This window comes from Echeneis naucrates, chromosome 8, assembly GCF_900963305.1.
Source record: "Echeneis naucrates chromosome 8, fEcheNa1.1, whole genome shotgun sequence".
NCBI lineage: Eukaryota > Metazoa > Chordata > Actinopteri > Carangiformes > Echeneidae > Echeneis > Echeneis naucrates.
Genome location: NC_042518.1, coordinates 10,911,410 through 10,983,498, shown reverse-complemented (window position 1 = coordinate 10,983,498; position 72,089 = coordinate 10,911,410). Strand labels below are relative to the sequence as shown.

Sequence of the window (72,089 nt, the reverse complement as noted above, 5' to 3'; positions counted from 1 at the left end):
TAAAACTGATTTGAGGAAAACCTGTTTTTGGTAAACTATTAATATAAGTGGAAATACACAACATCATTTGTGGAATATAATTACTGACGACATGGCATCGTTCACCCTTTACCTCCACATTTTCCTCCAGTTTAATTTCACTGGCTGTCCTATGATTTTGTTTTGCCAGCATTTAAACAGTCTGGCTCTCTTCATCATCCCTGTCATGTCTTCCGATGCTGTGATTTGAAATCGTTCCCCACCGCCCTAAAACCTCCTCATTTCCATGGTTGTCTTAGCCAAACTCCACAGCTATAGAATGCTGCCATATTTCTAAATATCCATAACGCCGAACCATCCATGTTGAGCTCTTTATCGCCTGAGGATTATGAAGTTGGATTAACTTTCGACTATCCATTCTGCATTTTAATCCTGCCATCTTTGTGTGCCCTTTCACACCTATATCACTCATTGTGTTACTTTGCTGTGACTGTGGGGTTTTTTGTGTTTAGGTAAAAAACAAAACAACAAAAAAAAAAAAAAAACGCAACAAACAAAGGAGACAAAGAAAATGTGGAATATAGATAAAAGAAAACAGATAACCATTGAGGGAATTCCACAGCTTTTATTGAGCAATCTGAGATTTACTGTAATCTCCCTTTGACCCAACAGATCTTTGTTTTTCTGTTTCAGAGTCACACACACATACACACTCATGCTTATGTGCGAAATGACACTAGCACTGTAATCTTGATGTAGGAATAGAATGCAAGATTGAGAAGCAAGTGCATTACGTTACCCATTATAGGGTAATATCCTTTTTTCAGAGCAGTTGGACAGCTTTCATTAATTCTTCACCATTTTTATTTTTTAAAAACAGCACAAACGTTTACTTTGGTTAAAATACATGAAACTGGATCAGCCCCTCTTTTTATTTTACCGATTGCAAGGCTATATATATATTGAAGGTCAAACAACAGATTTTCCACGTTTTAACTTCAGACATTGTCATCTCATTTGGCTTGTGACCTTCCCCACAACCTTCTCACAGCAAGAAACCATGCTCAACTTACCGTTAACATCCAAATGTCATACCTTGTCAGGAAATTAGGGCATGACTTCTGAAATCAGGAATGAATCCTGACCCTAAAATATTTAGAGTCATTATTACATCACTGACTTTTGCTCATACTACTAACCTCCACCGTTTGAGATATTCAGAGCTGTGGAAAGCCAAATTTCACAGTTTGATTCTAAAGAGTTATCTGGAGTGGCTTTAGTGGGGTCACGTTCATCCCAACCCGGGCCCACAGGGAAACCGACGTGTTCGCCTTTAGAGTCTCTGTGCTTTTATTGTGGCAATATGTGGTCCTAAAGACACATATTACATTTAATGAGAAATGCACAAAACCTTACTGGTAAGTAGCTGACATCCAAATAAAGGTCCATTTTCAACATTGGTGGAGTCCAGCCCATGACTTTTAAATACTGACGAAGTAAGTAACAGGATAATAATTACAGAGTAGTCATGAAATAGTGTAATTGATATTACTATAGAATATAGTGTTGATTGCAAGATATTCTAATGAATTCTTGTATAAAAGCAAGTCAAAGGAAGATGAGAGCTCAAGCTGCAGCTGCACAAAGAGCCGAAGAACCTGTTCTCTGAAAATGCTGTCAGGCCTTTGCAAGTTTTATGCGTTGCACATGTCGACAAGAGATGAGGTGTACGGTATGCACAAAAAAAATCAGCGAAAAGCCAGGAAAAAAAAAATCTTTCAAAAACAGATTTATTAATAATTCATTGTCTCCATTGCTGGAAACCTTTCTGTATTTTGAGTCCTAAATGGTTGCCTATTCAGTTTGGGGAGATGGAGGTTGGAAAAACAAGTGTAAGAAAAAATTACTACTTGCAAAATTCTTAACTGATGACCTTTTAAATACAGTCTTGGCATCCAATTCTTTTTGTTTTGTTTTATTTTGCCAAGAGAAGTTAAATTGGTTGTGTAATTTCTTGCAAAGACTGTGCTCAAAGGAAAGGGGAAAGCTTTTTTGTCTTTTCCGGCGCGTTTCTGTTTGTAAATTGCTGGCATTGATGCAATTCCTCGCACTTAATAGGAACCATACAGTGATTCTTCAGTGCATGATGATGCAACAGTGATTGCTCAGAGCTTATAGTTACAGCTCAAACTACATTAGTGGTTTGCTTACAACGTACTTGATCATCATCCTATTTCTGATCAATTTTTGAGCGTTGATGTGTTGCAATAAAAAAATTATAATCTTATAACTGTGTGGAAAATGTTTGCTTCCCTGAATTTCTAATTTGAAAAGCAACTCAGACTTTGAGATTAGATCTGAGAGAACATACAAAGGGTCCTTGCTGGGGGAAAAAAAAAAAAATATATATATATATATAGATATATATGGCTGAAAAAGGTGCCTGGAATACCCCGACTTTCCCTGATGGATGGCTGACACTTACCATATAGATACCAATAAAGAGGGGGGTGAGCTTCAATCATGCTACATCAGATGACACTACTGAGATAAGGGAGATCAAGGGTAACTCCTAGGAAAGCTATACATTTAATTGTAAATTTCATTCAGGAATATTATAAAATAAACCACCCACAACCAGCAAAATCTGCTGAGCAGGATGACCTTCAATCAGCGAGGAGGAGCGTGTAAATAAACTTCCCATGATGAATAAGACGCTTTCTTTGGTGTTGAATGCCTTTCATTTTTTATGAGTGAAAAACTGACAATCATGTTTTCAAAGAATTCAGAGATAAAGAAGAGTTGTGTGATGATCTAGGATTAGTAACTGTATTAATTATCAACTCTTTTGGGGTCTCCATCATGCCTATCATTCACAGTGAGGCACTGTTGACACGTAACAGCTTAAAAAATAGGCTTTTGCTTTTTTCATATAGGAAAATAGGAAACACACCAGCTTAATGTAAAAAACTCATCGATCATAGGACAAAATAAAACATATAGATATGATGTGCACATTCACTACTGGCTGCTTTTGTGAGGGTTCTGGGTTTGGACCCAAAAGCTGGAGGCCACTGACCTGGTGCACAGGCTGCCTCTGGACAAGAAGCAGGCTGGCAGGGAGCAGGGTCGGAGCGGACAAAAGACATGGTCAGGTTCAGAAGGCCGGTCAGTTGTCCAGGGCAGACACACGCATGCTCAGTAAGTGGGGATCATGACTGTCAGGGAGTGGGTGAGCAGGAGAGGCTTATATTACAGGACCAGCTGTGTACCACGGGCGAGGGGAACAGTCCTGAAGAGGTGGGCGTGGCTGTGAGTTCAGGTGAGCAGAAGGCAGTTTGTGACTGTGTGACAGCGACGCTTGATGTGGGCTCTACATAAAGAGTGGAGGATGGTACGGCGGGCTACTGGTTAGCACAGCTGTGTCGCAGCAAGCACATTCTGGGTTCAGACCTCCGGCCTTTTGTCCAGAAGTTAGTCTTCCTCAGTCAGGTACTCAAGCCCCCTCCCACACCAGGTGAGTAGGTGATTGTGTGTGCTGTATGTGAGTGTGAATGGCCGTATGTCTCTCTATGTTGTCCCTGTAATAGACCTATCCAGGATGTAAGCTGACAATATACAGCTGCAACCGCACCAATGCGGCATATCTTTGTATTTCCCAGTGGATTTGGTCATTGTATTTTGTATTGTTTTGTGGAGACTGACCTCCCATAAAAATGAAAGGTCACCATAGATTATCTGTGCAGGAGTATATCATGACCCAAACTTGTTTTGTTTTATTGTTTGGTCTCCTCTATTGGCCATTATAGTTATGGGACCAAAGTATAAATTCAGATGATTCAACATCTAATAATCCTGCATTGAGAGGACGGTGGAGGGACAGGATTGCTGTTTCTTGTGTCTGTTATTCCATTCAACAAACTAACCTGCATGATGTTGGTTATTTTTGTGAACATAACTGCTGCTGGGGTGGACAGTGATTCAGGTACAGTAGATTGATTTTATTTTGGTCTCAAAAATGGGGTGTGGAATACAGGACAAAGAGAAATCGGAACCTGTGCTGAAAAATGGATTTCACAATAGATAAAAGTGCTCAATTTGTTCTGACCTTCACCAGTTTTGGAATAATAAAACAACCCCCACGTACTCCTTTGAAATCCAGATGCTCATGCTTTGCTGTACAGTGAGATAAGCAGTGTCTGGCTGTGATGGTCTTTCTGTTTCATACACGAGTACAGCACTGCGGGTTGGTATTTAAAAGTCTTACATGGCACCACGTAATTACTCTTGATATTATGTGCCATCCAAGCTCTCACATTAAAAGCATGTCAGGAATCACCCCGTGCAGTTATAAAACTATTAAGGCCCATTTATATGTCTCTTCATCCCTCCTTTCACCCCCTTTCACTTTTTTTTAAACCAACGCAACTGTTAATCCTTTATTATGTCTCTTCAGGTCATCAGTCCTCCTCTTCAGCTGAAGAGGACAGTCTCCTGTCTGTTTTCATCATTTGACAGTATACAACCTTTGCAACAAACCCCACTGCTCTTGAGCTCTGTCCACTGGAAACATGTTGGAATGCTTCCTGTAGTCATATTCTTGACAGCAGTGCTACCTTGGGTTTCCTTCTCTATTGCGGATAGAAGTGTGGCATCGCCTTAGGGATAATATTGTCAGGCTGCCAGTCAGCTGCTTCACCATTTTCATCCGGATTGAAACATCTCAGCAAATATTAGTGGCAGGCTCACAGTCAGATTGGACTCACAAAGCAAACTGGATGAAAGTGAAACATTCAAATAAAGAATCAGGCAAAGGTTTGAGAGTTGCAGGGCTAAATTTACTACTCACATTCTCAGAAACAGGGAGACGCCCACAGGGCCATTGCCGGTCTCTTCGGCCGGTGGGGTGCCTCCGGCTCATCCGGTGGGTAGGGGGTGGGGTTCGGGGTGTTGGGGGACATCGTGCCCTCCTGCCCTGCTCCGATGTGGACGTGCTTGGGCGGTTCACTGGTGTTCACCGTTACCGGCCTGGAACACTGGGTTTGGTGCCTCATGTGCTGCTGCCCGGGGAGCCGGGGCCCCTGACCTGACTCTGGGCCCTGGTGATGGTCTCACTCATATTTAGGGAATGCCCACTTGTATGTGTGTTGCCACTTGCATCCTTCACTCCAGCAGATCCTACCAGCAGCACCTGCTTCCCTTCCTCTGTCCATCCTTCTGCATCTTGTCTGTCCTTTATTCCCCTCTGTATTCACTCAGGTGTAGCACTGCCCTTCCTGCCACAGAAAGATCATTCCACCCAATAAAGATCAACAAACTATCCTCCAGGGAGGGCTGTGATGGTCACACACATGCACTGAAATAATAAAATATTTAGCTGCAAGACTATGCTGATGCTGAGGGCTAAGTTGATGCCCTGTGGTGTTAAACTATGAGGACAAACGCAGACAACAGGAAGACGAAAGCGAGGAGGAACTGAAATGGCAACGGTGGGAAGCTTGACAGGATATCAAAATAAGATATTGGATAAATTGCCATGAAACAGTGTGCAAGTATTCATGGTGCCCAGGAAGAGTCCACTTGGCTTGTGCGATGATTCCCTTTCAATTTCATGTTTCGTGCAAAAGCACCAAGAAGCTCACATTTGAGTTTTTTACCTCACATCATGAGGCCAAAATGCCTCCGACCTCCTCTGTAGTTTGTGTTCAGTGCTAATTAGAACATTACAGTAGCATGTCACTGTTATTCATGGTAGCAAAGCATTGCTACTGTACTGTACTGTAGGGCCTCACAGTGCAGCTGCAGTACGCACGTGGACTTACTGGTGTCTGCACCTACTGACTGGGATTTGTTTTTATGAGTACCTGACCTTGTGAAGCCTCTCTCCCTCTTTTGACCTTGAATTACAAAATCTCTGTTTTTCTACTGATATGGAAACTGCCGCAGTGCATTGGCAAACCTGGTGAACTCACGCATCTGAAAATAAGTGGCGTATTTCACAGCCAGCAACTGCTTGTGTTCACGTATCTAGATAAATACCAATAACAATTATTTTAGAAGTGCTTCAGTGTGAATTTCTACTACAGGATACATAAGAGTAACAACAGATTAGCAGCTTTGTTGACACAGTTCCTCATATGTATGGTCATTGTGCACATTTTTAGAAAGGTTACATCAAGCACAGGTGAGTCCTACCACTATTGACGTAGGAGCAACAAATATAGTAACTGTGCAATGGAGTCAATGTCAGAATACAAATATGTCCTGAAATAGAGCTGAGGTTCACTGACAGCATGGCACAAATGAACAACGCTAACTCACATGGCTCCTCCAACCAACCAGGCTCATTAAAAACCTGTTGGAAGCGTCTCCTGCATTTTTTATCTAGAGTGAGCATTCAGGAATCCGCCAGATGTTTTATTCAATGTGCTTAAATATAAATGGCATGCAATGAATGTTGAATATGTTTTAGACATATTTGCTCATATCCCCGTTGGTTATTCAAGATCGATGTGTGTATGTGCATGGGTGTGCGTGTGCATTTGTCGTGTAGTATTACGTTGTTAATTACTCCACGTTCTTAGTGTTAGCTTTGGATTTCCCAAATTATTTGTGAAAAACTACCAAAAGATTCAACGCCTTCCAAACTGCTACTTGAACTGTGACTGAAATTTGGATTCATATCAAGGGCAGACCAACTGGTGGAGCTATTCCAATCACACTCCATAGAATCCAAAGGCACTGTTCAAGGCCAGTGTAGTGATTGGGAAAGTATGTGTGTGTGGGCCGCGATGGGGAGGGACCTCAATCCTGATTGAATCGAATGTTTTAGTTGGATTTAGCTATAAGGTGTCAGGTTTTGAGTTTTAGTGTTCTGTCCTTGTAACTTCCTGTTTTATTTTGTAGTCCTGGTTCCTTCGTGTTCCCCGTTACTTTACTTCCTGGTTGTGTCCCATGTTAATTGCCTTCCTTGCCCTAATGTGGATCACCTGTGTCTTATCTAGCACTGTATATTTAAGTCCTGTTTTCATTCTAGTCCTTGTCGGATCCTTGTTGCTTGTCCATGCCCTGTCAGATTTGTCTGTGCTCTGTCCATGTTTTCTTGTTCAGTTTATGTTGTAAATTTAGTTCAGATTAAAGTCCTTTTTTTGTCACCTACCTGGTTTCTGGCTACTGCAATTGGGTCCTCACCCTGCAACGCACTTCATCGCATTTTCGACGTGACAGAAGGTTACACCCACCACTGTTCCTGCCATAGCCACAATCTATCTTGGTCTTAATGGTTCATTGTTGCACAGCAGTGGTATGAAAACAAAAATAGGAAACAATAGAACAGTTGCGTTTGCCCTGTTTTTGAAAGTCATGGAGCAGACTGTGTCTCCAGGCATCCTTTCAGCATATGTATGTGCATTTGAATTCCTTACAGCTGCCCCCAGCGGTGAGAGAGAAATGACCTAATAAGGTACTGTTGTAAATATGATGGGCACTTGCAGGAATACGGACATAGTTTTGGGAAATAATATCTGCTGAACCCCCTTGGGAACGTTCCTATGTATGTGTGTGGGAGAGGAGGAGGACCAGGAGTATGATTCAGCAAGCTCTGTGTGGGAGTGTGTGTGCTTGTAATTGGAGACCTGGTCACCTCAAGCTTCAGTGACATTATTGTCCTGCAGTGATCCATCAGATTCGGAGGCCAAATAACTGCAGTCGCACTCTATCAATGCCAATACACTTGGCCACAGAACATCAACAAGCACATAAAAAAAAGAAAAACCAGACACACACAGACATATATCAGGCACTCAGAGCTGTGAATTCATCCGTAGCGATGTCAGATCTAAGCTCAGCCTCTAAACAACTGGGGCTGATGAAGGCCGGGATCAACGTAATCACCCAATAGGCATTCATATACCCACAAGCTTTACCAGAAACCTTGTGTATGTTTAGCCAGTGGCAAATGTTCTTGTCACAGCTATGTACACAAATGCTATTAGCAAAGGCAAGCACATAATTGCACCTGTGAGACCTTTAAATATACAACAGAAACTAAATACTGGAATTTCTCAGACCTAAGAAAATACTGACAACTTGCACCACTCCTGTTCATCTGTTCACTCTAGAGCTCGTCACATCAGACCAGTGTGGGAAATTGTCAAAGTGATTTCAGTAAGGATTTGAGCATGACTCTTTTCTCATCAGAGAGCTAGAAGCAGTCAGTTTGTTTGTGGAGCAGAAATTTAGCTAACAATAAGAGGCACTTAAGAGGCACTTAAGCTAAACTTAAAGTCGATACATTATGTTGTAATTTCAATGTTTTCTCTACATCCTTTCTGCTAACAGTAAGTATTTCATCTAAACATACAATAACTGTAACTGCGTCAACAAAAATGGATAGCCTTTCCGCTGATCTTCAGCCATGAGATGACTTATATGGGTCACACTGAAATTAAAAGCAAGTCTTATTTTATGCTGCATTATTGGGAGCCCAGATGAACAGTTGAAGGTAAAGCATCAAATTTGTGGTGGACACGTGTCATGTGATGCTGCCAACACATCTACCTTCCTCTGATAGCAGAACCAAAACATAAATATGCAATTGAAAAAGGATTTTGACATATATCAGTTATAATTCATCTGCTTGCATGGATGGACAACTGTTTAGTTTTTGTTAAAGCGATGTGTTTGATGCATGATGGCACCCAGTGGAGTGTCAAAACTGCAGAGATTCCATCGCATGGTTTTAGTTTTTTGGTTGTTTTATGTTTTGTGTGTGCGTGTGTGGGTTTGTGGTCCCAATAGTTCGTCTCTGAATCTCTTTTTCTTCTTAAAACAAACAGTAAAAGATTAAAAAACAAAATTAGCAATCATACTGACACTAAAGCCAGCCAAAATGAGGCAGAAATCACCCAAACACTGAAACACTTTATCACACCGTTCTGATTGGAACATAAAATACAGTTCCTACTGTTATTTAAATGCAGGTAGAGTGGATATATATGTAATCACTTATCTGATTCTTAGCCACAGTTCTCATCCAAGGAACAAGATACACACTACCAGTCAAAAGTTTGGACACACTTTGTCATTCAAATGATTAGGAAAGTGTTTCAAACTTTTGACTGGTAGTGTGTATGTATCAAGTAAATGGTTCAGACCCAGAAGTCACTCGCATCAGTGACTTGAACTTGATTTGTGTGACCAGAGTGTGGGCTGATGAGCAGCAGAGTGAGAGTTGCCATTTTGGGCTGATTGACTACTGGATGGGCAGCTGCACTCTGAATCATCTTCATGTTTTACTGTGCACAAAGGTAGGCCTGCCAGCAGAGCACTGTGGTCATTATGCAGTGAAGGGGAAAGGTATCAAAGGTCTGGACCAAGGTCTGGGTGGTGTGCCCACCGCTTTTCATACCGTTGCCCAGAGCATAGTGACATGACTCAGATGGATAATTGGTTGTTGAAAGTGACACGTGGTTGAAGAGGTAATTTTGTCATTGATATCGCACTTAAGAGACCGAGTGGCTGGGCTAACGAAGAGCTCAGTGTGACTGAGGTTTAGCTGAAGGTGATAATCGCTGCCTCACAGAGACGGGCTGCGATCCGTAAAGAGACTTTTGGGTCGTCAGGGGTAAATAACAGATAACTGCACCCACGGAAGTTGTGTGCATTGTAAAGAACAGTTACATTCAAGAATATATATATGTAATATTAAACAGATTGTATTATCTTGTATGATCTGTTTATCTATTGGTCATTTTAAATACAAGTGTGGTTGTGTCAAAGTAACTGTTTAGGACAGAGACAGCGTGACAAGGGTGGCACAGTAGTGCAGTGATTAGCGCTGTTGCCTCACAGCAGGAAGGTGAAGGGGTGCTTTTCTCTATATGTATGCCTGTGTTGTACCCCGCCCTTCCACAATGTCATCTGGGATTTGCTCCAGCCCACCTGCGACCCTGACAGATAAGCAATATAGATAATATATGGCTGGATGCACAAAAAAGCAGTTGGGCTTTTTTAGCCAGAGAGGAGAGAAGGATGTCTGCACAGGTGAACGCTTTATCATTTAATGCGTGATGAAACTGGCTTTATCCAGACTTCACCCTTTGTCATCTTATTAGTCATATGTGACTAATATGGTTACGAAACTGTGCAGCTAATGTTACTGCCAAGTTTTCCTTTTCTGTTAGAGCTATTTTTTTTTTTTTTTTTCCATCTACCAACGGTAAATTTAATTTCAAGAGTACACGTATTTTAATATGTGTGAGAATACAGTGGGCTTTGTCTCAGTTTATCGGAGGAGATAGCGCCCAGTGGATGGGCTTGCACTGGATAGCTGAGCCACTTTCGCCACATGCAGGAAGGCGTTCGTGCTCAGGAAAGATTCCACAGTGCTTCAATTACGCTCTCGGCATTACAAACCTTTTCATCGATCCCACACCGCGGATTAGTTATGTTTAGTGTTTATATATATATTACTATTATCCATGGGATGGTGAGAAAAAAAAAAAAAAAAAATCCACTGCTGAGTTGCTGGTCACGCTTGGTGTGTGCTTCTCTATGGCGGTGTGGCTTTGTGCCCATGTCACACACTCACAGCAACAGCAGAGCCCTCTCTGACATGAAAAAACCGAAAGTGCATGAGATATGTATACGCACAGATATGAAATATTGTAACTCTCTCTGTCTAAAGTCAATCATGCTCAACATAGCGCAGAACTACAGGCATAACTTACAATTAACGGTATTTTGTTGTTGTTTCTTTTTATTTTTCTCATGACATGAGCTGTTAAAACCTCTCTGTCCTAATGCTGCAGCTCCCATGTTGCGTCGTGACTAACCTTTACCTTTCTCCTGCTGCCTGGAGAACTGACCTTCCCAGAAGGCTGTGCACCATCAGCCCACCGCCAGAGCTGTCATGCTCCACTTGGAGCTCATCACGCTATGGACCCCAGCTGACAAGCTGTTGCAGCCGTAGACCTTGTTGTCCTCTTAGTGGGTCATGAAAGTGTTTACTTAGTAGGCGTGTTTACTTTTGTGCTCTGTTTGTGGCAGTTTTTTTTTTTTGTTTGTTTGTTTGTTTATTAGATTGTTCTATATGTTTTTTCTATTTGTTCTTATAGAGTATATAGAGTTTCACATTTTATCAAATTGAAGTCATTAAGTGCTTATGGGATTTTTATTGATTTCTCATTTGTTCCTAATTTTCCCGTAATTGTATCCAACTGTTTCATAACATAATCAGTGAGAATAATCAAACACAGAGGGGAATATATGTTTCACCAGTTAGTTGCTGGGGTGGAATTGTGCATTTCCTGGTGGAGTTAATTTGTGTTTGTTGAAAACTGGTTAATAATATCACTTCCATGAACCAATTAAATTGGATTTTGGACTGCTTACTTGGAAAAACTTATCTGTGGGATTCTCAGTAGAATTGTTATACATGATTGTTGCAATACTCACCACTGTTAATGGCCAGTATTAGTTGCAGTTATAGCAGTTATAATGTTAACTCCGATACAGTGATGATGACATTTAGGCTGCCTATTGGCAGATTAGATGACAAAATGTTCCACATGTTTAAAGCACCTTTCACCCAGTTCTGTCCTCAGGCTTTATGTATATATGTTCTCAAGGTTCTGCCAGGGCAGAGATTAAAATTTCAAGGAGGAATAACCTCTCGAAGTACCCACATAAATATTTAACATGCTCTATTTCTCCATGCAGGGCTCCAGTATGTGTGTGTGTGTGTGTGTGTGGATTGTAATTACCTCTTTGCTGCGAAAACACTAGTAGAGCAATAGAAGGGAAGGGAGTGAGCAAGAGGATGAAAGAAAGGGCAGAATGGAGGGGAGGAAAAAGTCAGACTTCATGGAAAAACATGATTATGATAATTTACACTGTTGAAGGGGCAACGTAAATGTTTCAACTCCCTTATGCTGTTATTAGACAGAAACACTTGCACACTGATTGGTGCGCATTCACACAGAAATCCACATATTAACATTTGGAAATATTTGGCAGTTTCATTCTCTTGCTATCGAAGTGATGCACAATAACAGCAATGTATAATGTTGAGCGGATTGTCGGATGCCTGGACTCCTCTTCAATCAGGCAAGGTGTGTGTGTGATTCATCAATATAACATTTAAAAACAACCTGCACACAAATGAACACTTTGCCATTACTACTTTCCCTCTGTTATCATCTGTATTGAAGAATCATATATACTACAAAGCATTTAAATTAAAATTTATAATGCATACTAATATCCCAGAGGGTGCAAGCGTAATCAGCATTAGGACACACACTCACACACTCACGCACAGTTTGAAGTAACATCACTCTTAATAAATGAATCATTTGATTCCTTCTTGCAACCTGAATTTCTGTCATGATAACCAAATTAGTTTCCTAACATCATAACTTTAGCTTTGCAGAGCTGTTATTTCTGCCTGCTTTTATCTGACGACAACAAACAATGAACCGAATCATAAGTGAGACAAGCTAAAGCCCATAAAAATCTATATCTTCATGCACCTCATTAAATGCCCACTTATTAAAAGGGGAGGGCACAAATTAGGTCAGCAAGTCAAAAATGAGGAATGCGCCATTCACACGTTAAGATTAACACGAGGACATTTTAATCATGCATTCACAAGGAGGCGAAGGACGTTATGACCAATCCTCGCTGCCACAGGAACATGCAGTCACGCACAATTTGCTTTAAAAACATGGTGATGGGAATAACTTCCAGTGTGGTAAGTTTACTTCCAAAGATTTTGCAGGGATGAGAATGATAGTGGTAATGATAATGGTAATGGTGGTAGCGGATAATGGACAGAGTACAGTGCAGTTTAATGTAAAAAGAATTCACATTGTTTGTCCTTCGCTGTTTCTGTTTAGTGTTGTGAGTTGAGTTGGATCAATAAGCTGGCTCAGGGTGCGGGCCTTGAGCATCGAGATAAAAGAGCAGGAAACCTAAGCTAGGATTCAAGGAGATGGATGAGACATTAAGGGGACACCGGGGTGGCTTGAGTCTTGAAAGGGAACTGTGTAATTCCTCCCTCTCTCTTATCTTCCCCACCTCTACGCTCCCTTCACCTATCTTCAGAGACAATTTAAGTGGTCTCTCCTCAGGTATATGAAGAGACCAGAGGTTGGGGAGCAGGGAAGGATTATATGGTCATCAATTATGGTTTGGGAAGTGGAACTCCCTTTTATCTAAAGAAAAGGAGGGAAGTTACAGCCTGCACTGCTAGATTACAACATCAGAAAAGATTAGCACGAAGAAAACCTTTTACAGAAGGTCTAATCATCGCCATGTACATCTTCTGCCAGCGTATAAGACAACACACTGAAATTACAAATATCGGCAGTCACACAGAGAATGCTTTAATTCAGTCAGAGTGTATCTCATGGACCAGCTAAGACAATAATTTAGTTGCCGTACTGTCAACTGACTGATGCAAACTTCTCATTGGGTTTTAACGTGAGTTTTACATGTAGTCGACTGAAAGCTAATAGCCAGGCAGAGACATTGGGAATAGACCAGAGTTTCACTGCAGAAAATTAGCTTTGACTCTCACATAATTATGTTGCATTATTCCTGACAGTTCGTTCACACTAAATGCTCGTTGCTACACACGATAAGAGGAGCTGACTCCCGAAGCCCAAACTGCCACCAAGATGACGGACGCCACTTAGACAAGAATGGATATGGCAACGTAGAAGTTGAACATGGGACCCATCCATCCATCCATCTTCTACCGCTTTTCCTTTTTGGGTTGCGGGACATGGGACCCGTTTTTTCCAAAAAGTCACTGTACTGCATGCAAGGGGCCAGTAAGAGAGTTCACTCTGCTGCGCATCATAACACTCGTTCAGTTTTATAAAGCTTCACAAGTGCATCATCAACAGGCCATTAATGATTTTCTGTCATGTAAAACAAATGAAGTCCTGTCTGGGAGCGGTGCGTTCACTCAGAGGCCCACTAACGGGATTTTTCAAATGGTTCCTGGATGCTACCAGTGCAAATACGTACATAACATTTACTAGCACTGCTTTAACAGGCTACAGCACATGGGCAGTTCCTGCGGTGCAAGCCCTGCTTATTAAATGTCTCCAGCACCATATGAAGAAAGATGAGGAGTCACAGCTGCTCTCAGGTGTTGTGGAGGGCTGAAAGATGTATGAGAGCTGTATGAAAGCTCGTGTGAGGAGCACGTAGTACATAGGACCATTGTGTGTTCAAACATTGTCATACATCACACACACATATGGATATTGTGAGAACTACACAATTCTTTGTTTTGGTAAATTGGGCCACTCTAATACACTCACTGCTAAACTTCTTTTAACCCAGTTATTAAGGTGTTACAAAAAAAATGTTGGTAGCACAATATTTCCTCTGACTAGACCTTTCCGTGTACTTTAAACCCACAACAATTCATTTAATTGTTTACAAGTAATTTGAATTTATTATTGGAGAGGTTATTTGTGAACAATCTTGCAACAACAACATGGACACTATTACTGCACACGCAACAAATAGCGCTTGATTGTCATAGTTACTAACGTTTACAGACCGATAATGAGGCATTTAACATATTTCAGCTTTTAACTGTATTATAGCTTTAAAAACTTAATGTTGTTTATCCAAAGACGCACATGTTGTTGTCCTGTTGGGTCAAGATATTTGACATCAACAGTCTGCTTTGTTTTATGTGGAATGAGTACACTCTCACCCAGCCCAAGAAAGACACACACACACACACACACACACACAAACACACAAACTATGGGCAAAGGGATCAGTCATAGACTCCCCAGAGCATGTCTGTGTTGTAGTGAATGCATTGCGACAGGGAACCTGACTCACCACAGCACCCAAGGGAGTTCAGAATCAGCAGCGAGCGGATCCAGCCAAGCGCTCGCAGCACCAAACCTCCTTTCAGAAGGGAGACAGCACCCAACGCACTTTCATCCTCCAACTGCCAGTGTCAATTACAGTGACTTTTTCAAATCATCTTCATGCTTCAATTCATTTTGCTGAAGTGCAGCCGAATTGTCATCATCAGCTATGGTCCCGGGGGTTTGACTGAAAATTGATTCATTGATTCATTTTTTTATTTGACGACACTGAATCAAAATTGGAATACTGAGTTGATAATGCTTTACAGTAACACTGTACATCTTGATTCATAACGCCCATGGCCAAATACCAGAAAAGGTCATTAGATTCATCTGCAAATAGCTGACGTGTATTTGGGGCAGTTGTCCCTGCAGCCAGTCATCCTGTTGTGGCGGACTCTGTAGTCGTCTGTCTTTATCTCAGGCTTTATGGCGAGAAAGACATTGTGTCTTCAGTGGCAGAAATTTGGAAGGTGTCTATCCCCTGGACAGTGTTTCTGTCATGGTGCACTCCACTGTCAGCTTACATGTGCACAGAGAATGAGGAATGCCAACAGTTTAATAGGAAAGACTCCAACTCAGAAACATCCCACTTCCCTCAAACTGAAAAATGAGAGACTTTGATCACAACGCACTTTTTTCTACACTTGGGACACTCCACAATATTTCCCAAGCAGTTTATTTCTAAAAGTGTATGTTTGTGTGTCTTTTTTCCTCAAACCTAACTATCTAATGAATTGCTTAATTCGATAGTTACTTAATTTTCAAAAATGAGGCCCATTTAGTCAAATGAATGAAGTGTTATAAAGCCTATAATTACATAATTCATCTTTCCCCCCATTAATCTGCTTTACATCCTGTTGAGAAAAACTACATCAAAATCCTCCTTTTAATCCCTGTGGAAAGATAAAAGCAACTTGTTCTCGAACTCCAAAAGTACAAAGCCTCTGTTTTATCACCATTGCATGAAAGACTTACTAATCAAAAAATTCTAGAGTCAAATATTTATCAGAACCAATCTGAACCACTGAGCATATTAGCTGCGGCTTTTCCCATGGTGCCTCTGTCTTTTCAAACGCTGACACAAACGTTTTTAAACCCTGCTTCCTCTCAGACTTTCCCTTCTCTATACTTACCCTCATCTTGGCGCTGCCACTCTGCTGAGCCCGTTTACAGATCACAGGTAGAAAGTGTGAAATAGTGATGAAAGTGAAACACAATGTCTCCGTTGTCACAGAGTCTCATAGCAGCTGGTGCCAATGGGAGAAAATAAAAAAAACCCTCCTGTCACTCTTCCTCCTCCGTCTTTCATTTAGTCTTTCAGCCTGTCCCATACCTCAGAGAATACTGGTCAATTCAAAGCTAAGCTTATCAATTTGTTTTTGAATCATAGTCAACCAATTCCAAAGTCGAATGAGGGTTTTTTTTGGGGTTGGTGTTTCGTGCCACCAAACTCAAGCGCTGTCTAAAATCAGGAATCTGGAGCAGCACCTCAACACCAACAACCAGAAATACACACCAAAGAGCTCAGTCCCTGCTAGGAAGGTTGAAAAATGAAATCAGAGTTGAAGGCCTTGCAATCCTTTTTTTTTTTTTTTTTTGCAAAATTTACTCCTCAAAATAAGGCAGCTGCTGCTGACGAAAGTCACGCTTTCTTCAGACAAGATGGTTGCTCAAGATGCTGCTCAGAGCTTTTCAAAGACGCATTGGTCACTTGCAGATGGGCAGTTTTCATCATCTGCCAAAACAAAAGAAAGCATTAAAACGCAGACGGTGAAGATCCTGACACTGACTTTTTGTGCATGAGGATTCTGACTTACTTTAGATCCACCTGCCTCTCTGAAATTTTTATTTTTTTTTTCACAGATGAGAATAAAATTAAAAGAAGAAAAGCACAGGAGGCATTTTACTGGCAGACACCTCCACAGAGGCTTTCTGAGGGTATGGCCTCACAGACAGTGCAGTAACCTGCATGATGCTTCAGCGGATCAGTTAGTCCCAGCATATCCAACAGGCTGCCCAACACTTGGATCAGTCTTCACACCTTCTTGTCCGTATATGCTAATTCTCATTTTCCTCTCTTGCGCTTTTGTTTGTTATTTTTTCATTGTTTTTGTTTTTTTTTTCCTTCATCTCTCTTCAAGGGACTCCTTCCATTTTGTTCTCTCTCTTCTCATTGCATCTTCTCTTGTAATATCTCTCACCTCATCTCGCTAAAAGTTATAGGGGTCAATGGCAAACAGGAAACGGAGCTTTAATTACACCCCAGAGCAGCCTACCCCTCCTCCTCCTCCTCCTCTCGTCTCATTTTATCGCTGCTACACTCGTCTCTTAGCTTTGTTCTTCAACGCTCCCCCTCCTTTGCTTGCACATCCACATACATTTTCTGGCCTCCATTTCTTGATCACTTACTAAACCCTGCATTGTTGTATTTGCTCCACTTTCTGCTATAGCTCCATGGTTTTGTATTCATGATAATCTTACCCCGTTCATTTGCTGTCCATTCTTCCCCTTATCTAGCTTAGCGTTTGTTAAGACATCCATCTCAAAACCTAGAAAATTGGTATGCTGTTCACCTTCTTGTCACATAAAGGATTGAGAGTCTCCATCCTCTCTAATACTCTAATACTGGTGGTGCTTTGACAGGCGCTAACATCAGCATACTTCATCTGTTTAGCATGTTTGGAGTCTTAGAATAAAGTAAAACACTAAAACTTCCCAAGATGCACCCCACAAGATGTTTAGATAGTTCTACACATTAAACCAATTCTTGGTGTAGTCTCTGGTGTGCTGACAGCTAACCTTGGAGCCATCAGTAGCATGACTGAAAATGACAACACACTCTTTTCCTTATTGTTCACTCTTCAACATCTGCTTTAGCCTATTTTTTTATGATTTTGATGAGTTTCTTTATGTCCCCTGACCTTGTTTTTGTCCATATAGGGGAATTTTCTCAGCGCTGCGCTGGATCAGAGGATCAGAGCTTAACAGCACTTAAACAGCGTGCTTGGTTGATGTCATGGGATGTGATGTGATGAACTGGCTGGGCAGCTTAATGCCTGCTTTCACAGTATCATCTTGCCAAAAGCATCTATCGATCAAGATATGATTGGTCCACACTGATGTGAGCACAACTGATATTCATCATTACAGAAATAAAGTAGATAATTTTCAAGATGTCATAAATGGCCAATTAGCTCACATTAATCAGATGCCATTTTCAGAGATCAGTTTATCTCTGTGTTTTGTTTAGTAGTCATAAAATAAAATGTATAATAGTCGACTGGTGTGTCTTTTGATCTCTTATAACTCTCACAAAAGAGTTATATTGCTGTCAGACTGTTTTGGGATGTTGATGAACTGATGTGTCAAGATGACCGTTGCTATAGACTGTTGTTAATTTTGTTTTAGCTGAAGTAAATTAAATACTAAACCAGTTATAGAGGTTTAGTTTGCGGGCCAAAGTTTTAATGATTTTACTCATAAAATAAAGCAAACATTTTTGTATCAACTCTTTATGGATTTTTTGTTGGTGTTATTTTCGTCGTATTTTATCACCAATATTTCTACTTTAGGGTCTCCAGTAAGTCCAAAATACGTTTGAAACTTTTTATCAATGCTACAGAAAGAACATTTGTGCCAAAGAAACTTTGAGAAACTCTTTGACAGGTGAGACTGCAAAGAAGTGATAGACTCCGAGCTAATACTGAGCCTGCTGCTGCCACAGCTGTCCAACAGTCCCTGTGGCACCAGGGCATGCCCTTTTTGGAGTGTACGCACCATGGAAGAGCCACCACCCGCAGAGAACTTTATATTGTCGAGCATTCAGTGTAGGAGATATTTGTCAGGCTGATTAGGTCTCCATCTGGCTTTATCCCTACAAAGACAAATAAAACAAACAAAAAATCCAGACAATTATTGGGGATTAAATTCCTTTTGCTTCTGCTACAAGCTGAAACACCACTAATTCCTCTTGCATTAGAAAATACTGCAACAAAGGCCAACAACGAAGACTTGATCAAGGCAATGCATTTCAAAGGGACCTCGACCCAGAAAAATTAATGTTCTTTTCATGAATTATGACGTTATTCATATCCATGTCTTGCTTCTTCGGCACTCCTATTGGGAGTGACACTGGCCAGTGAACGACAGCCTTAAATTTAATTTCTCCACAGCTGGTGCTAGCCTGTTACCAGGTTGATGACTCATGGTGAAAATGGATAAATCAAACATTTTCCAGTTGCCTACATAAGTCTGTGCTTGTGTGTCTGTGTGTCTGCGTGCCCCCTGTTTCTCTCTGTACAGCATTCACATTCTTTGTGTGCAGCAGGGAGGAGAGCCAGTGGAGCGTAGCATTGCACTACGCTGCTTGTTATCAGGTGGAGAAGCCGAGGACAGAAAGTGGGCTGACAGGCCGGTGAGTGGAGAGAAAGAGGAGAATAGAGGGATGAGCACAGATTGAGAAAAATATTGGAGGAGGCCAAGGATGAATGGAGAGACAGAAAGGAAACAGGATGGGGAGCAGCAAGTGTGGACAAATGACCTAAACATGAAATCTGAATCTGAATGCAAGGTGTGACTCTGTTGGGATTGGAATATGATCCGATCTGTATTGTTTTTGTATCTTAGGTTAAATTCAAACTCAAAATCTAATTTCCCTAAATCTGAAAACGCTAATACACAGGTTTTCCTCTGGAGAGCCAATCTCAAAAACCATAATGAAAACATATACAGCACAACAGCAATATCAGATCATTTGTTAGTTCGCCAACATGTCTGAATACAGATCACATTTTTATTTACAAACTGCATTTCATTCTCTGAATTTGATGCTCGTTGGATGCATTAAGTGAATGATTGCCTTCTGTTGTAAAACTTTAAATTGTTAAATTGTAATTGTCAAGTAAAATTGTCCAGTTAAATTACATCATTTGGCTCCAGAAATAAAATGTTAATGCGGATTGTGTCCCTCCTGTCGTCAGACTAAGTGAGTGTAAGATGTTTGTCTTTCACAGCATTTTGAAATGATCAAAAGTACGTACTGATTACTCCTCCCTGTTCCTTTGGCGGGTGAATTATTCAGGAAACTTGATTTTGTCACTTATGACATTTAGAGATTTCTTTCATTCTTATTTGTCAAATGGTTGTTAAATGTGGAACATCTCCAGCCCAAAATATAATGTGTCTAACAGAAGTGAAATGCAAGGAAGACACGCAATAACGACACAAATCTCGAGAAAGAGCATCCCTTTAGACACGTTCAGATGAAATAATAAGAAATAATAACGGCTGCTTTTCAGTTTAAATAACGTAAACATTCTAAACAATAGACTTCAAATAAATTATCATTGATGAGAAATACTTTGAGCCACTCAATGCTGTCCTTTGCTCCTGTCATAACAACTGTGACTACTTGAGGTTTTATTACATTTATCCATGGTAATGACTGAGGGTCACTTGTCAAGGGAATTGGGATTTGATGAGTTACAGGAGAGCAATTGTGACAGTATATTATTAGCTTCCTGGAAAGTTAATTGGTATGCAACCAACAAACACAGTGAACATGTCAGCCTTGACATAAAACATAGACATCAGCTTCACATCAGATGTGAACACAAATGGCAAATGAATTACACGTGTGCCTAGAATCCCAAAATAAAACCAAATGCATAGAAAATCTTTAGTGTGTTGTGAAAATATGAATCACAGTTTGCATCACATGTCACTAATAGCAAACAATGTTATGAGATTTTACTAATGTAGAGGACAATTCTTTCAAATGTCCAACAGTCCCGAGATGGCGAAAGGCGAAAGGCGAAAAAACAACAAATCAGTTTAAACTGATCTGCTGCAACGGTGTTATCATATATACTTTATTTGTCCCATCCCAACTGTCCACGGTCAGAAAACACACACTTATGTACATCAGTGCCCAGAGTGCATGTGTCATCCCCGCCTGGCCACTGCATCTCATTGGAACATGTACAATATTTTCCCTATCTTTTACTCTCTAATGGACAGTGCGAATGAACACAGAGCACACATCATATTGAGGAGGGGGAATGTTTGAGTAGTCCTTGATGTTCTAACCCCTGCAGGCTCCCCGCTCATGAAGTGCTCAGAGGGGAAAGATGATAAAAGGGCAACATGCGGAGCCAAAAAAACGTAATCTGGGCCATGGAGTAGGCTATTTGATGCTGACCCCATCTTGAATGCATTCTTCATGGTCGACAAACTGTCCAAAACCTTTATATAAGATTTCAAAGGCTCTTTTTTTTTTTTTTTTTTTTTTTTTTTAATCCCGAAGGAAGCGTGATTGTGTGTCGTTTATATTGTATCTGTGGTACATCTCTGTACATTTCAGTGTGAATATGTCAGCTGTTCATACGTGGCCGCTGTTGACTATGAGTGCAGCATGCTAAAATTATTTAAACACAGAACTTGGATATATGATTATCTGTGCTGAAGCTTAAGTGATTAATTAGGTGAAAGGAGTATTTTAAATATAACCAAGTTGAAACGGGGATGCATTACTGAGATGTACATCAAAATGTTAGAGGGCTTACTATGGCTGCTGTTAACAGCTGTATACTTATCAGCCTGAGCAAAAGCTTCAACCATTGTCATAATCTTAAAATATACAGCAGCTCTCCTTTTTCAGAATATTGAATATTGGAGAAAGGGACATGACTGTCTGACCAGGTTGGTGTGGCTTGTTAGCATGCTAACCAGTAGAAGAAGAAAGTACTTTCCTTCCACCTAATGTTGGTTATGCAGCAGGAAGGAGTAGCTCCTTTAAGGCCGATGTTCTTGCACAGACTGACTTAATGAAAACAGGAGTTGTTTTTTTTTCTTTTTTCTTTATAAGATTATACTTTAAAACTACTGACTGTTTTCAGCCCTGAATCAGCAACAGTGTTTCTTTATTTATGTCATAAGAACCAATTTACACCCTGCCTGGTTTTATATTTAATATACATGCAAACACATAAACACAGTGCAGCAACTGCATTCTCTGCATGAGCATAACCGACCACAAACCGAGCTCTTGAGATGGCAAACTAATCATATTGACCCCATGCAACGCAGATTGCAGATAGCCGTTCCAGTCAGTGCAGGTAATGTTATGTTTCAAGCACTTAGAATAAATACTACTAGGCCAAGATCTGGGAGAGCCATGAAACCCGCATAAAACATAATGCCTATGATATAATGTGTTAAAGTGTTTATGTTAACAGAAAAAATCATTTGGGGGTATAAACAGGGGCATTATCAAGTGACCAATTTATAGTCTACACATAATGTGCCACACATAACAGCCATAAATAAGACGTTCGCTGCAAAATGTACTTAGGCAGGTTGTACCTGGGGAATAAATAAATTAATACAATCCTTCAGTTTACATTGGTTTGCATGTAGTATGCACACAGCAACAGAAAAGAGTGGAAAGTACTGCTCAAAAAGCAGACATCTACCATTCAACTGCCATTTGCCACGATGAGTGGGAAACACGTTACTCTGAAAAATCTGAAGAAAGAAATCGAGCTCCTTTTCCAGCTCCCTGTGGTGATGTTGAGATGCATTCTCTGCTGTGTTTGACAAATGCTATCATGCTATAATGCTTAAAAACAAAAAAAAACAAACAAAAAAAAGACTTTTTGATTTTGACTGAGGCAATTCACAGCAAAGCAAGTCCAACTAACTGCTGCATATTGCCGAGGGAATACATATATAAATATTCTGTTCCACCCAAACTGGCAATACATCCATCACATCATGGCGTCACACGAACACATTCACAGATATTTACATATATATCCATTTTAAGACACAGACGCAGATACTGTAACATTAGATTTACTGTTCAAATTCCAGCTTGGTTGCCGTGCTTGATCAGTTTGTACATTCAGGCAGACAGTTCCAGTGGGTTGCAAAGCTCTTAGGGCCATTTCCCAGGAATAAATAAACTATCCACTCAAAGCTCATTGTCGTGTCTCTTTTTCACCCATCCACTTAAAAAGAAAAGAAAGATAAGGAGAAGAAGGTGAGGTGCCAACATTCCATATTCAAGTTGATGCCTGTAAAAATTGATGGGCTTTGAAATTATTCCCGAGGTATGTTTTCTTTGTTAGTTTTTGTGGTTTTAGCAATGTCATAATATATCACGAATATACAAGAATTTTTTTTTTTTTTTTTTTTTTCCACCATCTCCTCCACCTTCATGTCCTCCTTCTCCTACCACTTCATCCACCTCCCCTGCATCTTATTGTGTCCTGTGATGTAAATTTGGACTGGACGTGCAGGTTCCCAAAGATCCCCTACTCACATTTATCAAATGAACCAATCAACCTGGTATGCAGTATATGGCAGTGGCCATATCCGGACACCAAACAGATTAATGTTGTCATTAAATTGAATAAAGTTACAGCATAACTAAAGTTAATTAGTACACAATAGTATGTTAATCTGCAAAACACTTAACACTTCCAAATATACTATCAACACACAAAGTTCAATTTCATTTGACTCTGAGGCATATATTTGGATGAGTGTGCATAAATGGCTGCTAAGAGGCACGACCTTCAGCACATGATTGCGCCTAAATCAACACAACTGAATATATCTATTTGTCTGTGCTCGGAGACTTGGAGCTTGGAGACATCAGTATTTCGTATTTGATTCAGATACACGCTGCGGTGTGCGCTGTTAGTCAAAACAGGTTTTAATGACGTCTCAACTGCAACATCATCGAGCATTTTATCTGAATGTTAGAAGCGGTTTTGTTTAGATTTTCTGATGTTTATGTTAATCTCTATGCTGTTAGTGTTTCATATCCGGGACACGTGGCTGTGATTTGTGAGTTGCTGCCTGCACTTTGTCACGTGAAGGGCTTTTACTGTCATGTACCCAAGAACAGTTCATCAGGGGCCAATGTGGAAGAAGAGCAGGTAACACATACACATGACCGGCACCTCTTATTCAATTTGCTCACGCTCACTTTCATTTTTCAAATATGCATGCCCAAAAACACACAACGATTCAACTGCATTTATCAGTAGCCATATTGCTGACAGAAAGTAAACAGCACTGTTTCTATCAGCTGATGTGTATCAAGGCTACAGGGACCTTATTCATTCCTATTATCAGTGATTACCACCACTGAGTGCTCCTCCTGCTCCTCCTGCTCCTGATTGTTATCAGCACTTGCAGGCTAAATGATCTTCATCAGACATCACAGTAACTAAAGCTAAGGGCTAAACCTTTTCTTATTTTCTATACTCATTCTCTACTAATTCATTCATATTTTAATAGAAAAAAGTGGATTAGGTTGATGACAAAGGTGGGATGGTAATGAATTGGGAAAAAACCTTAAAATGGACTTATGACTTTTTTGTATGTTACTGTTTCTCAAAATTTTCAACATTAAGACAGCTAGAAGATGGGAAATGTTACAAAGCAAGCCACTTTTCAAACTAAATTAAGTTTACGCAGGATGAGGAATGCGTATGAAAGAAGTAGAAAGACATTTTCACTGATAATCTCTGACCATAAATACTTTTGAGGAAGAGATCAATTTTTGCTGTGAAATGCTCCCCAAAATCAGTCAGCTGACAGGGTTTGCACATATCTTGAAAGACAAGGAATTATATGGTGTTTTGTGCATGAAAGTTGAAATCAGGTTGTTACATCAAGTCAATAAATTATTTTTTCTCACATTGCTGCAACAAAACTGCTAACATCATTCCGAGCCCTCTCAGCGGGGGTCCAGATTAGATTAGATCAGTCCGACTGGCACTGTAATCTGATCATTTTCCTGACAGTGAGAGATAAAAAGGAAAAGTTTGAGCAACAATCACAAAAATAGCAAGAAACTCCAGGAAAAAAGCAAATCAAGTAGAAATAGTTATATAAGTGTGAAGGGTCCACGTCCACTATATTCTCTTTTGCCCTTAAATAAATTTTATTCACAACGTTCACAAGTGACGTTCACATTTCACAAGAGACATCAGCGGCGCTCAAGAAATATGACAAACAACCATCTGTTGTTCAAAGCTGAATTACCACACACACATATATATGCATAGATATGTCTCTAGTAATTTAAGGTCTAACAACTTTATTGACTGATGGTCTTTTGTGTACAATTTCATATTCATTCTGCTTTTTACCCATTAAAGCTTTGAATCACGCACTCTTTACAAACTAAGGGAATGCATACATTCGTAATGGTCAATGTAGAGCCTGTTTGTATCCATTGTTATTATACTGTAAGTCAGCATACGGATCAAGGACAGAGTGCTCGTTCATCCTCTTAGCCGGCACTTAGTGACAGATGTGCACACACACACACACACACACACACACACATACCCAGACAGATGTGTTGGCATAAGTAATGTCTATATTCAGCTATTTTTTTTCCTCCATGGGAACTTCACTGTCTCCAGAGTCTGTTGCTTGCCCTTCCTTTTTTCTTTCATGAAAGAGATTAATGGAAAAGACAAACTACACTGAGGACCATCTCAATCCGTCTCAGTAAATTATGCAATTAGCATAGACTAGACATCCTTTTCTGTCCAGTAAAGAGATGAGGATGCTTGTTATTTAGCTGTTGTTGTTTAGAATATAATAATTGTACGAGGAAAGGCAAGATTGTGTTCACTGGGTCAACAGTGCTTGTTTTTCCAGTGATTAGTAACGTAATCACAACAAACAGAAATGTGCTGAGCATCCTTGTCGCAAGCCGAATGTAGTAGGCTGAGCATAGCAGTGGTATGAACTATAGAGCACAGTTGTGTATGAAATGAACAACAGCAAAGCGTCTCATGAACCTGCTGCTTCCACCTGCGCTGTTTTTGCAGTGCTGAACTGCGGAAGTTGGCACAAAACAAGGAGCTCTGACAATGTTATCAAAGAAAAGCCGTGTTGACTTTCCCATAATGTCCATATTACAGGGGGCTATGAACAGGCTGTGTGCTGAGAAATCCCTAAATAACATATGTTAGTTAATATCCTCTGCTGGTCACATGTGCTAGTTTGCCACAACACCTGTGGAGAGCATAACACTCCTAATATTCAAATATATGCTCTTATTACAGACTTCTATCACACCAACATAAAACAGCAGTATGAGAGCACCATCATCCAAGAGGCACCTGCCGACAAATTCAGGCTCAGCCGCAATGTGTTTGTTATGTTTCCATTCAAAACTAGTTTGGCTAAGTGTAAGAATCTAGTGCCAGGTGAAGGTACTTTAAGCCTGACTGTTCCCAGCTACACTACAGCTCGCACATGTGTACTCCATGAGTAGTGCACAATATAGATTTAAATGTGTATACACTAATCTGCTAGTTTATAATGGACCTTGATCCGTGCCATTTTTAGATGACTCTGTCATCTGTTCCTTAATCTGAACAGGCACAGACCTCTCACAGACAGGACCAGGGGGTTCAAAGGTTAACAAGCTCTGAGCTCAGTTATTAATACAAGGTGAGATGGGAGAGGTTAGTGGGATTCATGTGGCTACAACCTCTATTCATCTGTGTTCATCACTAAGACAAATAATGACTTGCCTCCCACCCAACAAATGGTCACAGCAGATGAGCAAAACGAAGAGACATAATTGTTAGGCTACACAAACAGCCACTTGACGAGCAAAGACACTACACGGAAAGGAAATCCATAATATATGACGATGATGCACTTGTTACATAACTTTGAAGTTCAACAAATTACAATCAAGTGATTTACTACAACAGATGCTATGTTGGAGAATTAAGATTTACTTTAATGGAAACTTAGGTTTGTCCCAAGACTTTACGAAGACAATAATATTAAGATTTTATTGCAGTGATGCATTTGTGCATTCTTTTATTCGCTGCAACGAAAAAAAAACCCCAACAAATTCTTCTGTGGTTTTGAGATTTCAAACTTTGGCTCTGTATTTTATACAGATCTTGTTCCATATATCTAACTCCTCTGCTTTTCTGTATTAGAAGAGTGAGTGTGCTGATACCTCCCAAGCTTTGTATCTATCATCACACACACTTCCAGGCTATGTGGATGGATTTGTATGTGTGTGTACTTGTGGTACCACAAAACATTGTTTCCCAAATGAATTGACCTTCATAAATAAATAAATACAGCATAGGCAGAGTGAAGGAAAAATGTAAATTTTGTAAAGTGGATTAGAGATGTCACGATACACATATGAGATTCCTGTCTGTCATTTTGCCCTCTGTTCCATTCTTCCTCACCCCCTTACCCCTCTCATGACCCAGAAAACGAGAACCAGGATTTTGAAATATCTTTTTTCTTCCTGCCATGTAGATCTTTTTTGTTCTTTTGAAAAAATCGATATTGTATGTGATAAAGCATGTCATCTTTGCCCCATGTGCTCCACCATACGTACAGATTCAAAAACATGGAGTCATAAATACAAAGAGCAACCACTCCAACCGTGACACCCAAGAGAAATCACTTGTCACTGAAACGTGTAGCCTAAGAGCCCCTGCCCTTTACCTTCAATCTTCCTCATCACATGATAGATCCCCTGAGACAGAGAGGACTGCTGTGTGAAAGCCCCGAGATCCAGCCCAAGAAAGAATTAGGGGAGAGCCTATATTGGCCTTATATGCATAAATTATGTAAATTATCCCAAAGGCAGAGGCCACATCAGACAGGATATATAAACCTGAGGGTTCGGAGTGGCTCAAGGGGTGCCCGAAGCATTTCTAATATGACTGTGGAGACATGTACACTTAATCATGTTCTGCATGAATAATTTCAAGTTATTTCAAGTTGGGTTTAGTCCACTCGAAAATATTAGATTAAGGACATGGGAGAAATTCATTGCCCATCATTTTTTTATGCATGCTAGGAAACCCCAAATACTATACATATGGCACACCTAAGTGAACTATTCCTGAAGGGTGGGCATGAAAAAGCACTGATACATGCGAGGAGTTGAGTCCATTTGCATAAGCATCACTACATGCTTCCCATGTATGCATGTCCACAGACATAAATGAACATTTATAATTATCTACTAAAATATGGCAGGCATATGGTTGATTATGTGCAGCCTGATGTAAAGCGACAGCGCTATCTTCTGTCCTGAGGAAAAATTGCAAGACTGCAGCAAATCATTCTGGTGTGAACAAGTGGTTCCCTGCTTCTTCTCCTCTGTCATCTGTATGATGGGTGTAACCTGCTGGATCATTTGGATCAATGAACTATTTGACCTTTCAGTTAGCGTGTCAGTAACATATTATTATGTGTATGTGTGTGTGTTCAAGCGTTTGAGGCGACAAAAAAAACAAACAAAAAAAGACCCATCCACAAATCCTCTTGAATCCCTTTCTCATTCTGTACTTTTTTTATTTTTACTCAGACTTACCTAATGACATTTTTGTCTCCACCTCCTCCCTCTCACATGCATCCTCCCACCCTCTGTGTTTCTTGATCTTTGTCTGTCTCCTCATTTCCCTGAACTCCCCCCCCCCACCACCACCACCACCAACAGCACCACTGCCTTGCTTCTGTCTGACGTCATAGCAACCGCAGTGAATGATCCAGAGTTTGCTTGACAGTGTACATCATTCAGGGATGATGAAAAACAACCAGACGGATGAACAGAAGAACAGGTGGAGTAATGGCTTGGAGGCTTGGAGGGTGGCAGAGAGGGACTGAACCACACCCACAACACAGTGACATTAACGGTGAATGCAGTATTAAGTCTTTTTAGCTGGAGAGCTGTGGGCAAGGTCGCCTTAAGCTGCAGCATTTTTAATGATGTGACTCACTCTGGCAGGGTGCAGAAAAGAGGCCATGCAAGTGGGTTAGATACAGCGTAGCATCACACTTATGTGTCAGAGGGTAGGAGTTTAGATGAGATACACTAAGGGAAGAGGGTACTAACTTTTTCTTTATTCTGTGAGTGTCAAAACAAGCCTGAACATAGGACCCATTAAAGATTGACTAATGTGCAGATAATAGGTAAACACAGGGTGAGAGAAAGTCATATGCATTTACAGGATAATTGGATCCTAAGTCATGTGGCCTTGCAACATACTTCAATACACATGCAAACTCACACAAACACACACATATCGTTTTCATTCTTTCAGAGCTAGAAATTAAAATGAGGCGTGTCATTGCTAAATTTTCAGCTTCAGCATCAAAGCACCATATCCTGTCACACATGAATCTATTCAGAGATAGGAAAATGGCGTATCATTTTGTTGTAACGCCCATTTAACCCAACTCCCACTAAGTAATGTGGGATAACAGGGGACACTACTATAAGGTTTATCTGCAAATATATATTTCACGTTCATATTTCACGTGTGTGTGTGTGTGTGTGTGTGTGTGTGTGGTGAGTGGGAGGGTTGGCCCTTGTGTAAAGATGGAGGCTGGAGGCTTGTGGAGGCTGCAATAAAGCAAACGCACAATATAATTTAAAGTCTTCTCCACTGTGGATGAGCTACTATGTGTGTGCCAAGAACAAGAGGCTTCAATGCACTAGAGACATCTTGTGGAGAAGGAATGTAAAAGCATTATGATGTAACATAAACAGTTCTGAGATATTCAGGGTTTGTGTAAATAATGGAGTGACTTAGGACGTTGTGTTGAAACTATGTGTCTCTTTTTGCCATTTTCGGTTATGGTGGATTATATATTATTTTTCATCTTATTTAATGTGGTAGTTTTCCTATATACATACTAAAAAGAGTGCCAATATACATCTAATAGCCTGCCAACAGATAATTATAGTGGGGCATTCACACTTACAGTTTAAATCTTTCCGCGAAATGTACAATAAAAAAGAAATGATGGCCTCATAGGCATTGGGCGTTTTTCTCTTACTGTAAATTTGATAACACTAATAATACATTTTATTTGTCTAACGCTTTTAACAACACTCAAAGACAAAGCGTCTTTGAGTGCAGATGAAGAAAGTCAATGAAAAATATATATAAACGAACAGAATAAATCAGGTCACTTCAATAAGCAACGCAGAGAAAAAGAACAACTGCTCAGGCACTTGCCTTTATAAAAAAAAAAAGAAGAGGAAGAAGAAGTAGGTTACACGGGTCATGGAGACACAGGCAACAACATCAACAAACGCTCGTTCTCAGACGTGGCTGTTTTTGAGTCGTGACCGGCTGTGGACTGCGCCGTGAATGAGGAAAAAGGAGCCGGAAAAAATGAATGAGTGGAAAAAAAACCCACGCCTGCCTACGTCATCGAGTCACCCGCGGAGTGATATGTTCACTGAGAAGCGCTCGTTCCAGGATGTGGGACTACTTCTCGGGATGGAAAGGGGAAAAAAGACTGAAGGGCGTAGGGATACGACGGAGGTGTACGTCGCTAGCAGGTGCATAACGCAGGGAAATCACAAACAGGGGAGGCATGATGGCTTAGCATATGGTGTCTTCCCGTTTCAGACGACACGTCAGCCTGGAACCGCAATCTTGCGTTCTCACCAGAATAATGTCACGGTAAGTCGTGCGAGCAGCTCACACTGCAAACATGTATGTAAAAGTGTTAGCTAAAAGCTAAAGGTAGCATGGACGGCTAACAGCTGACAACTCATGGAGACGTTACGCCGATCCGTGAGGCGGATGTTAGGAGTTTTACTAATTCTTGGCCACAGTTTAGTAACACATTGCACGTTTTATATTGTCAATGAACAAATATGCTGTCAGGAAATAGGTATTGTTCCTTTATTTATTTATTAATTTTTTTCCATTGCACCTGACGTCAGCTGGGTTTTGACCAAAACGTCACTTTGGCTGAATTGACACACTTTACGCGCAAATATGCTGAATACTTTTCTAATACTCAAAGATCATTTAGCTTAATCACAGATGGGTCCCAAAACAAACAAACAAACAAACAAAACAAATATGGCGTTTCTCTGTTAGTCATTTGGGAGCAGACTTAAGTGTGACTCTTCAAAAGCGGATGAATGCTGCAAAGTGTGTGTGTGTGTGTGTGTGTGTGTGTGTGTGTGTGTGTGTGTGTGTGTGTGTGTGTGTGTGTGTGTGTGTGTGTGTGAGAGAGTGAGTCAGAGAGAGAGTCTAGCTTTGTACTCTCCAGACATCAACACTAAATTCAGTTGAGTCACTTGTTGCTCTGTGATCTATTTTCCAGTGGCTCGTTGTGGTGGAAAGCAGAGGATATGGAGGGGTCTTGTATGCCTGCCCTTTCCTGTTCATTTCACTGGCACAAGTCTTTGTGTATAACAGCGAAGGGGACATATGCGCCCCACGGCTGTGTGCATGAATGAGAGAGTGTTGGAAATATACAGACTGCCTAAGCGAACGAGGGACTGTCAGTCAATTATATGACCTATGCCAAGTGCTAAAGCTGTGTAGGTGCGTGGGTTTCCAAGAGGCAAAACTGACTCATAGTTGTTGTGTTCCCTCTGAATAACCACTGGGGGAGGTGTTTAGGAAGAGGGTGGGGTGTAGACCCTGCAAATGAGAGCAATACAACAATGAGACCATAAGAATTTCTCTATTCTACGTTCTTTGCACATGCCACTGTTAGTGTTCAGGGGAGAGACGCTACACTGTTGCACAGACAGTTATGCACCTTCAGATGAATTTGTAATGTTGGAGTGCATAAATAAAATTACTCCAACAGCAGGACGTTCCTCTTTGCTTTCCTTGCAGCAGGGTGTTGGCTCGTGTGTGTAAACATAGGTGAGCATAGCCACACCTCAACAATAGAAAAGATCTTACTGTATTCAGAATTAGGTGGTAAGTCATGGTGCTTCATTCTTTGAGGTGTATCTCTATAAAAAAGATTGTAGTATGAGAGGTTGTATTTTAATGATGCTTCCATCATTAACTTAAATTAAACTTGGATTAAAGTTTTTCAACAGCTTTTTACAATAAATGGTTTGTCCTCCACCCCATCCTTGGTTTTATATACATAAATACACACATACATATTTAATATTATGCATACATTTAATATAATATGAATTTGTAACCCACCAGAGTTTGCAGTTATAAATGAATGGACAAGACTATCATATGACAGCAGTGGACTACTTGTTAAAATTTTACAAAAAGAAAAAAACCAAAACAAAAAACAATTTATATTGTTGTTTTTTTTTTTTTTTTTTTTTTTTGGTCTACCAGAATATACATTTTTTTTCTTCTGCACATGGGAGGAAAATACTCACCAACATGCCATTATTTCAATTTGGCGGTTATAAAATGATCAGTTGATGTGTATCGTCACAAAATCTAACATTTAAGATAAGATATTCCTTTATTTGTCCCGCAATGGGGAAATTTCCATTGTTCCAGCAGCAAGTGGACAATGAATAGAAGAGCAGAATAAAAACAAGAATATGAATATTTGATTTTACAGTTGAACAGGAAAAAAAAATTAATGGTGAATGTAATCCTCTATTAAGAAACAGCTAGTTATTTTCCTCTGTGTAGACATACACCCTATATGATATATTTGTGTTGCCCTGGTGTCTGCAGACATTACTTATTGTCTTCTGACCCTGAATTAATTAAATAATCAATTTAAAAACTATAGTAATCAACTTAGAATTTTAGGTCTAAGTCGGTGCTTAATGTGCAGTCAGATTGTCAGTGCATGCAACAGTTTGCAGGAAGAGCTCTGTCATGTTAGTTCTCTTGGCAGGTGATTAAACTGTTTGTGTTCTTGTAAGGGAGTCGATTTAAAATCCCTGTTCTCCCCTGAGCTTCACACAGAGCTAGCTTGAAAGGACTTGGCCATCCCCCAAACCTCAAATTGATTTCTCATCTCTTTTAAGTCCTAAATCCCTCTTCAAATACCACAATTCTGCTTCTGGAATGAATCATTTTGGCAGACACTGTTTGCATGCTGGTTGAGCCTCTTTTGGGTATGCTGTTGTGTCTGCGCAATTTTGTGTGTGTCTGTGTGCGCGTGCGTGCGTGCAGATGAGCTGCTTACATTCCAAATGCTGTCCCCTCTCACTGCTATTTAACTGCCCCCTCATTGATTCTGCATGTGTTTTCATCGTAATTCTTTAGAGTCTGAAATTGATTATGGGGAAATGAGAGCCTTTGAAAGAACCTAGTGAGACTTTACTGCCATTGACCTGTTACTGTATCTGACTGTGTAATATGAATGTGACGGCATGATCACAAGTTATTTGCATCCAAATTTTCTCCCAAGGCATTTTGGTCTGACTGATGTAGAAACTCTCTCTGATTATATAAAAATTGACTAGTGAATAATGAAGGAATTCCATCCTAAAAAAATTAATTTGGACAGAGATGAGTTTTGTTGTGAGTACTGGATCTACTCCAGAGTTCATGCGTTTCAATGCAGCACATGTTTTCATAGCTGTACAGATCTTAATTGTCAAGGTATGTGGAGTATCCTTGAGATCTGAGTAGAAATTGTGTCAACTGCTTGAAAAAAACTCTGAAAGTGTTGCAACTGATTATTTTATTTTATTTTATTTTATTTCATTTTATTTTATTATTATTTCTTTTTATTTATTTTGCACAGACCAGAGAGGAAATTGTGAGAAAATAGTATAGATATATTGGTGCAATGGTAATTACCTCAACAGTGTAATTTTTTATTTTTTTTTTATTTTGATTTTAATGAATGGTGTGGTTTTTTCTGAAAAGAAATTGTTCTATTTGGTGCGCTGTTTATCAAACCTATAATTTAAAAGAGATCTGATGGAATAAATCAAAGTATCAAGTGTAACTGCATGTAAAAGTTGGTGTGTGTGAATCTCTTGCCTTGAAAATCCGAAAATTGATCTAATGATGAAATGTCTAGTGCAACAATATGGAGATATGTTGGGTCTCTTTAATAACTCCATTACGAGTTACAGTTATGAATTGGTGCAATGTAAATTAATTTGGGCTGATTCTATTTAATGTGCATCTCTTGCTGTATTTCCATGTACACTTTTCAGCTGTCATACATTTAGTTTACAGGAAACTAACCATTTTGAAGAATTTACAAAGTGGGGAGGTATAAGCGCTGAGCAAAAGCATCAAATGAAATCCTTTGAGGAAAAGGCTGTTCACTAAAGGGCAAAAGTGAATGGAAAGTTTAGTTATTGCTATTAAATTCTAGTTCAGTTTTTTAATAATTGTGTCACAGGCTGTCGGTTACTGCTGCTCTGAGACTTACTATGTAAAGATAGAGCATGAACAGACTCACACACAAAACCAAGTGAGATAATCAGCCCCGGGTAAAGGCAGAAGTCATATGGCTAGTAGAAGCACAAGAATTTCCCTCCCTCTCTCGCCCTGAATCTTTGCCTCTTTCCCTTGCTGTAATTGTGTGTAGAACCTAGAACTTCTTAGTATTCCCCTTAACTTGTGAAGAAGTGAACATTGCCTTTTTACAGGACTGTTGGATCTAATTGTTGTTGAAGTGGACTGTTTCATTGCTGAGGTACTTAAGGTTTGCTTTTATTAAATTATTTATATAATTTGGTTGTTTTTCTTTTTTTCCCCAGCAATGATGTGCAGAGCATGGATAGGAATATTTGGGAGGGTCCACTGTAATATCTGCATCGTTCATTGTAACATTGGTTTATCTTCCTCTGTCCTTTTTACAGAGCATGCTCACCTTCCTTCTCCTCCACTGACTGCTGTCTCTGTATATAGAAGCCATTCACTCTACTACCAACGAAATGTCAGGTATGTATATCAGTTTACCTTTTTCAACTTAAATACTGAATGCTCTACGAAAGCCCTCTTCCAATTTGCTTCAGGTAATCAGTGATATTCATGTCATTCCAAAAAATTACATGAATCATAAATATATAAATATATATATATATATTTTTTTTTTTTTTTTTCACCTCAGGCATAAATGCCTGTTATTGATGGCTCGGCCAATGTAATATTTGCAAAATTACCCTAGTGCATCTTCATATTTTCTTATCCAATCTGTCTTGGCTTTAGGTACTTACACACCAGCCCCTGGTGGGCCATTCTCTGCTCTAACCCCAAGCATGTGGCCTCAGGACATTTTGGCAAAATATCACCAGGTGAGGATAAGATTTTCATATTTTTTCATCTTTTCATGATAATAAATAGAGACAAAATGGAATTTATCTAATAATAAAGCTGATATAAAAAATATCAACTCTAGCCTGAGGACATAGCTCAGTGGTAGAGCCACAGTCAGTGCTTTGTGCTAGTCTCAAGCCCAGATCAATGGGGAGGGTTGTGAAAGGAAGGTCATCTGGCACAAAAACTGTAGCCAAATCAATTATGCAACAATATGTTGTGATGAACCTGAACAGGGAAAAGCCGAAGGGGGGTTCTAACTCTAAATCAAAGGGTAGCAAATAAGACTACAAACAATGACCCTCTATTTAGTGTGAGATAGAGTGAGTGACCATATATGTAACAAAAAGCTGTTTTGTCATCATGTGTCACTGATGTCTGTGCAGACATGCTCAGCTCATCCTTATTTGCACCTACAGAAAGACTCTTCAGATCAGTCTGAACTCCAGTATGATGAGTTTGGCTTCAGAGTGGACACTGAAGGTAATGTCTTCATTCATATTTACATTCATAAACCTACTTAGTTTTGCTTCACACATCTTTTTTCCATTATGATAAGATTCCCAAATACCAGGAAAGAGATATGAATTTTCATGTCTGGCTTATTGACTCCCTTTCTGTCTCTTTGTGTTCTCTTGCTGGGGCACATTATAGTTCTACTTTCTAGCATTTTCTGATATTCCTCCTCAATTTGCAGGGTCACACAGTGTTTAGCATTATAGTTACAAAGAAGACAAACCCCAATCCCTGATACATTTCTCTTGTCATCCAGACGGTGAGGAGCCCAGGTCACGGCTGGGCACTGAAGGCTCACCCCAGCGTGAAGACCCCCAGCAGCGATTGCGTTGGCAAGCCCACCTGGAGTTCACCCACAACCACACAGTGGGGGACCTGACCTGGGAGCTCATTGATCCTGTCCTTCCGCGCTCTGAGCGTCTGCGTTCCCTCGTGCTAGGGGGCATACCTCACAGCATGAGGCCACAGGTAAGTAGAATTTAACAGCATTGATGAATTATTCTTAGGACTAACAAGAAGTGGTAGACATCAGGTTAAAATACAGTATACAAAAACAGTTAGCCTTTAGTGTTTCGATGTTTAAGGTATTTAGAGATGTTGTGTCTTTTAGCTTTGGATGCGGCTGTCTGGAGCACTGCAGAAGAAGAGGACCTCTGACATCTCCTACCGAGAAATCATTAAAAACAGCTCCAATGAGGACTCCACCACAGCAAAACAGGCAAAATCTCTAACTACATGTATATGTGTAAACAAACAAAGTCCCTTTGTGATTATCCTTCTGCTTCTTAAGGCCAAATAAAATATACTCAGTATTTGCCATGGTGCATTGAAAGAAACACAAGGAGCAACAACCTAATGTGCAAGCCTGTCAAGCCTGTGTATTTTGCCAGACAGTCATCATCACCACACTTTTTAATAGTACCATAATTTCCAGACTATAAGCCGCTTTTTTTTCCACACGCTTTTAACCCTGCGATTTAAACAACGATACGGCTAATTTATGGATTTTTACGGGTAATGATCTTCATGCCACCAATACATTTAGTGCCACATCAGACCAATGAAATTACCAAACAGGTCACAGTGGACCAATGAAATTGTTTGAATTAAATAAAAAGCACCCACACTTCAGATCAGTCATTTATTTTGTGCTTCATGCACACGCCCTTATCATGGAAAACACGCAAAGCAATGCATATGATGCAGCTTTAAAGTGAAAGTTGATCGATCAGGCGAAAAGGCGAAATCTTTGTGTAATATAATTCCTGCCATACATCATTTCCTCCCATATTTCCAACACCTGCAGCTTATAAACAAGTGCGGCCTATATATGTACAAAACAGTTTTTCTCTTTAAATTTAGCGGGTGTAGCTTATATTCAGATGCGCTCCATAGTCTGGAAATTACAGTATATGTCATCTTGATGTATTTGTTCTTTTTAACTTCTGGCCCTCAGATAGAGAAAGACCTACTACGAACTATGCCAACCAACGCATGTTTCAGTAGTTTGAACAGTGTTGGAGTCCCAAGACTGAGACGGGTACTGAGAGGCTTGGCCTGGCTCTACCCAGACATTGGCTACTGTCAGGGTACTGGCATGGTAAGACCACTTGTAGAGAACATAATATCACAAAAACCATGAAGCTGGCCATGTTACTCAACAAATACGCACACAGCAAGTACATATTCTTATTGTTGTTTTTATTATTTCAAAGCTCGGCTTCACTCTGTTTTACATATGTCTTGATCACCCCAGGTGGTTTCCTGTCTACTGCTCTTTCTTGAGGAAGAGGATGTACTATGGATGATGTGTGCCCTAATTGAAGACCTCCTTCCTCCATCTTACTTCTCCTCCACTCTGCTGGGCGTCCAAACTGACCAGAGGGTTCTCCGCCAGCTTATAGTTCAATACCTGCCAGCCCTAGACCGCCTTCTCCAGGAGCATGACATAGGTGAGGATGCATATTTGGAAAGATTGTGCAGAAGTGTTGTGCATGGGGTCAACGAAGCAACTTGTACATTTTATTGACGAGAACTGTGAGAAAGCACTGATTAATTTTGGTAAATGAAACAGAGAATGGCAAATTGTTATATAGCGAGCATCAACAGTTTGTAGCACACGACATCTAATCTCTTCCTCATTTATTCTTTCAGAACTGTCACTGATCACACTCCATTGGTTCCTGACCTCATTTGCCAGTGTGGTAGACATCCGTCTGCTCCTGAGGATCTGGGATCTCCTCTTCTATCAGGGCTCTTTGGTGCTCTTCCAGGTCACACTGGGAATGCTCAAGATCAAGGTATCTCTGAGTCTTACCTCCCTGATAGAAATAACCTTTTATATTTTCCTGTGCTGCTGCTATTTTTATTATTTCACTCATTAGTAACTTGTTTGGCTTCCTTGCATGGAGGTTGGTGATGATTTTTGACATTACAGAAATTAATAGCAGAAGTTGTTTCACATTGCCAAAGCTAGAGCTCATTCCACAGAAAGCATTCATCAGCTACTCCTACCACAGAGAGATACTGCCTGTCTTTAATATTCATCCTTGTGAAATTTGCCCCCTAATCATCAGGAGGAGGAGCTCGTGTCATCAGAAAACTCTGCTTCCATTTTTAATACGCTGTCAGATTTACCAAGCCAACTAAGAGATGGACCTGTAGTTCTTGGAGAAGCCATGAGGCTAACAGGGACACTGTCCCAGGAAACTCTAGAGGCCCACCGGCACAAGCACTTAGCCTATATCCTAAATGAACAGGCTCATCTCAACAATGGAAACAGCACAGCTCTCAACACAAATCTCAACAAGGTCAGTTGAAATTTGTGCAAATTGGGCTTAAACATTATATTTTTGTGAGAGCGTAAACAAGTATTGTATAGCTGCACTATATGAGGTCAAATATGGTTTTTACAGATTAGTGTTTGTTCTTTTTGTTAAAAGTAAGTGAAAACATAACTTATTTTGTGTTTGTGTATGAGCAGGTTGTGAGGAGGCAGTCCCTGCGCAGAAAGTCCACCCTGAGTTCCCTGTTGTTTGGGGAGGATGAGGCAGAGGCTCTGAAATCTAAGAATATAAAGCAGACAGAGCTGGTGGCTGCCCTGCGAGAGGCCATTACCCGCACGGCAGAGCACTTCCATTGTTTGGACCCACGTCAGTCCAATACTGTGAGTTGACTCACTGCAAGACAGGCAGCTTTATGTCCTGTTGTTGACTGTGAATCAACAAAACTCCAAAGAGCCTGAAGAAAAAGGGCAGGCTATATGGGATCATAACTAATAGTATAGCTATTTGTGTAATTACTGTTGTAATTATTAATAAAGCACACTTTCATCAGTTTGGGCTTCATTTTTCTGAGTTCTTATGTCTTGTCCCTTTAGGACCTGACTCCTGACTACTCCATGGAGAGCCACCAGCGAGATCATGAAAATTTCCTTGTTGTGTCCCGCAACCGACGAAGACGGGCAAAGGCTTTGCTTGACTTCGAGCGACATGATGATGATGAACTAGGCTTTAGAAAGAATGACATCATCACTGTAAGTCAGGATACACCTGTGCCGGGAAAAAAAAAAAAAAAACAACTTGTTCCCTGTTATACAAGCTTTCCAGAACGCTTTATTTGCATTTCTTATCCTTTTCGGGTTTTCTCTTTATCTCAGATCATATCACAGAAGGATGAACACTGTTGGGTTGGAGAACTTAATGGCCTCAGAGGTGTGGACACTTCTCATATGTATAAACAACCACCAATAAGATCTGGAAATCCAAGTTTCATATACTCCGTCTTACAGCTCGTTTGACTGTTTTTGTGGCTCTAACAGGTTGGTTTCCAGCAAAGTTTGTGGAGATCCTAGATGAAAGGAGCAAAGAGGTGAGGAAACAGTTAATTTTCAACTTTCACTCAATTTGCCCAGCAGATATTTGTTACAGTGTTCAGTTCGTGTGATATTTTTTTCAACAGTACTCATTAGCGGGTGACGACTCTGTGACAGAGGCAGTGACAGACCTAGCCAGGGGCACACTCTGCCCAGCCTTAAAGGCCATCTTTCAGCACGGTCTCAAAAAAGCATCTATACTAGGAGGGCCCTGTCACCCTTGGTTGTTCATAGAAGAGGTGGGACTGCAGCTGCACATGGAACAATGTTGCTACTGTTTAATCAATTTGGTTTTAATTATTCTTTGTCTTTTGGTCCTCTCAGGCAGCCAGTAGGGAGGTTGAGAGGGACTTCAATTCTGTCTACTCGAGACTGGTACTATGTAAAACCTACAGGTAGTACGCAGACACTCACATTGAAAATGGTGTGAATACTGTAATCTGTGAAAGATTGTGACATGTAACAGAATGAGATGAGACTGTGATGAGAATATGAATAGAAAACAAATCCTTGTCTGCATGCACAGTATGGTGATGCATGTGTGGACAGGTTATGTTCACTTTCAGCAGTCCATAATAAAGAAGTTCATTCTCTGACATTTACTAGGTTGGATGAAGATGGGAAAGTACTCACACCAGAAGAGCTGCTATATAGAGTGAGTAACTAATAAGCATAAAAACTGTAAGTTTGTGCAATGTAAAGATCAATGTTTAATACATTTTTGCTGTAAGGTGTAGTGCTTTTCTAGTGAGATATAGCCATGTCTGTAAACTTAGTCTCATAATGTGTGAGCACCCTCTGTTGACTCTTTCAGGCAGTGCAGTCAGTCAACATGAGCCACGACTCCGCACATGCTCAGATGGATGTGAAATTTAGGTCTCTTATCTGTGTCGGCCTCAAGTGAGTGTTTCAGATCAACAGCTTTGAAATCATGAATCACTTTATCAATGGTTTGAAGACATACACGTTTTAAATGTGTAAATAAACCACGTACACATCCACATGAGCTATTTGGTTCTTATGTCTGTTTCTGCAGTGAGCAGGTGCTACACTTGTGGCTGGAAGTGTTGTGTTCCAGCATGGCTGTTGTAGAGAAATGGTATCATCCCTGGTCATTCCTTCGCAGTCCTGGATGGGTACAGATCAAGTGTGAGCTTAGGTAGGAAACGCCTAATTTAAAATGACCCTCATGTTTTGCTCTAGCTTTCTCAGCTTTGGAGGACTAAATCTGAGAGGGCAAACATATTAGGAATGGCAAAACAATGGGCTTTACTTAGCTGTAGTGCACCCCATCCACCCATTATTTCCCACATGTACAAGATATTATTTAGTGTTTTGAAGTGATGAGTACATTTATGTGGCCTTAGGAGCCAGACATGTGAGGTGGTCTGATCAAAGAAACATACAGTGAAATACTGTTGTTGTTTCCTCAGGGTCCTATCAAAGTTTGCCTTTAGTCTCTCTCAAGATTGTGAGCTACCCAACAAAAGAGAGGTAAGCAAAACAGATGACATACACAACCACACATTTCATACAGAGCAGCAGTAAGTGCATCTTGCTGTTCAAGGACAACTTTAAATTATTCAGAAGGAGAGGAACTTCATGGCTTCATGCTTTTTCAGAAATCTGCCCTTCTCAATGCTGAAGTTACAGATGTGCTGGTTCAGCATCACCTCTTTAGTTGGGATCTATAGGTAATATGTCACATCAATACTGTAGATGTTTTAGCGAAGTCATTAGTGTCATTAGTTTATTAAGCTGCAGATCTAAGATACCCTATTAAGCAATGTGTTCTGTGTGTTGCCTCTCCTTTTGAATCTTTGTGGAGCAATCTGCCAAATAATAAATGCACTGGTGTCAGTAGTCATCCTAGGGCAAAATACATTAGTGCACTATTCTCTGTGGGTTCAATATTGAAATCACCTCTGGCCAGACTCCAGTCACTGATGTCAGCAATTTTTTCGGTAGCTGTCAAATACAAAATGCTTTCCTCTAAAATTACTGATTGGTGTTCGGTAAGAGGTCAAATATATTAGTTTCCCTTTGTGGAGTTTCTCATAAAGTAAAAGCTCTATATATTTCTCTTTCCCAGGAGAAGGAGCAGAGGCCATTAAAAGAGGGAGTGCAGGACATGCTGGTGAAACATCACCTCTTCAGCTGGGACATCGATGGCTAGACACACAGCACAACATGGCTGAATCCTACCCTGTCTTGTGTGTATTTGATGTCTTGTTTCCTACAGACTGTCAATCATAATGTAAGACACCATTGTCTGCTACAGTCAGCGACTACTTCACAGACCCTATCTGTCACATCACCTTTCTCTACTGACAATGGTGACAGCTTAATGACGACTCTGCAGGTCTCATGTCAGCATAAAGGTCAACTGATTTGTATGAGCTGAAGTAAGTGTGCAATAAAGTGCACGCTTTTTTATTCTGATCCACGAGAGAAGGTTTCACTTATGTTAAAAACTATATATAGTTATACCTGTAAAACACTCTTCTAGTCCAGAATAATCTGTACACACTGGGCTGAAACACTTAAGTGTTTCTAAGGCATTGACTACACTGGCTTCAGCTTTTTGTAGCTGGCTGTGTGTTTCGTGCAGGAGTGTGACATGTTGTGCATTCTTTCATTGGTTGTGTGTCTAGGTTAAATGCAGCATCAGGCTATTACAAACAGCTGGCCTTTTAACATGGTCCTAAATTCCACATTACCCTGTCAATTCCCCAAAATTAAGACCAAAACATTCTGAAATGTGGCGCCGTAACATTTGAGCGATGTTGTTTACCTCATTATCATAATGTCCCCAAAATATTCAGTGAAACACTGTTACACATGCCAAGGATAGCCTTACTATGGGTGTGTACACTACCTTATCAGCGGTAATGTGTGATCTGCACTTGTATGACAAAGTGTAAATGAAGCAGATAAATACTTTGTTACAATCTAGTAAATGTTACACAAATTATATATATATATATATACATACATATACACACACACACACACATTTGTAATGTTTGGTGTATAAAGTAAACACATCTGTTATTTGTGGTTGTTGTATGCAAGCTAAAACACACAAATATAAGACTTAATTATTATCTCTTCCAGTTTCCAACTACAGTCTAAAACAGTTCTTATACATAAATAGGGATAATTCAATTTGGACCATTCTCCACAGTAGTAGACTTGAAGTTGTGATTTGAGAGGTCGGTCTGAAAAAAAGACTGAATTATTCTGTGATGGAGGAGAAACTAAAATTTTTGATTACCCGTTACAATTCAGCAGGTCAGTATTTGGGTACTGAAGACAGCAGCAACAAGTTGTATCCGCTGTTCTTCTTGGTAAGACAATTAGATGTTGCAGGTGTAAACTTTGAACTGTCCTATCACTTCAGTGAAGTTTATTTGTTGCATTATCATTGCTTTCTGTAACTTCCCCATGTGCTCAGTTTAGTCTCTGGTGTTACATGACTGTAGCTGTTGCTGCCCATGTAAATCACAATAAACTGATTAGCACTTGGCCATTAAGTGTAGGCAGAATTTAAACTCGTAGCCTTATTATACAACAAACCGAGTTGAAGTGTATTTGAGACCTGCCCCTTCTGCTGCTTTTTCACGGCAGCAGAGTGCATAACTTCATTTTGTTTTGTTTTTTTTCTTTAAATACATAATTAAGTAAAATTTCAGGTGATGGACATGTGGAAAAGAAGAACTGTTAAAGTTCAGTAAAGCCTGTTTATTCATGTCAGTTTTTAGCGGAGCAGCAAAATGTGTTTTTTAAAATGTCACAACATGTTAACAGCAACAGGCCTTAATGCATTGGATACTAGACAAGTTACAAGCACTCTAAGTACTGCATGTCTTTCAGGTCATGAGCAACTATTGGAGTGATAAGATCATGTGCTGCGTTTGTTTGTACTAACACTATCGGTATAAGGTGTATGAATGGAGGACTGATGGTGGAAGCGTGATGGAATCTAAAAGCTTAAATGAGAGTAGTTGTAACGATCCAAGACCACCCAAAAGTCAACATTCTGCATGTAAGCCAAATAAATAACTGACAATTATAAAATGCAGCAGCTTAATATTTTCCATATATCTAGAATTTCAAATCACTATGTGGCCCCTGCTACATTCATTTGAGTTGCATACATTTTGTACAATGTCATCTTTCCAATCATAGCACATCTAACAACTGATTTACATATGCAGTATAAATAGTACAAGTGTTTTTCATTGCAAATACATAGGGAATGCATGAGGGAGTTTCACTTATAGCTGCTCTTATCGGTACTGGACCCTTATATTGGTTTTGACCCCCCCGCCCACCTCTAACACCCAGCCAAATGACTGAAATGTAGATTTCATAGACACATTAAAGATGGGTAAACTTAAATAAATCAACCTGAGGTGGAGGCTGAGGCTAAACTCAGAAACTACACTGCCATCCATTGTCCAATCCTTTCAAAACAGTAAAGGCAGCTGTCATTGACACGACTGAGTAGTATACGCCTTTTTGTTTGGGATGCATCCCTTTGTGTTTCCCTTTTTAAAAATAATGAAACCATAAAAAAGGCAATTAGTAATAAGACTAAGGAGAGTGTCTGTCTCCAAACAAAACTTTCCTTTGTGGTTTGTGGAATGAAGACACTTGGTGGAGTGATCGTACGGAGGGAGGTTTGCATGGGCCGAGAGGGCAGTTCAGCAGCCTCCTATCCCTGATGAAGAGGGTGCTGCTGTGGAGTTGGTGCTGCTGTTCTGGCCTTTTCCTTTGTGCCTCTGGCCACCCCTTCTCCGTCCACCCCCTCCAGACTTTGGCTACCAAAGAAAGATGACATAAATGCATGTCAAACATACCAAACTGTGATTAGGCAAAAAAAAAAAAAAAAGTACAAAACTGCCATGGTCTTCACCATCTTGTTTTGTAAAACATGCTCTCCACTGCTCTGTTCCATTTTTAAATGACCCATTTTACCTTGTTCTCTTTGTTTCCCTCCTTTATCTGAGGGTCTTCATCTCCCTCTCCCTTAGGAAGCCAGCCACGCAAGCAAAGGAGACGGGAGAGTGTAAAGGGGTGATGTGGCAAAAATTAGTTTGAGATGAAATACAGTAAAATCAAGTTTATTGGTGGGGGGAGGGGGGGTAGGAATACACTGGCGTTAATAGGTTTAGAAAAATTAATAGGGTTAGTGCAGGAAGAGAAGGATATCTACTTATAATGAGCAGCACCGCATTTCTTAATGAATTACTAATGTACTTTTTTAGCATAAGAGTTACAGCACCGTTCTAGACTTGTGACTCACTTGTGATGTGCTCGGTCCTGCCGGCTGTGCTATCGTTGCTACATCATCAGCAGCTGTCGTGGTTCCATCCTCTTTTCGAAGCGGTGCTTTTTTTGTAGACTGCATTTTGATTTGTGGTGGTTTGGAATTTGATGGCAAATTATTGGTGGACTGCAGCAGCTGAAAAGAATTTGAGATTTGAGTCAATACATGAACCTCCAAAAAAAAAAAAAAAAGTCAAGGCCATCAGCTATAAAACTTACAATAAATTCTGTACAAGTCTAAACATCTATCTGGGCTGAACATGTTTCACAGGGGAGTAGGTAAAGTAACTGCTGACGAGGTGGTTTTCTTCTTAATCTTTCTGAATGCTTTGCTACCTTAGTGATGGTCCCAACAGCTTTGGTGCGCCCCTCTCTGAACACCAGTCTCTGGTCGCAGTGCAGGTACTCTGGAGTCTTGATGAAACGAAAGTGGACTGAGGCCTTGTCCCCTGTCCGTAAGCAATCTCTGTTCATGGACAAGATGGTGGCTGTCTGCCTTATGCTGCCACAGTGCACTGAGGGGTGATCAGAAAGATGGGGGGAAGAGTTTTTAGAGGGCAACAAAGAATCAACAAGTTCTCCACAACACATGCCCTTATGGGTCAGTGTAACCTACCCATGGCCTGGTATCTCGGAGATATCGTAGTGGGATGATGCAGGACCAGGATCTCAGCCTCAAACTCCCAAGTAGCCTGCGGGCTCAACCTCGGGGAGACCATCACCATTCCTTTCCTTATGGATGAACGCTTGATCTGTACAATGAATTGCGTGTTCAAGACGACGTGAGCCATGCAATATTATCTATTATTATCAATTCAAGGCTTTGCTGCTAACACTAGATGTGACCAGCATAACAGAACGAATTACTGTACATGGTTTTCATTAACTCAGCAGCCAGACTACAAGCAATAATCGTACCTTTTTAAGAGCAAATGAGGCGGTCTGGCCACCTCTAACCTCCTTCACAGGCATCCTTTTGCGGTGAATAGATTTGACAGCAATAGGGATAAAACTGCCCAGAGGATCTGGCCCTAGCAGCATGTTGTCATTCAGACGTATGAGTCCACGTAAGGTAGTTCCTGATACTACCGTTCCCACTCCCTGAGATATAAGCAGAAAACAGTATCTGGCAAATGTACATACTGTAAAATGCATTTATTTTTAAGGGTTTGAGGATGGACAGTGTACCGGTACAGAGTAGGTGTCATCTATCTGAAACTCTGCGGGCTGGTCATCTCGGTAAGAGGTTCTGGAGGACAGCAGGTTAAGGAACATCTTCAGCAGGTCCATGTTCTCTCCAGTCACATTAGATATCTGAAAGATGGGACACATCCTGGGGGAACGCAACACACATGCCCAGGTTACTATAAAAAAAAAAAAAAAAAAATGCATTTTCATTCTAAACTCTCCTACTGGCTGAGACAGATTTAATACCTCTCTGAACTGAAGTTTGAAGCTGTGACTATGACGTCATCCTTGTTCTGGACCAGGACGGGGATCTTTCTACAGCCGGGGGACTTCAGTAACCTCTGGAGCAGCTTCAATGTCTCTGTTAGCAGGAGAGTCAAATGAAAAATTACAACAGAAAGCCTCATATGCGACACATTAGCTTTTAAGCAGCAACTCCAGGGCTCTGACCTTGTAGGATGTTGGCTGGACACATGTCTATCTTGGTTACCACTACAAAGACGGGCACGTTCAGAGCTAAGGCCAAGCCCAGGTGCTCTTTGGTCATCCCTACAATGCCAGCATTACTACCAACCTGGAGAGGGAGGGAGGGAAATTTATTTCTGTACTTCAATTTAAAAGAGAAAGAAAATCTTCAATTCATATGCTTCATTTCAAGTGTGGTAATAAAATTATTTGATATAAAAGATATTCACAAAAAAAATCTAAACAATGGCTCCCAAAGCCCGTTTCCCCTTTCTGACCATGAGCATGCAGAAGTCTGGCAGGTGTCCTGTCATCCCGAACACGGTGGTCTTGAGGTATTTCTCGTGGCCAGCCAGGTCTATGAAGGTAATGACCTTGGAGGACTTCTCACAGATTTTGGTCCAGTCCAGGCTTCCCCCATGACTATCAGGCTTGTTCACCACCTACAGAGAGACAGAGGTATTGCACTATATTCATGAGATCACTATATGCTACTTAATAAGGTGAATTCAAAATCAAGTGCTATGACTTGAATGACATTGGTGAGTATTACAGATTAAATTGCTGCAGCAAAAACCATATGAGTAATATATATATTGGACCTGTGCCCAAAGCTGTTGAGGAGCAGATTTACATCCATCTTTGCTAAACAGCTGAGTGGAAAAAGGTACAACTGTGATGCTCTTGCATGACACATACATTAAGAATTTTTCCTTACTTTTCAGACTGAGTGAATTTTTTCATTTGACATTTATGTATTTATTCCTACTTATTTAGTTTTTTCCTGAATAATTATCTCTCCTCCTCTTCTTGCAGGATTCTATAGTTTAAATTTACTCTTTTGACAGATTCTTGTGTGCAAATCGACCTAATGCCTGGGACATCAGTACAGTTTCACTGCAGTAGGACGCTTCAGTATACTTGATATTGGTGTAATTTTAGTGTATTTCGGCACCTCATTGAACATCATATAACCACAGTTTTAATTATTTTACTATCGAGCCAACCTCCTGTCCAACCCTCACCTGCCCCTCCTGGTCAAAGCCCAGGATATCGTTCCCCACACTGCTGGTCCTGCCACTCTCCATCTCATGCTTGTGCCTGAAGAGCTTCTGGCGAGCAAACCCTCTGCCGTTGTCCAGCTCTCCATGCGTTAACACTCCAAGTAGAGTACTCTTACCGGCATCCACATTACCCACCACTGCAACCCTGAGGAATTTAGAAGTACCAGAACATCACTTAAACTGCACAGACAGAAAGCAGCACTTCCTGAGAGTGTAATCGATGTGGTAAACATTTTTCCAATCCAACAACATTGTGGAAAATGTTCATTGTAAATGGCCAAAACAAATCTTAAATATTGATTTCGAACATAACTTTATCTTTGTCATTTCAAAATTAACAACAGTGAGGCTTGCTCAAAAGTAATTACACATATTTTTATGTGAAAATCTTGGATGAAGAGGGAATAAAAGAAATTAGCACACAACTGAAATGGTAAACCAGCCACTATCACCATAGCTGCGGGTAAACTACAACTTGACCATTCACTCTCTTATGTCTCATCTCTGAGCACTCACCTGACCTCAAGGAAGTCCAGCTCACCCACACGTCTGCGGATCAGATAGTCACGCACCAATCCAGCCGTCTCATTGCGCTCTCGTAGTGGAATGAAGTCAGCATCCAGCTGCTCACACATAGAGTGCACTGTGGCCACTGAGGCCTCCATATCTTTCTCATCAAGACCCCAGTCACCACCATCTACAACAACGGAAATGAGGTAAATTCATAATCTAACAATTCATTTAATTTATTATTAACTGCTCTGGCACCAACAGGAAAATATGGCATTTGATACATACATGTATAACTTTTTTCATTAGTTTTTTTTTTTTTTTTAGTCATGGAGATAACAAACTTTATTATTTATTTTTTGTTACATTTTTCTCACCTGAGCCCATCCCAACCACATAGATAGTCTCGCCACACCCCTCTTCCATCCTGTCTCGTAGCTGGCGTAGTAAAGAGTCGTACTGCTCTCTATTTGGGCTAACAAGTGCCAGCTATTTGTTGGGAAGGAGAAAACAAAGAAGAATGACCACTGATCACAACTCTAGCCGGATGTTCTCAAATGACTGTATAATACAGAACAATCTTTTATACAGGGACCTCAGAAGTTATTAGCAATTTCATCAGTTGTGGTTGCTTTTAAGAGAAACAGCAGCTGGACTTCAGAGAAGGCGTCACTCTAGACATTTTTCAGTTGAATAGAAAGTAGATTGGCAAGTTCAAAATTTGTTCTATACACAAACACAGCTGCCTCTCTTCCTATGAAATGCCTTAAGGTTATATGTCACCAATAAACTATTATCACTGCTTATAGAGACCTCAATTCCTACAAATGCTAGAGTAAATGTTTTTAAGATTCAAAACATCAAAATAACTTCTCTTTACTTAATTAAACAAATGTCTATTTATTTATTTTGGTATTATGGACTTTAAACTTTTCACACCTTTCTGTGTGAAAAAGGGGGTTTTACTTTTTTCCCCAAGTAGTCAAACCAAGCTAAAATGTATGAACTTGGCGATAGAACAGAAAATGGAAATGTCATTATTTTATTATCTTCATATGAATAGAATCCATGGCACTAAATCAAACTTCATTGACAAAGTTCAGAACACACCATACTGACACAACCTGATGAAACTGACAGGAGCCAAAGGTGAGTCATGAACTGTCTCCCTGTTGCAACCCTTTGCAAGCTGTTAGTGGGACATGTAATACAGCTGCAATTTGACCTGTCACTTTAACACACACACACACACACACACACACACGGTGTTTTTCATTCTGCCAAAACAAATGCCGATCTGATGAGTAAAGAGTATTGTAAACTTCTTAAATCCCCATCACACTCATAGTGGTTCGGCCGGGGAACCCCACCACACAATGTTGTTTACATGGATTTCATCAACCTGTGTGTTTACTGTATCACGATGTCAACTCGTGTGTTTGTGGTTGTTTATGATAAGATTGTTCTGCCTCGCTTTAGTCAGTACAGGCATCACCTGGGACGGTCATCCGGGCAGATTCAGCAGCAACATATGGTGCAATGTGCTCTGACTGACACAGACAACTGATGTCAGCCTCAGGTTGGGCTAGCGGCAACCACAGCTAGCTAATTTCCTTAACGTCAGTAAGACGTCCTGAGTGCACACAAGCAGCCGATCATGATCGTGTCTTACTGAGGTGCTCCCAATCAGCGTGTCTGGTAATTACACAGCTACACAGGAGGAAACGCACCATTGGTTTCATTCATTCCCAGGGGCAGCTGGCTAACATTAGCCTTATACTCGGGGCCTAGCTTTTACCTTGTTGGTGAAATCGACCCCGCGATCCTCGGGCTCGCCGTTGAGCATATCGGCGTCCTCGAAGCACTCGTCCCCGTCCTCGTCCCCGCATCCTCCCCGGTCCGGAGCGAATATGCTGGCGGGAACCAGAGCGTCAGCCAGCGGTCCGGAGCCCGGGCTTACACCTGGCTCATGCGCCGCAGCTACTGATGCCATTTCTATGCCAGCCTGCCGTAATAAATTACAAGACGACCCAGTTATTGCGATGTAGTTTGGCAAGCAAACACACACACACACACATGTAGTCAGTAACCCCCCAAAAGATCTGCACGCCAACGCTAATCAGCCTGTGTGTGAGCTAACAGCTAACACATTAACATGACACTTGTGTTCGTGCAGCCTGTTCGCGTCCGAGCTGTTTGAAAATAAAACAGTCAAAGCCTCATTCATAATAATGAGGGCTGTGTCAGCCTGTAGACACGCCTCTGAACTTTCCCGTGGACCAATAGCGTTTGAGTCCCTGTGAATATATTAACTTTACACCAATGGCAGCGAGGGGGTCGTTCATATTATTAGATGGCCCCGCCCCAACCAGCCTGCTGCTGTTGATGTGGAAATGAAACCACAGAGTAACCACTGTTGATGCAATGCTAATAAAAACAATGCAATGCTCCATTGTGTCTGTGGTCCGGAATATCTAACAGCCTTTAAAATAACAATCAATAGTAATTCTAATAATAATTTCAGGAGGTATCCTGACAAATTAATTGAAAGGTGTAACTGGAAATAGGAGGTAGTGTTCGTTTAGTTAATTAAGATGCAAAAGTACTGATATAAAAAAAAAGTAGGAAATAAGGAGAAATAGGAATTCTCTAACAGTCATTGTAATTTCATCGTTCCATCAACATCTGCTTTGCTCTGAAGATGACCTTATTCTGTGTTAGGCAAAACAGTCAATAACATAACATGATCTTTCCAACCTATGACCATCCAAATGAAGGGGAAGAGCTCATTGATTCCCATCAAGTTATCAGCTAAATATTGCTACACATCCAGACCTGAATATCCCAAATACAGCGGAAACCATTTGTTAGTGAAATGTTCTGGTTTGACAGATATCTGTACCAGACAGCAACACAGAATTGGCTCCCATTTGTAAGGATAAAATGGTGAAACTAACAAAAGCCACCATGTCATAACAGCTGTCTCTTGATGACTACAAAGGCTTGAACCAACTAATAAATAGTGAGAATATGTAATTTAACATCTGACTGCTCTTAAAGCTTCTATGTAGCTCAGTGCTATCCAAAACCCATCTACCACAAAATTTGAGGTCACCTTGTTCTGTAAACTATATATTGAAGAGAGTCGGACATATTTTAGTCTTGGGTTCAAATTATGCTGAAGTCTTTATTTTCTTTAATGCTAAGGTTTTCCTGCTGTTTCTCAAAAAACCACTGGAGGGCAGTGGAAACTGATGAATTCAAACATGCTCAGCTCTACCGTCCAGTCTACCTTAACCAAAGTAGACATTATCCCAGACTGATAATTTTAGAAAAGGCTGTGAAAGTTTAAAAAAAAAGAAAAAGTTTTAAGAGTTGGCTTCTTCCAGGATTCTCCCTTCTGTCCATGAAGTAAATAAGGAATAAATATCGCTTGACTAGATTAACATCAGTAAATCATGAGCATGCCATGCATATTGAAAAGTCTTATTAATATAATCATAAGTAGTATAGTCTAAGTTGGTTTTGTTTTCTTTTTGGCCTGTCTTTGGTGTGTGTGTGTGTGTGTGTGTGTGTGCTCTGATATTTATGTGAAAGGTCTCTGTAGCCTACCACTACATCTGCTGACTGTCTTAAGACTGGCTCTTGGGGCAAGGGGAAAGGAAACACATCACATCTCTGTGACTCATCCAATTTCTGATACAAGAACTGCATTTCCTACTGAAAAGCAATACTGATATATCTTTCACATACACAGACAAACCTTCAAATTAAATTATGTGATGATGAAGGCAAATTTATGTTTGCTGAAGTAGAGGTCAGTATAGATTGAGCTGTGAGTTGGACACTGTCAATTCCTTGGATCACTATGACGTGCCAGCTGTTTGAGATAAAAACAGACACTGTGTTTATGAGCCAAGCTTCAGAAAGAACAGCTGAACGACAGTAAATTGCACAAAGGTCTACTTCTTTGCTTGTCTGTCAGACAACATAAATTAAAAACAGATGTACTGTCGGTTATTAAGAGACATAGAGGCCACGATTGTATTCATCAATAAAAATTATTTCAAAAACTGCTCACATGTATATTTTCACCAATAATGTTGAAAACCAGGAGCATATATGTATATGTTTGTGTGGGCTTATTTTTTGTCTTCATTAGCACAAATGTCAGTTGTAAATGAAGACATTTCTGGATTGTGAGGACATTTCAATTCATTTCAATTGTTCAAATATTCAGACTTTGTGTTGGGTCTGGGCAACGGTGTGGGTTTAGATTCATGTTTACTCATTTAGCAGATGCCTTTATCAAAAGCACCTTAAAAGTGTTAGGCAGCCCATAAAGCTTCAGTACAGTGGGTGACCTTGGCACTAAGTAGACTAATATAGCTATTCAATAAGGAAATCAGTACACCCAAAGTCAATAGTATGTGCCTGTTAGACATATTAGGCTTTGAGAGACTTCAGGATTGGTTGTGTGCTCAAAAGAGATGAGTTTTTCAGATAAGATAAAAAGGGAGGCCCTGCTGTGATAGAATTTTATACGTTGTTGCACCAATGGGGAACCATAGACATAACATTGTGGACTCTGATTCCCATGTGTGCAGAAATGGCAATGGCAGACAACATTCAGTGCACAAATGCAAGAAGGAACATAAAAGCTGGATCATTAGATTTAAGCAGGTATATTCAGAACTAGATGTAACTCAGAAGATGAACAATCATAACTTAGTAACTTAGATTCCAGTTATTCTGATTCCTTTTTGGACAAATGTGGACAAATTAAAATGTAATTAAGTTGATTCCAGTCTATAACTGTGACAAGATAATTTCAACTCAAGATTGAGATTCAATTAATAGTCCTCATCACTCAATATATCTGAAGCAGTGGTACATTCTGGGCAAATTAACCAGGCTAAAAAAACATTCATAATGATGATAAAGTTGTTAATCTAAAAAGAAAAACTTGGTGTTTATTGAGGTGAGTAAATATTCAACTAAAAGTTAAAAAAAACCTATACAAATATCCTTTTTGGTGAACAAATTGACAAATGGAGAAATTGATTTAGTGCCACCTTACTAACAAATACAAATAATGGAGTGGTTTGTTGGCTTTGTGTGTGATAACAAATATGGCCGACCAGGTCAGAGGTCAGCAGAGGTGGCGATCGCAGCTTATTAGCGGCTAAGCCAGCACCTTGATAAAGACATGGAAAACAAACACCTGAACAGCACAGCAGCCAAGAGAAAATGACGGAGAAAGAAAAGGGCACAGAGATGTAGAAACTGCTAATATATACTATTTACCTCTTCTTTTAGAAAGTCGGCTTGCTAGCTTTAGCCTTGAGTGGATAATGCTACCGCCGAAGACGAGGATCGCTAACTCCCAATTAACACCGTAGAAGAAGAACAAGAAAAAGGAGAAGAAGGAGAAGAAGCACTAACAGACGCTGACTGCGGTTCAGCCGAGCCGGCTACCAGTTTAAAAGACTCACGATTCGAGGCAAATATGATTGATCGAACTCAAAAACAACAATAACGACGTAAACCAAAAGCCCAAACTTCCTTCATACCAGGTATGTTTTTTTCCCTTATTTGAGCTATACTAACCTCCTGCCTATGCTGATATTGGCTGTCTCAAGGTGTTGTGTTTATACAATGAGTGATAATTGACATACGTTGGTTTTGGAAATATCTGGCTATTGTGGTGCATCGTGTCTGCTACTGTGGAAATCCTGTCAGATACAGGTTACCTGAATTGTTTGTTATATAGGTCTACCTTAGCAGAACAGCATGAATCCTTCTCTATGTGTGACTGCAGACTCTGAATCCTAAAACTGCATTAAAGATGGACAGTGCACATTGTTTGCTCATGCATAGACATTGTTTCTCCCGGCCCAGGGATGCATTGGTCCAATCATTTGGTTTAACTCCTGTATGATAGAAAATAGCTTCAGGCGTTGGCTTGGTCCATCAAGTTGAGATGTGTCCTGTATATGTTTCCAGCAGATTGTAGCCTCTGTTCAGATACTATGATTCAAAATGTGAGTGTGAGTAGAATGGATTAGGAATGGTGGGCTCAGCTTGGTCCCCAGGGCCCTCTGCATTCTTAATGTGGCCCTGCCCCCATTCATCGGACACGAGGTCATAGCTCACTGAATGGATTGAGAATGAAAGTTATGTGAATCATATTCTATGCCTTCTCCTTCTCTGTCAAATAGTCTAAAACCATCTGCACATCTATAGGAGATTGTGTGTGTGTGTGTGTGTGTGTGTGTGTGTGTGTGTTGAGATGTTGAGATATATATATATATATATCACACACACGGTGATTCGTCCCTTCAGTAGGTTTAGAGGATCAGTGCTAAGGTTTACTGAAGTTCTTTTGGCTGTGTTGAAGACCCACACTTTACTCAGATTACTAAGATTTGCTATGCTAAATTCATGGACCGCATGCTGGACCTCAGACGTTTTAACTATCTGTTTGAGGATTAGGACGTGTGTGTGTGTGTGTGTTTGCGCACAATCCCTTGACAGTTGCTCCCCTGGATTTTAATTTTCATTACATTTGGTTCAAGGTTGAAATACATTGCAGAGTGTGTCTCTCTTTTCTCTGTCAGTCACAGTGCATACAGCTGTCAATGGGTGAAAGTCATGCCTGTCATTGTTTGTGAGTCAGAGATTCAAACCATTTTGAGGATTTGACTCAGTTTCCACATTTTGGATGCTTTCTTTGCAAACCTTAGGTCACAGCTGGGCTCAATTCAAATGCTGCCATTTGATCCTACTTTAAGTTAGAGGCCATGTACAGTGAGCAGGCACTCAGGCCACAGCCTGTTCTAAATATTTAGTCGTCTCCCTGGCAACAAATATATTTATATTTTTGTCTGCCACTGGCTTCTGTTCCCTTTTTGCTGTCAGACGACGACACCAACTTACAATGTGACAGTCTGATGTCAAGAAGTAATCTGTCACAAATCATCCTCACTTCACTTAACTCTTATTTGTTAAACACTAAATTGGTTATTTATGGTATATAACTTGAATCCATTGGTCGGTGTACATCGATGGCCCGAATTTCATTTGCTGTTTGAGCTGTCATTTGGACTACGAGGACCTCCCACACTGTATAAATCCTCCAGTCAAGATGCAGAGAGGAAAAGCCCTGTCTGCAGCACTCTCATTTCTTCTCAGCTGAACTCCTCCACTATATCTGCAAAGATGATGAAAGTAAGTACTATTTTCATTATATGTTCCTGCATGTCTTTTAGCCTCTATATTTTTAAGACTTTTAAGATAGGCAAACTGTGTTGGATGATGATTTTGAATGTGTGACTGATTAAATTTTGCCAGGTCACTCTGCTGGTCCATGCTGATATAACTGGACCAGTTGAGCTATTCAAAAAAGTGACACCAATTTCCTTTAGATTTTGAGATTTCTGGTCTTTTTTATTAACTTTATTTCCTTTTATGGTCAAAATATTCACCTTGAGCACATAACACGTTACATCAGTCTCCTTGTAAAGCAGCCATGAAAGTGTCTGCCAGTTTTTTTTTAACTGCTGAAAATGTGTTTGTAAGTCATCAGATTACTGTATTCTTCCTTCTAATACTTAACCACATTGTAAGAGAAAGACTTCTTAGCATTTGTCCATTTTATTGCATTCTCCCTGTTTAAATATCTAGAACAAAGCATGGTCATGCAGGGTTGTGGTTTCTTGGGGCTCATAAGCTGAGTAGATCACAATAAGGCCCTTTATCAGTCCAGCTGTTTTCTTGGCCACAGGGGTAAATGTATTTGGAGAGGAAACAAGAGAGTGGGGGCAGCAGGCTTAAATCCTATCAAATGATAAGATGAAATAAAGTCATGTGGAATTTGCAATAGATACTACTGTACCAGGATTCTCAAATCTACCTGTTACTATGAAGTGAGATGTAGCTCATAGAGGTTGTAGTTTAGTGAATATGGTCAGTAAATGAAACTTATTTTTACAGAATGTAGAAATGGCAGTGAAATTTAACTTAAATAATCCACTTATTTGTGATGAATATAAGTGCTTTACATATTTTACATTTTCCAGTCATTTGGTAGCTGGAATTAGTGTCTCAGTCTTGCATAATACAAAATGCAGTTTTCTGCAGAAAAGCAGTGTCTGGCTTAAATGCAGGAGGAGAGCCAGCTCTGATCTTGGCCCAGCCCCAGACAGCCCCAGCCCCTGCACCACGTGTTACACACACACTGTACAGTTGGATTCTAACATGGAAAAAATGTCGTATCCATGCCGCCCCCCCCACCCCTTTTTTTTTCTTTTTTTTTTCTCCTTTTTCTTTTGGTTTAGTCTCTGAAGTTAGAAACCACTAATAACTTTGCAATATTTTAGCCTGTGTCCGACTTATTAGTATTAAATTCAGGTGTTCAGGTGAACAATATTAGTACATTTTGATAGGAAACTATAGTATTTTTTTTTTTTTATTTAGGTTGCTGTTCAAACTTGTCTCCCTGGTCATGCCAATCATTCTGACCCTGAACTTTATCAACTAAATAAACATCCCTTAAAGTTATCTTTAGTGAGAAAGGTTGGTGTCTTGTTAACTGCGTGAAAAGTTGTTAACATTAGCAGGGGTTTCTCCCAACAGCTGCAGTGCTTAAGACTGAAAAATCCTCTCTCCCATCCTTTAAAAAGATCAAATCACCCTCCAAAATTCTGTCATGTATCACGTCTGCATAAATTCTTACTCACGAAACTTTTTTTGCATGTAAAAAATGTTTTTCTAATATATGTATGGATGATATGTCCCATACAAAGAACAAGACATTTAAATATGCATAATTATATCAAAGCGTTTCCTGGTCACTGACCAGAGAATTAATGATTTATGAGCTCATAATTCTTTTCTTTTTATTATCTCTGCTCAGGATCTGCTCCTAAAAACTGGTGAACTACTACTTTAGCATACGTAGTTAACATTATCATTAAAAATGTAAAATTCTAAAAGGGCTGCTATTTTTGTGCTTGTTAAATTGGTGAAAGTTCACATTTCCCTTGTTTTTTGACAAAAGGGCAAGCTGTTCAACAAGACTGATCTGTGTTTCACAACCCAATAATATGTTATTCAATTAGAATTTCCTAATCATGGCACAGCCCAGTATTCCCCTGCCACATGTACAGTAGCAACTGAGCTGAGAATTTCTGCTGTGCTGGGTTACTTTTTCTTCACTGTGAGCTTGCCATCCGTTACTGCACTCACCAAAATATCACTTTGTTTCATTGGTGCTCATCATATTCAGCATTCTCAGCCTTGGCCAAAATTGGTGTAGTGGAAAAGAGCCATGCTTATAGTGGAACAGGAAAAAACTGGAATATGTGAGCAGTCTATCAATGGCGTTATAATTGAAAGCATGTCTTCTGCAATTTCCAAGGATGGATGGAGGATCAGAGAGTTGGCTGATGTTGCTGGCGGTAGTGCTGTTTTTTGTTTTGTTTTTTGTTTTCTCTTTGCCTGTAGCTGCAATAATAATTGGATCTCGTAAAACCTATTTGTATTACCACACAATAGCATGCTTGTCCTACTCTACCTCCTACCAACCCTTCATTTTCTGCACAGGGTATGATAGTGAAGAACATGTCCTTCAAGGTTGGACAGACCCTCACTGTGGTTGGAGTTCCCAAGCCTGATGCTGCAAAGTAAGAGCACATGTGAAACACAATTTTGGCGTATTTAGAAATTCAGTAGTAGTTCACTGGAAACAAACTTATATAGGGATATCAAAACAAATATTTAAGTGTTGTTCTTTAGCAGTCCACTTTCTCTTCTGTAGTTATTTCCTCTTTGAATGCAGTGACTCACATGAACATGAGGGCCACTCATTACATATATTAATGGAGCTGTAATCCATAAACAGTTTGACTATCTTTCCGCTTCCCCTCAGTATTGTGCAATGAAAATGATTATAAAGGAATGTAGCAATGTGAGTTGTTTCAATTTTATGCATATTAAATGTAATAAATGTCTGTTTCTTTGTGCTACAGTTTTGCTATTAATATTGGCCCTGATGATCAGGAGATTACATTTCATATGAACCCTCGTTTTAACGCCCATGGAGATGAGAATACAGTGGTCTGCAACTCTTACCAGGGAGGCTGCTGGTGTGAGGAGCACCGGGAGGGAGGCTTTCCTTTCCAGCAAGGAGAGGAGTTCAAGGTGTGGCCTTGTTTCAGGCTTGTCTTACTGTATGTGACCTCTGCTGGAAAAGCTGTGTCACTGCACTTTGATAACTTAAACCTAATTATATGAGCAACAACTAATTGACTCAGCCTTTTATCAGATAGGCTATCTTCAAGTTTTTTAATGACACAGTGGTTAGGTTCAGGAGTTCAGTTAAATTTGAAATATCTATAATGAGAAAGGAGCAGAGGTTCAAAATGTAACATCCTTGTTTTTATATCCCTTGCACACTTCCCTAGATTACCATCGAATTTACCCCTACGGAGTTCCTGGTGACGTTACCAGATGGCTCTAACATCCACTTCCCCAACCGCATGGGTGCGGAGAAGTACTCCTGCATTAGCTTTGAAGAGGATGTTCGCATCAGAAGCATTGAGATCAAGTAAACCTCCATCATTCGAGAAATCATTGGATTTAAATTCTGTTTAATGTTTTTGAATTTGTCTAACATCAGGTCACATTGTACTCTAGCTTTTAAATTCCACAATTCATGTGCTACTAGCCTTAGATTCATCATATGCACATGCAAACATCCATAAAATGAGATAGATAAGTAAGATAGAGACATGCAAACTCAGATATACAGATAGAGATGAGAATAATGTTTGGCCTTTTTATACACTTGACAGAACTGCTGACTCTGAAAAGAAAAGCTTTTCAGTGTTTAGTTGGACAGTTCCAGATGAAATGTGACCAGATACCTTTAAATGCTCTCTCCTAAACATTCCAGATTTATAACTGAGTAGTATGCTTTCCTGGAGCAACACGCATTAAACAATGGCCTTTTATGGAAAATAAAACATGGACTTTGTTGATTCCTTAAACAGCCAAATGCACATTTTCTTCAACGTGAAATCATTTTATTTGAATTTTTCCGATAAGATGCACACTTTTTTTTTTTTTTTTTTTTACCTTTTCAATATTGCTGTTAAAATTTAGCACTCACTTCACTGCCCTCACTCCTACACAAATACTGTAGTTATTGCATATTCTGTTCTATTCTGTTCACAGTGTTGGTGGTGAAATTGATCATAGATTACTGATCACAATCTCCATTAATGAACTTAAAATGCTCTGGTTTAATAATTGGTTCTGTATAAACATTGATAATGATTGATTCAAAGCCACACATCTAACATCTTTGCAGAACACAGAGCCTTCACAAAGTTATTTACTAGGAATACCATATTTAATCATCAGTCAGGGCCTTGTTTTTTTTTTTTTTTTTTCAGGTCTTTGTGGCATGGACCCCACAAGAGGTTTGAAACATTCCTTTGAGAATTTGTTCCATGTTAACTTGACTGCATCATATTATTTTGGCAGATTTGTCAGCTGTACTTTTCAAGCTCCAACTCCCACAGTCGTTTCAGTGGTGACAGTGAGGCCAGTTCTAGATCACCAAATGAAATGGTAAACTGTGGCCGTAAAAGGATTATACATGGTCAGAAACAAATACTCAGACAGGCTGTAGCACTGAGACCGTGATTGATTTGTGTTAGACTGCGGGAAGAAAACATTCATCATTACACCATCACCTTGGACACGAGGCAGGTTAGGACCAATAATTCACACTGTTGATGCCAAGAGGGGACCAAGCTGTCTGCTGCCTCAGCAGAAATCCAGATTTATCAGACCAGGCTGCATTTTTTTCAGCCTTGTAAATGACCAGTGTCTGTGAGTCCATGTTCAGAGCCTAAAGTGAGAAAAAAAAATGCTTTTATTCATCCGTGCTTTTGCCAAAATAACCAAGACGTTCTAAAATTCAAATTTTCAAAAATGAACGAAATACACCAAGATAATACATATTTATTTTCTCAAAGAATGATTTGCCAAAATATGAATTCACAGCATAAATTGTTCACTACATGCAGTAATAGAAATCATCTGGCTTCAGATCTGCAATCTCAGGTCTCGACATCTAACAGAAGAGGCAGTCGTTGTCTCTTACTATCAAACAGGCACTCCCTGTGGACACACACAGACAGAAACAGATGAATAGAGAGCTGGCCAGGGAGAAAAAAGTAACTAGCTATCAGATGGTAATATATTCATTCTATACTCTTAGGTTTGGTCAGTTCCCTTTGAATAATCTCTGGCAAGAGGGGTAACACTATCTGTAGAGAGCTGAACATGTGAATCATGTGGTGTCCTCTGTGTAATGGAGTTAGGATAGCGTTCATACAAAATGCCTGGAACCTGAAATGAAGAGAGCAGATAAGAGAACCAATACCCTTTTTTTTTTTTTTTTTTTTTTTGTGTGTGTGTGTGTGTATTTCTTCTGTCAGCTCCAACCTGTGCAGCCATTCTCATCATCTTACCATTTCCTGACACACTGGATATCTTTTTGGAGTAAAATCTGGAGATCATTGTTCATTAAAATCCCAATGTAAAAAAAGCTCAAAACAGCCGTTCTGGCACCATCAATCCAAAGTCACCCATATTGTTTTTCTCCAATTCTGATGTGTAATGCAAAGATTCATGAAGCACCTGACCTTTATCTGCATGAATGAATGTGTTGCAGTGCTCTCGGTGATTGGCTGTTTGGACACATGCATGAATTAAGCAGGTGCATAGGTATTTTTAATTAGATGCTCCTGAGTGTATACTTCTACATGTGGATTCAGCCTTAAGTGGTGAGGTCAGTTTCTCAAATGTGTGTTTGTATGTTGCCACTAGATGGGGCCATTGCTGTAATAATTTCATTTCACAGACACTTCATGGAGAATGTTACAGATCTTAGGCCATTAGATTGTGTATCAGTAAATTACAACCTCTGGCTATACCCCCTGTGAATTTGGTCAAGTCCAAGCCAAGTCTGAGCTGTGCAGTAGTTCACTTCAGGACTGTGAAGAAGATGGTGAATGAATATCTTAAATTATATAAACCCAAGACAGCACTGCTGATCTGTTGCTTGTCAGCATCATGAGTTCTAAACACAAACAGAACCCCAGAGATGGAGATGAAAATTAGGACAGGACATTAATCTCTGCAGTAGCTCCAGCTAGAATCAGTTTTTCTCTTATGTGTGTGTGTTTCAAAGACTTGTGAGCATTCTTATAATCTAATCTGATGTAACTGAAGGAAATGGGTATGAAACTGATTTGAGAAGAAATGGATAGAAGAAGAGGAGGTGAGGAAGAGAGTGTCTGTGCTATGATCCTTCAAAACAAAGGCTGACGGGCTCATGCTCGGATTACCTTCCCTTTCTTTTGTTTGTCAGGATTCATTAATGGCAATGCAATACTGTGCATGTGATCGGTCTGACATTTCTCCAAGTCATACACCTCATGTGTGCTCTGTGTGTGAGTGTGTGTGTGTTTGAGTGACTGATTGGATGAGTGAGGTAATGACTTCTCTGAAGCTACCTGGCAGTGTCAAAGGTGATATCTCTGGAGAAGGGGAAGGAGCAGATTTGGTTGCTGCGATGTCTGCAATCCACTTCCTGTCTTCTCTTCCATTCTCCCTGATTGTGTGTCTATTAACTATTTCTTAACTATTTCTCTTCCCCTCACTTCCTCTGCATTTCCCTCTGCGCTTCTTCACCTTTGTTTCCAGTATGTTTCCCTTTCCACCACCCTCTTTCCGATTCTTTTATTTCTCTTTCCTTTCTGTGATGAGTTGTATGTCTTGTTCCCCCTCTCAGTCATTCCTCAGCTGTGACCTATCCCTCTTCCAACACTCCTAATTGGAAATAACTCATTGTAAGACTTCCCCTCTTCATTATGTTGTGGCAGACAAGATCAATATCTAGGGCTATGGTGTTCGTGTGCTTGTTTGTTCCGCATCCACTTGGATAATTTTAGCCTGGATAGGCTGACCTACACCCTTGACTCTTTTTGTTCACACACTGCCTTACAGAAATGTTGTGCGTTGCTCAGCCACACCCATCTATTATGGCCTTTCTTACAAAACACTGTGATGCCTATGTGAAGGATGACCACCCACCCATTTCAGGCACATTCAATCAATCATGTTAGGGCTTTGATTAACACATTCAAATCACCTTGCTCATTGTAGGCCCTAGAGGAACACACACGTGCACGCAAGCAAACACACAGAGGCACACACGCTTGCTCATTCATGTGATTCCAGGAGGCAGACACCAGGCATATGCTGTGTTGTCGCTTCTCCAAATCCATTTCACGAAATGAGTATGACAGATGTTTAACGTATTCCCATGTTTCCTTCACCTGTGCCATGTCACTTATGCAGTGTTTGTGTGTGCGTAAACGCACTGAAATCTGTGGAAAGGGATGATTCACCTCAGCTTACATAAAACCTTTGTCTATATTTAGCGCCAGCATGACTCCAGATTTCTGCACTGAAGCTATCAGCCACACATTGAGATGTGCGTGGGCCTGCCCCGAGCTGACTGTGGTCCTGGATTCATATTCAACATGCTTGCTTTCCCTCCAGCTTGTGTTTTTATCTTAGCAACATGATAATACACAAACTGAACCTGTTGGGTTACAGCATCATGATACCTTCAGCTTGGGAATTTTTCTAATTTAGATTTACAATATTTTAGTTAATTTCTCTGTATAGAAGCTAGGCAGTAAAACACAATAAAGAAAAATTCGAAATAAAACAGCTGCGCAGCAGGAGACAAATCACATGAAGCCATTGAGGAGTTATCCCCAAAGAGCGAATGAGGGGAAAAAAGGAAAAAAGACACAAGAATGGAAGTTAAATGTGTGTGTATATGTGAGTGGTATGTAATTTATGGTATTGATGATGCAAAACACCTTTAACACAAGTCTGTAAAAATGCTGATTCCAGTGAGTAGTCACCTGGATAAGTCTTTAAAACCAATGACACGGCTGGGAAAGACATCTCGGATGAATTAGTTAACGATTAACCAGCTGAATGCTTGAGTTGCATGAGTTTATTTGGTCTGCCAATGATTTCCATGGCTAGATTGTTTTCCTCTTTTGTGCAGATCTTATAAAGTTCAATAGTTAATGAGTATGATGATTTAGTTGTTTACAAAGTGGAACGAGGAGCTTTATTTACCTCACTAGTGAGAATAAATGAGCCCTGTGGAACTCTGCATAATAAATGATTATTACAAGCAATGACCATCCAAGATTATTAGATACGTAGCTAATTGTGGCTGCTCTAAAGGATAGAAAAATACTAGATGACTTGTGATTTTCTTCTTCTTCTTCTTCTATATATACATATATATATACTTTTTTTTTTTTTTTTTTTTTACAGTGGATATATTTTTTCATGACCTGTTTATCAATCAACAATGGGCTGATGAGCAATTGTCGTCAATAGGCTGTAACTCACAGAAAGTAAATCCTGCAGTTCTCTGCCTGTGATCTCATATTCAAGATGATATGACTGACATTGATATTCTTTGGTTGTGCAGTGCGGCTGATAAAACCTGAGCTGAGTTGTGACCCTGTCACAGCTTCATTCTCAAGGGGCAACCCATAAAAATCTATAATCTCTCAGAATGAGAGAGGCCCATTCTTCTTTCACTTTTCTTCATTTGAAGAAATGGCTTTTCAGGGGATGAATTGGCTTTGTTTGTAACGTATCGCTGTTCCATGTACCAATCAATCTGCAAGGGTGGAAACCCAAGGGAACTTTTAGTGTTGTCTCTAGTAAACAGCAGAATAGCTCTGGTAGTTTGGAGAGTGCAGTGTCAGTGATCTGACATACAGTGACTGTGCGTGTGTGCACAGCAGCACAGGTGACCTTTTACACACAGTGAGCCCTTTCAAATATGAAGTATCAGTTCTCAGTTGCACAGCACACATTTGTTATCTGCTGTTGCACTTACAGAAGGGTTCAGGTAGGGTGGTAAATGTTCACTAAAATCCAATTTGTGACTGCATCTAAAAAAAGTTATACACACCGTCTGTGTGCGTGAATGTGAGTTTTTGGGGGGGGGGGGGTTATGGCAAAGACAAAGAGCAGGAGCGATGATGACAGTATGAGGCAGAGTGTACCACCTTTAGCCTCCCAGCAATTTTGTAATGCACCTCACACACATTGTGTCAAAGTCACTCACCATGTTTGCTTGAGTTGTCTCCTGGGCAGGAACGAAGCTCATTGCCGTAGAATACTAACACCCACGTCCTGACCACCTGGCAGGATTGATTTCAGTGACTTTCAATATCAGGCCCGTTCTTTTAATGCCGCCTCCTACATTCGGTGTCACATCTCCAAACTGATTTGTAAGCTTTGATCTTGAATTTTCAAGCTCGCATTGGCCATGTTCAGGAGTACAGACTGTAAATAAAGATCGACAAAGCGTCTTTGACCCTCTGGGCTGCTCCACTGCTCCACACTTGTGATCTCGGCTTCACAAAAATCAGCCCTGTCCATTAGTCATGAAAAACTAAAACTTTTTTTTTTTTTTTTTTCATGGCAGGCTTTAAAACTTATTTATCGTAGGTTGTTACATTTTTAGCATGTGTCTTTGGGGACCTGTTTACTAGTGAACAGTTCTAAGTCAGCATTTGGAACCAGTTGCCCAGACTATATTCTTAGGTATCGAGTAGGCAGTTCATTCAGATGATTCTCAAATAGTGCAAGCTGGCTTTGTCAATGAGAGTTCAAATTAAAAGAGAAGGCCATACCCCTTATAAAAATGAATGTGTCAAAAAAAAAAAAAAAATTGAGATTTCTGTGTGTCTCCATTTTCACAAGTTTTAAACTCCACTGTGTGTTCTTCCACTTCTGCAATATAGCCAAGATGGAAGAGAAGTATTTAGAAGTTCACACTGAACGTTTTGACCATTTTGAGTGCAGCATCAAGTGAGGAGACAAAGCACTAGTTTGCGTTGCTTTGATTTTTTTTCTCTATAATTTTCAGGAACAGGCGCAGGAAATGCATCGCTGCCTCCAGCTGGTTGAAAAACAAAATGGCTTTTGGTCTTCGCAAATGGATCTGACGGCGTTTGTACTCTAGACATTGTATTCTAACATCAGTTGTGAGCTGATATGTGTCCAGCAAACTGTCCACTTGTGACCACTAAGAGAGATGCTAATTCCATGTGTTAACAGGGCTACTGTTCCGCAATAGACTAGGGTGTGCGGCAGTAAGCAGTGCTGTCTCAGCCAACTCACTGCACGCTAACGCTGAAACGCAATGTAGAATTACAGCTTTGCATCCCTTGCTGAACATTTTACATTTGCTCTCCCAACAGTGGTGATTAACCTTCCTTCATAAATGTGCGAGATTTTCAAAGCATTTAGAATTGTCTGTTATTTGCCAGCGCACCCTGTTTATGCCTCAGGAACATTCATTTATTTTACAACGTCCTTTTGGGTAAATGTGTTTGTTAAATGTCTACATGTGAAATTTAATTTGGACTGGAGTTCTGAGATTACAAATTATAGTTTTGTGAATGAAGCGTTTATCACAAAGCATTGATCTGTATTTCTGTCCAAGTGGGTACATTAATTTACCTCATGCGCGTTTGCCATAAGTCACAATCAGGTCAGGTCATCATAATTTAAATGCCAAGTCTACTGTATGGCAGAATCTTACTTAGTGTCCCCGTAAACCTGGATAGCACCATTGTGATGCTACAGTATTTGTAATCTGACCACTTAGCTATCAGTTAATATAGCTTGTGATCTGTGTGAGCAACCATAATGTTGAACAGAGAGTGAAATGTATTGCTTCAAGTATTGGAGGGATTTTGATGTGCATCAATTAAATTGTGGGCTAAGTTGTGGGAGTTTTGTGATTCATATTTCAAATATGTCTCTAAGAACAATATACCACTCATCCAGGGGAAAAAAAACAGGTTCTTCTCATTTCTAGCAACTCTAGAATAAAAGAGGATGCTTCATAAACTTTTTTTTTCCCTTAGCAGAACTGTCAAATGAAACATTGTTCGAAATGACAAAACTACACTGATGGAGCTGACAAGAAACACATTGTGATTCTATTGTGATTGTGGGTGTGTGTCAGTGATAAAATAAGCATTAAGGGCTTATAAGCTCTTCTGTGGTCTAACTCCAGATAGCACTCTCCACACTTGTTCGCTAACTGCTGGCTGTAAATGCAGGGAGGGAGTTTCATATGTGATGTTCTAACCCTAACCCAACACTGGCGTGCTTTATCTAGCAGCTTGTGTGCAGACGATTCTTCTTACTACTTCTTACTACTTTCATCCTCTAGTGTTATGGTGTGCTACCTTCAAGGGGCTTCTCATATGATCTCAGGTGTTTTGCTACTTCATCGAAGAATGACCATCTAAATTAAAACTATTCTTTGTACTCTTATAATTAATCAGGCCTCTGTGTGGGTAGCCATGTGCTTTTTCTATAACTATCCTCATCTTGCAGTGGCGGGTTTGTAGTCTGTAGCCAAACCTGTCTTTGTGTTTTACGTCTAACTCGATGGATGAACATGGTTAACTGATCATCTTTATTTAGGTCCAGGTAGCAGCGATGGCTCTGTCATATCTTCATATGTCATATGTCATATGTCATATCTTCACACACACACACACACACACACACACACACAAACACACCCCTTTACTTCCATCACCTCAACTCTTTCACACTCATCTCCTAGCTCATTTCTTCCCTTCTCCGCTCCGTTGCCTCTCGCCACCGCCTTTCTCTCTCTCCCCCTCTGTGTAACAACATCTCTGAAGAAATGTCCCTCGTAATCTCTATCTTTTGCTTCAGGTTTACTCATACTTGCCCCCTCAGGCAGGGTGAGCCAGGTGTGACCTCATCTCAGGTTTTGCAAGTGCTGCTGCGCTTAAAACATCCTCTCTCATCTCACACACACACACACACACACACACAAACATAAAGAAACTCCAATCTCTATGCTGTACGCCCTGTATTCCCCTTGTTGCTCTTGCAGATTATTACATTTTTCAGGCTTGCCTGTGCTCTGGTCACCTTCTGAGCTCTGTCTGGGGTGTGTATGCGTGTGTGTGCACAAACTTCACGAGTGTGTCCATGAGGCATTTTCAGGTCTCTGCACTTTTCAAATGATATGCATCCTGTCAATTTGAATCAGCGCTTTCTGGACGTCCAAACGCCCCCACAGTCAGTTTGTGTGTGTGTGTGATGTCAGGTCATCAGTACACACATGCATGTGTGTGCATTTCTCTCATGTTCACAGTATTCAAACAGTGCTGCGTAAAATTGTGTCTGCGAGTGTGTAGGGAGCCATTCATGAGCCGTCTTGTTTCAACGAGTGTGGTGTTATCTTGAATAATGTAACAGGTGTTTAGGCAATAGGTACAACGGTGACACCGCTTCATTTTTACATTTCCTCTCATATATTACCCCATCCACTCCGCTCTTGCGCCTTTTCCCACCTCCACCCCCTCGAACTTCAGTGGCCTCCACTGGGCTCCGCTTGCTACTTTTCTTGCATGTCTGCCTGAATGTTTAGATCGATAAGAGCCAGCTGTGTAATAGAATTAGGCTCTAATGGAAAGAACAAACTAGCTTTCTATTTACTAAATCTCTCAAGGGGGTTACCAGGTGGGTAAAGAGCAGACTGTGAAATGAGACTGTAGTCAAAGACTTATGTGCAGTTTTCATGTTTGTCTGTGATGGAAAGGCCGATACTGTAAACAGACTTGAAATGGGGTCAAATTGATTTAACCCTGGCGCTGTCTTAGGGGTCAAAAATGGCCCAAGACCACATGTAACAGCACAGAAAACCCCCCAAATCATCTTTTCCCATCTTGAAATTTGATGACTGGTCCTCCAGTGAGCCAAACATTAGAAAAAGAGAGACACACAATGAGAAGTCGAGATTATGTGTGCTACTGACTGAACTCAGACAAAACTATTAACTTTCTTGCCTATGTGCAGCATCTCCCCTCCAATGACCCCACACATGACTCAAGTTTGAGACTTAAAATTCAATTAAGCTGCTGTATTTTAGGTGTTTAGTGAAGGTGGGGCATTTTTGACCCTGAGGATGCAGGGTGAATACAGAAAGTGAAGGTAAATGCATAACTGCACAAGTGATGAGTGTGTCTGGGGACAGCTGGAGTCTCTAAATATATGTTTTTCAAAATTGGTCAACGGATGTTTTGGTCGTAGAATATCATCTTTCCACAAAAACGTGAGAGTTTTTTGGGGAAAAAAGTAATCAGCAGGAATTACAGCATCAGTAAAAACATTCAAGCAACAGTAGTTTAAATGAAGACAAGTCACTGTTCATAGCCGTGACAATGGTTTTGATTTCATTTCCACAGCAACCGAAACCTGAATGAAAACAATGGAAAAATAACTTCAGCTAATATAAACCTAATGTGTTTGGATGCACCGCAGCATAAATGGAACTACACTATGCATTAAAATAATGCAATGAGGATTATTGTTTTGTTTGTTGGGTTTGTATTTGAACACTTGCCGCCAAAGTACAAAACTAACAGCACACAGCTAAACAAACGATCGCTCAGTCCACTGGGTAGGGGGGAATCACAGCTGGCTTTTAATGGGAACAGAGTTGTTGTGCATATTGCTTTAGTTGTGTTTAAATTTAATGCCCTTCGCCTGTTAAATGTGAGCACTTACAGTTAAAGTAATGGAATGACTTTTCTATGAGTTTTAGTTGATGTCGATGTCAAATTTTCCTCATCTGATGCGCCAGCTCTTCTTCTCAACCTGACTTTCTTTTCTCTGTCTCACTGTGTCTCTTCTTGCCACTCTTTCCTGACTTGACCGTTTCGTAATAATGCCAGCGTTGCCTAGACATGACTGACGTGAAACACACACACACTTATCCACTCAAAGATGAACACATGTCCATTCAACTGAATGTTTCATAAGAACAGACGGGGACCACAGATCAGGTTTCAGTTGGGCAGGTATGCATGTATATGTGTGTGTGCGCTTTGAGAGGCAAAAACTGGAAAGGAAATTTTATGGCACGCATTGTTTATTTGCCAGCAACTAAACACACATGAAGTAAAATAATTGAAATACTAAACTGACACTAAACTGTGTCAACGCTGGACTGGAGGCTGATGTCTAAATTTGTGAATTTCCAATGTGTCATAGGCAAGAAAGGTATTGCAGCAAGTTTGAAAGGCAATGCGTTAAGTATAAGCAGTTGTATGTGGCTGCTGAAGAGTTGTTCCTTCAATTCTTATTAGAAAAATAAAAGACACTTTGTCAGATGCATTCAGAAGCCAAAAAAGAGCACCATTTCTCAGGAAATTGGAGTAGTGAAGGCATTTTGTTCAGTATGAGTGATTTTCTTTTTTCTTTTTGCCTTAGTCTTCTGCAAAACTTCTGGCATATCGGTTCCTTACCAGTGCTATTAACATAAAAAAAGCAGGTTGTAGAAAGAAAATATCACACACTAGCATTATTGTTATGACTAAAAAAAGCTCACCAGCTGACTCATGTTGCTCTGTTGTGATATTTCTCTGTCTGTGCTAGTGCGTTATTGAATTTCCTTGTTGGGATGCCATGCAGTGCGACACGATGGGATAGGATGTGATGTGACACATGGTGACATGATGTGCCATGACACGCTGCAATGGAACATGATGCTATAATTCTCATCGGACAGACTTTCCCACATCATTTGGTAATTAATGCAGTCTAATGAGTCTTGTTAAACTGTCTTGTCAAAGAAGCTCTTACTAAAACAAAAGCCCTTCGAATTCTAGAAGGAGTAACACCAAGTCAGCGATATATCTGAGCTGAAGAACAAGCTACCAGACTAGAAAGAAACCTAGTTTGTTCTTTATCATCAAACCACACAGGGTGCCACAGCTGTTTTTCTTTGTTCTTCCTGCTAATTACCTGAACCAACCATTGCATTTCCTCATAAATGCCAACCCAGACAAAGCACAAAGTCAGCAAATACCCCTCCACTCCACAACATTCAAGTATGCTCCCTAAACCTCAATTATTCACAACTTATGAATAACGCACTTTACCTCAAGCTGGCAAGTGGGGATATTTTTGCACATGGTGCCTTGAATTAGTCATAACCTCACAATGGCCAAACATACAATTTTCATGCTTCCGGCCTTTTTTTCCCTCTTTGTGGCGTATGAAAGTGCCATCATAAGTATTTTGCTGTCAATACATGTAGAGTGACTAAAACTAATGTGTATGCTTAAGCTTCAAAGCAACTTCCTGCTTTCAGTGTGACTGACCTGGCATGTGAAGGAATGGAGTCATGTTTAATTGATAGAAAATCTCTGCAGCGTCAGTCTTTACATCAGGATCAGCATTATTTTTAATGACCAACAAACAGTTAAAGATATTTTTACTTTGTGGATCACTGAATTTCTTGTCCTACTGTAAATACTCAGCATTCTGGGAAATAATATTGTAGGACCTTGACTCTCTAACTTCAATTTACCACAATGACCTTCTCACATGACTTGAATAAATACCCATCAAATGAGTTGCGGCAGACCTTTATTTCGTTTTTCTAAATATTATCAGATATAGTATTTGATGGGTAACATTAAATAGAGAATGGAGACATGTTTCGCCTCTCTTGAAGGCAGGAGGAAGAAGGCTTGACAAGCACTCATACTATTTTAGAAAAGGTTAAGAGTAAAAGTCAAAACAGATACTTGTCTTCTCTAGTGTGTTAAGGCCTGTTGGTGAACCGCAGCATTCAAAGCCATACATCTGAAGGAACGGGTGAGGAAGTTGACTGAGCACCGTGCCACCCCCCCCCCACCCCCCCAACACCAGTGGAGGAGACTGAGGCAGTTAAATCGAGCTAACAAGAGAGTAATAGTCCACATTAATCTGATACAGATGAGACGTTTTCAGGACGCTGGACAGCGTCACAGAGGGCCGCACGCCTTTTAGCTGTTCATGGTGCTGAAAGACTTTCTTAGTAAATTCTTGCTTCTCGGGTTATTTTTCTTCTGCTTGCCCCCCTCGCCTGCCCAAACACACACACACACACACACACACACACACACACACACAACATCTTTCTGTCTACAACTCTAACCGCGCACCCTCTGGTATTCAATGTATTGCCGCCAACCCCCCCCCCCCCGTACGCCGATCTCATGAAAACATTAGACATTCCACGGCTATGTGTATGTATGTGTGTGTGTGTGTGTGCGTGTGCGTGTGTGAGGGTTACCACTTATGTTACTTGTGTCTCTCGAATCACAGAGCGGGTGGGAGCTGGTTATGAGGATATAATGATGGTCCATCAAATATTAAATCCGCCACACAACATTTTTCCCACACATTGCGTCTCCGCACGCCAAGCACGCACAGACACACGCACTCACACACACCAGTGCAGCCCCCCTCTTTCCTTTGGAGGCTACAGTGTAATAACACTGAGTTCAGTTCAGATTTACTGCCATAACCAAAGCGCTTTCAGGTGGAGACTAATAAAAACAGGAGCCTGCCCTAACTCAGTGTGTTTTACTCTTCATGAAGGAGCTTACTGCCTATTTGCCTAAATGTGACTACCCCCCCCCCACACACACACACACACACTTACCCTCTCTCTCTCTCTCTCTCTCTCTCCCTCGCTGTTACACTCTTAACTCTTAGCAGCGAATTTAGCCGCAATACGAGGTTTTGCCGCGCCAGAAGAACAAAATAAACAAATAAATCATAAGCCCAGGGAGTGCGGGAGTCATTAGAAAAGATCCACTTTTCTGAGCCGAGTGTTCACCCGTCCAGTTGTCTCAGACGGTCCTCGGGTGAACCGCGTTGGGATATTTTGGCTGTGGCTGTGCATTCTGCCGGGAGAAGGACCAGGAGGGCGCACGACGAAGTCAAGCCGACACTCCGAATTTCTTGGTATTTGTGGGTTGCCGGTGATTAACTGTTGCAGCTGATTTTGAAGGGCAGACACGCCTTTTTTGGGGTATACAACGACTGGGAATAACAAGTTGAGCTGTGAAATTGCTGCCGAAGCGATGTGAAGAAAGAAGATGTGAAATGTTCTTCATGCCATTTTCTTTTTGTGGGAACTGGGGAATTGGGGAGATGGGTA

At 40.4% G+C, this 72,089-nt stretch overlaps 3 protein-coding genes across 5 annotated transcripts; 2 read left to right on the top strand and 1 right to left on the bottom strand.

Annotated features, from left to right (window-relative positions):
- The first annotated feature begins 30,236 nt into the window (after positions 1 to 30,236).
- On the top strand, positions 30,237 to 43,848 carry sgsm3 (small G protein signaling modulator 3). The gene is made up of 21 exons (XM_029508017.1): positions 30,237 to 30,388; positions 34,495 to 34,576; positions 34,844 to 34,929; positions 35,371 to 35,434; positions 35,724 to 35,935; positions 36,078 to 36,185; positions 36,924 to 37,067; positions 37,224 to 37,419; positions 37,622 to 37,767; positions 38,044 to 38,277; positions 38,451 to 38,633; positions 38,847 to 39,002; positions 39,126 to 39,180; positions 39,288 to 39,337; positions 39,428 to 39,580; positions 39,666 to 39,736; positions 39,948 to 39,996; positions 40,156 to 40,241; positions 40,378 to 40,500; positions 40,775 to 40,835; positions 41,434 to 43,848. Exons 2-21 carry the CDS (start codon positions 34,570 to 34,572, stop codon positions 41,515 to 41,517), a joined length of 2,268 nt encoding a protein of 755 aa, XP_029363877.1. The 5' UTR covers positions 30,237 to 30,388; positions 34,495 to 34,569; the 3' UTR covers positions 41,518 to 43,848.
- gtpbp1 (GTP binding protein 1) lies at positions 42,243 to 50,082 on the bottom strand. 2 transcript variants are annotated; one of them, XM_029508018.1, is made up of 14 exons: positions 49,701 to 50,082; positions 48,280 to 48,391; positions 47,909 to 48,089; positions 47,354 to 47,537; positions 46,607 to 46,771; positions 46,314 to 46,437; positions 46,110 to 46,224; positions 45,864 to 46,008; positions 45,594 to 45,776; positions 45,292 to 45,427; positions 45,012 to 45,190; positions 44,653 to 44,811; positions 44,325 to 44,375; positions 42,243 to 44,167 (listed from the first exon to the last, which is right to left on the bottom strand). In XM_029508018.1, the coding sequence occupies exons 1-14, from the start codon at positions 49,893 to 49,895 to the stop codon at positions 44,051 to 44,053; spliced, it is 2,046 nt and encodes a 681-aa protein (XP_029363878.1). In that variant the 5' UTR covers positions 49,896 to 50,082; the 3' UTR covers positions 42,243 to 44,050. The 2 variants fall into 2 exon arrangements, with proteins under 2 accessions (XP_029363878.1, XP_029363879.1); XM_029508019.1 differs by lacking the exon at positions 44,325 to 44,375.
- Positions 50,083 to 54,556: 4,474 nt separating this feature from the next.
- On the top strand, positions 54,557 to 58,923 carry lgals2a (lectin, galactoside-binding, soluble, 2a). Of its 2 annotated transcripts, none has more exons than XM_029508818.1 (4): positions 54,557 to 54,572; positions 57,519 to 57,588; positions 57,934 to 58,105; positions 58,369 to 58,923. In XM_029508818.1, the coding sequence occupies exons 1-4, from the start codon at positions 54,557 to 54,559 to the stop codon at positions 58,513 to 58,515; spliced, it is 405 nt and encodes a 134-aa protein (XP_029364678.1). In that variant the 3' UTR covers positions 58,516 to 58,923. The 2 variants fall into 2 exon arrangements, with proteins under 2 accessions (XP_029364678.1, XP_029364677.1); XM_029508817.1 differs by lacking the exon at positions 54,557 to 54,572 and adding an exon at positions 54,990 to 55,132 and having other exon boundaries at positions 57,509 to 57,588.
- Positions 58,924 to 72,089: the final 13,166 nt, after the last annotated feature.

Excerpts from the sequence above, each read along its gene's own strand:
- sgsm3 (XM_029508017.1), top strand. Across the intron at positions 35,435-35,723 it reads CTTCAGAGTGGACACTGAAG|ACGGTGAGGAGCCCAGGTCA; the intron begins GTAATGTCTTCA and ends CTTGTCATCCAG. Across the intron at positions 39,997-40,155 it reads CAGAAGAGCTGCTATATAGA|GCAGTGCAGTCAGTCAACAT; the intron begins GTGAGTAACTAA and ends TGACTCTTTCAG.
- gtpbp1 (XM_029508018.1), bottom strand. The coding sequence starts at position 49,895 with ATGGCATCAGTAGCTGCGGCGCATGAGCCAGGTGTAAGCCCGGGCTCC. Across the intron at positions 46,225-46,313 it reads TCCAGCCAACATCCTACAAG|AGACATTGAAGCTGCTCCAG; the intron begins GTCAGAGCCCTG and ends TCCTGCTAACAG. Across the intron at positions 44,168-44,324 it reads AGGGAAACAAAGAGAACAAG|CCAAAGTCTGGAGGGGGTGG; the intron begins GTAAAATGGGTC and ends TTTCTTTGGTAG.
- lgals2a (XM_029508817.1), top strand. Across the intron at positions 57,589-57,933 it reads CCCAAGCCTGATGCTGCAAA|TTTTGCTATTAATATTGGCC; the intron begins GTAAGAGCACAT and ends TTTGTGCTACAG. Across the intron at positions 58,106-58,368 it reads AGCAAGGAGAGGAGTTCAAG|ATTACCATCGAATTTACCCC; the intron begins GTGTGGCCTTGT and ends ACACTTCCCTAG.